The 71,555-nt window shown below is 39.2% G+C and overlaps 5 protein-coding genes across 6 annotated transcripts; 3 read left to right on the top strand and 2 right to left on the bottom strand.

The window, feature by feature from the left end:
* Positions 1–16,582: 16,582 nt before the first annotated feature.
* LOC140925458 (uncharacterized) lies at positions 16,583–23,359 on the top strand. The gene is made up of 3 exons (XM_073375411.1): positions 16,583–17,245; positions 21,076–21,170; positions 23,305–23,359. Exons 1-3 carry the CDS (start codon positions 16,583–16,585, stop codon positions 23,357–23,359), a joined length of 813 nt encoding a protein of 270 aa, XP_073231512.1.
* A 6-nt stretch (positions 23,360–23,365) lies between these two features.
* On the top strand, positions 23,366–29,225 carry LOC140925459 (uncharacterized). Its single transcript, XM_073375412.1, has 5 exons — positions 23,366–23,461; positions 24,217–24,280; positions 25,222–25,493; positions 26,501–26,684; positions 29,134–29,225. The coding sequence occupies exons 1-5, from the start codon at positions 23,429–23,431 to the stop codon at positions 29,223–29,225; spliced, it is 645 nt and encodes a 214-aa protein (XP_073231513.1). The 5' UTR covers positions 23,366–23,428.
* A 3,882-nt stretch (positions 29,226–33,107) lies between these two features.
* LOC140925460 (uncharacterized) lies at positions 33,108–42,671 on the bottom strand. The gene is made up of 8 exons (XM_073375413.1): positions 42,302–42,671; positions 41,148–41,762; positions 39,596–39,690; positions 35,957–36,113; positions 35,791–35,854; positions 35,015–35,298; positions 33,707–33,914; positions 33,108–33,449 (listed from the first exon to the last, which is right to left on the bottom strand). The coding sequence occupies exons 1-8, from the start codon at positions 42,323–42,325 to the stop codon at positions 33,379–33,381; spliced, it is 1,518 nt and encodes a 505-aa protein (XP_073231514.1). The 5' UTR covers positions 42,326–42,671; the 3' UTR covers positions 33,108–33,378.
* Positions 42,672–47,764: 5,093 nt separating this feature from the next.
* LOC140925456 (E3 ubiquitin-protein ligase KCMF1-like) lies at positions 47,765–56,442 on the bottom strand. Of its 2 annotated transcripts, none has more exons than XM_073375410.1 (4): positions 56,283–56,442; positions 50,390–50,497; positions 49,218–49,669; positions 47,765–48,674 (listed from the first exon to the last, which is right to left on the bottom strand). In XM_073375410.1, the coding sequence occupies exons 1-4, from the start codon at positions 56,349–56,351 to the stop codon at positions 48,362–48,364; spliced, it is 942 nt and encodes a 313-aa protein (XP_073231511.1). In that variant the 5' UTR covers positions 56,352–56,442; the 3' UTR covers positions 47,765–48,361. The 2 variants fall into 2 exon arrangements, with proteins under 2 accessions (XP_073231511.1, XP_073231510.1); XM_073375409.1 differs by having other exon boundaries at positions 49,218–49,672.
* Positions 56,443–63,536: 7,094 nt separating this feature from the next.
* LOC140925461 (uncharacterized) lies at positions 63,537–65,201 on the top strand. The gene has a single exon (XM_073375415.1). The coding sequence runs from the start codon at positions 63,537–63,539 to the stop codon at positions 65,199–65,201; it is 1,665 nt and encodes a 554-aa protein (XP_073231516.1).
* The last annotated feature ends 6,354 nt before the right edge of the window (positions 65,202–71,555 follow it).

Genomic DNA, 71,555 nt, shown 5'->3' on the forward strand with positions numbered 1-71,555 from the left:
TGTTCTATTCAGTCAAGGAGTGGCTTCGGCTTCTCTCGAAGCTATTTAGTTACTTTAGATAAAAATAAAACCACGTTTGATTCATTTTTCCATAAGTATTCGTCTGAATCAAGAGCCATTATGGCTCTTGTCTTAATAAAAAGGTATTGACATTTTTGGCGTCGGTTCCAGCCCTCGAACGTTTACAGTGATGTCGGCTGTTGCGCCTTGTTTGCGGACTTAGTATTACGCCTGTCTTACGCTTCAGCCACATCGTAGCTTACCGTTTTTACTCGAAAGAACGCTTTCAAGTGGGGAGGGATTTACAGCACATTTATGGTATTTTTCTTTGGAATGCGACTTCAAGAGGCTGTGACATGGTTGTCTAAGTCATTTTTTTTTTGATAACGCTAATGACGCCAGTTTCTTATTTGCTATGAGAAATTAGTTGTGAATGGCCAAATTACAGCTTCGTGTCAAACAATATATTATATCAAAGGTTACAAATGACAAAAGTGAACTTTGAAAACCTGTAAGGCTACTAACAAGTTTCAAACAACCTCAATAGAGAGAAGCCGTTACGCGTGTTGCCATGGTAGCAAAACTCCTGGGCTGAGTTGCTCGAAGCATGGTTAGCGTTAACCATTGGTTAAGCAGTATCAAAACCAATACGTTGTCATGGTATTAAACGCTGGTTAACGCTAACCATGCTTCGAGCAACTGGGCCCTGAATGATAACAAACCGAAAACATCACTTAAGAAAGTGAATTGGGACTGTTTCAAACTTCATCGATCTCATTCAATTTTATTTAATTTGTCAAATGTCTGGGATATTCTGGTCTGGGGTTGAATCCAAAAGGACCGTAATTGGTAGAAAAAGAAAAAGGAAAATTTTGCGCTGTGTTCACCAACTCCATAAAGCGGGCGCGTGAAATTAGAAAGTTTCCTGTCGCATTCGTGCAACGACGGCCAAGAATGTATAAAAAAGCGTACTGCACGTATAAAGTTGTTGTTTTGCTAATCTAAACCGGTTGCTTCTTTGTCGTTCTCGTTGCCGTCGCCGTCGTCAGTGCTTAAGCTCCCCATTGTTGTGATCTAGAAATTTTGCAACCATGGCAACGTTACGTCACACTTCCCCTCTCTATTGCAATTCGTGTCAATCTTCTTCACGTTTGTCCAATCGTGTCTCCTTTTGTGCTCGCTGTGTAATTTATACCTTCTTTTCTCTGTGGGTTTCAGTCAGTTTGGTGGCGGCTATCACTGTCTGAATCTTGATAACTTTCGTGACACAGCCGGACTTTAACTGACGAACGCTTTATTTCCTGTGCTGCAGATTATCCCAATTTCCACGAAATGTACAATGCACTAGTGGTAAAAGAAGAAGTAGATGGAATCTTAGCGGACATCTACACAGCCTCTTACTACATGGATAAAGTCGAAGACTCTCGCTTGGCAGTGACCATGTTCCTTAGTTCTCAGCGGTCAATTGGATTTGCACTTGAAAAAGAAGAATTTGAGAACCAAACTAATTGCCTAAGGAATCTGTTTAAATATCGACAGCGAGACATCAAGAAAATTATTTTTCGACATACACAAGCATTACATGTAAGTTGATTTATTAACCTTGATTAAAATAAGTGGGCTACTCTAAGACGTTCGCCTGTAGTATTTACGAGGAATTCTTTCGTAAACTCTGTAACTTATTAGTTGTTAGATAGAAGGAACAGCAATTCCCGCGGCCTTGCTGATTCCTGATTTGAGGTGTTACGGCAAAATTTGTCGATTAAAATCTTGACAAGATAGATCAAACAGTTTTGGGCATTCATATCTTCTCATTCTGACTTTGTATTTCTTGGTACAACTCCCTCGTTTGCAGTTAAAAAATCGTCTTCCGAGGCTGACACAAAACGGGGCGACAAATTGCCTGCCATCCGAAAACAAGAAGAAGAGGAAGAAGAAGAAGAAGAGCAGGAATAATTTGCTCCTGCATGCAGATACTGAAGAGTAGATCTTTTAGGTTAAAGTCGTTTTAAAAAATCTGAGAACAACCTTTAATTGTTTAGGGCCATAAAGGGTGGTATCCGCCTCCCTTAATACGTGATAACTGTCATACTTTTGTGTTGGTCACGTTCAAGGCAAATAGAAGCAAAATAAAAGGCCTGGGGTGAGAGTGGAAAAGAGAAGGCTGCGGAAACACACTACCACACGGACAGCCGTCTTTGCATCCACTGAATTCTTTCAAAATACGGGGTTTAGAAGCTTTACGACTTGCGAGTAGTAATTTAAGTTTAAGAGAAAGAAATTAAACAGATTGCTTTTCACTTTAATATACGTACGTTACCATCTGAACTTCCTTTTAGACCGAAACCAGGAGCCGCCAGATATCAGACAAAGACGCAGACCGTGTTTTGACTTTACTGGATGGAAACTCGCCTGGAGTTTGGATTGCACTTCCCGCAATGTCGACAACCTTTATCATGCTGTTGACCGCGGGTTTCGTTTACGAGACGTGTGCTGCAAAGTGTAGGAAGAAGAGGCTAATAAGTAAGTGTAGTGGGTTTCATCAAACCACCACCCAGGCCTCTGGAGACTCTCACAGGCAAATATTCAGTCACGTGACAACTTATGAAATGCATCGGTTACCTCAATAACGAGCGCATAGAGGAGATTTTTCTTCTCCCTTCTCGACGTTCCCTTCGTGCTGTCTTTTCTAGGGAACCTCTTTGGAGGGAGGTATAAGGGAGAGTTTCTACTTGGATTTTAATCAATTAGGAACTTAAGCAACCACGACAAGGACGGCAGTAGGAACGTCGACTTTTTATGGAGGACGACGTGAACGCACGACGACGAATTTTTTTCTCCCTCGGTCTTTATTTCTGAAGATGGCAGCATTTTTTTACGAGATGCTAAAAAAACAAGATAAAATTTGAGAGGACACAAATTCGGCGTATTTAGCGAAGTTTTTTACTGCCATCGTCCTCCTGATTGCTTTAAGCTCCCTAATGCACATGTCATTGGCTTGCCTCGGGGGTAGACCCCTGGCCAACCAGGGGGATTGTAAAATGGGTGGAGCAGAGTTGAAGATTTCCCCCACGGGTGAGGAAATTTAATAAGACAAAGTCCCCTGGGTCAAGTGCTTCTCAACGAAAAATCCCCCTGATATCCACCTCAGACAACTGGGATTTACTTGACGTAGGGGGCGTTTTATGATATTTGGGGATGAAATTTTACTCTTTCGTGTTAGCCTTGGAGAAGAAACATAATATCTTTATTGAACAAAAATCACTACAAAATACAATGAAAGAACACCTAAAGACAAATTCACCGACATTGGGAGACACTGATAGGTTTTCCATAGACTACTTAAGATGAACTGAAATAATCTACCTCATGATACTCAAAAATTACAGTTATTCATTGTATTTCATTTACGTATGAATTTTTTAAGAAAGTCTACGAGTCCTCAGCTTCTACATTCGTAATTGGAATGATCAGTGAGAGGTTTAAGAGATCTGAACATATATTGACCCGGTTGTTTTGCCGCATAACAAATGAACGGAAAAACGAATGGATGCGTGATTGTCGTTTTTAGGAGTCAGTTAAGGTGATCGTATGCAAATTGCCAAGTTCTAGTTTGCTTTTAACCGCTTCGTTGATTTTGTGACTGTTGCGAGATTGAAGGAATTTTCGCGCGGACTAGAATGTTCTTGAGAGATTTTTCCTTCCTGTAGGAGACAATCGATGACTCGGTTAAAGATATGTTTAAGCTTAGGTTACTGTTGAACGATGTCCAGTGTTTCATAAGAATCCTTTTGAGATTGGGTGTGGCCGGATTGTAGGTATTGTAGGTACTTGTAAGAAACAGTAAAATCTATTTTGTTTGTCTTGTTTTGTTACGAAGAGCGTCGTTTCTGTCGGTGAACTTGATACAGTCAGTATTTCTTGAACGAGCGTTAAAGTTTAGCCTCGTTCAAAGTCTCGTTTGTTTTGTTCAACGTTTTCTCTCACTGAGTAAGGGCTGATCACATGGAGGTAGGTGACCTCCAGGTAGGTAAGGTAACCCGCTTAGGTGGGGTAACCCTGCTGTCCATACAATCTCTCATATGGTCACCCCACCTATCATGTAAACGTGATCAAATTAAAATAAGAGATTCTAGAGACGGGAGGGGTAACCCCACCTAAGTGGGTTACCTCACCTTCCCGGGGTCCCCCACCTCCATGTAAACTGGCCCTTAGTTCTAAAAGACGTAATGCTTCTCCTTTTATAAAACCCTTTTTGAGATAAATCCCCGTGACATCCCCTTGGTTACCATCCGCGATTTTACAAAATTTGCAATTCCCCCACCCTCTTCCCGAACTTAAAACAACATCGTGAATTTTCCCCTCCCCAGGGGCGTTCATCCAATCCATCCCCTTGTATTCCCCGACATATTCCCCTGGTTGGTCCGGGGGTCTACCCCCGGGGAAAGCCGATGACATGTGCATAATAAAACTTCATCAAATGCACTCTTAATCCTCTCCTATTAAATTAAGAAAAGTTAATCTAGCAAGAAGGGTAAATTTTGATTGACAGTAAGTCTTTCATGTCTCATATCACAGAATTTTGTAAATATAGAATTTTTAGCCACAGTAGAGCAGGTTTGACTCCGATATGACATTTTATTCACTTCACCATTGCGGAGTACATAAATCTAATTTAGTGGTTACTTGTGATACAGTGAAACCTGTATTAAGCGGACACCCTCTATTAAGCGGACAGTAGCCGAAGTCCCCGAATTTATTTCCCTTATTTACTTTAAATGAAACCTGTATTAAGCGGACACCTCTATAATTCCACCGCCCAACATGTCAGACACCGGAAATGCAAAAGATTGCCTCGAATTGCCACCCACAATTTTTTTTATTTTTACATTAAAAAAAACGTGACTTGATTAGTTTCACAGCACAGTATTGTTTTCTATTTCGTTTTGTTTGTATAGAGCTTGTTTCACTCATCTGAATTCTTCAAATTTGAGTTGCAATCTATGTTTATGGTACTACAATCAATTGGTCCACTTTGACAAAGAAATTAATGCAAACGAATATCATCATTGTCTGTCGTGGATTATTCTGAACGTTTTCATTGTTCACGAATGGCATTTGACACCTCATATGACGTTATCTATCGAAACCTGTATTAAGCGGACACCACAGCATTTCCCGAGGGTGTCCGCTTAATACAGGTTTCACTGTATATCAAAATATTCTGTAGATACATTTATTATTATTATTATTATTATTATTATTATTATTATTATTGTTATTCACCTGGTTAGGAGAAGATGAGGTTGTCATATCAGTCATTTCACTGTTGCGGAGAACAAAAGCCTAATTAAGTAGTTTGGCGGCATTTTTTGTCTCACTGCGAAAAAGCAGTTTGATATGGCATATCACACACCGCTTTACCATTGCGGAGTAGAAAAGTCTAAGAATAAATGTTCTTTTTAATTCTACAGCTCCCAAGGGAAGTATCATTGATTCAGGCAACGTACTTGGAAATGGCGTTCTCCACCTTGAAGCCAAAGCGCTAACGCAACACTAGGTCCATCTAGGAGAACTCTTTTTTAGCTTTTGACTAGGTACTGAAATCGCACTCGGTCCTTAGATTGTATGCCCTTAGCGCTCTTGAGTTATAGAACAAACACACCGATTCAAGATAAACTGCCACCGGCGCACGGTCAGTAATAAATGCAGACTGCAGACTGGGTACAAATTGCAAACTAGGTACAAAATGCAGAATGCAGATTGCGGACTAAGTACAAAACGCAGACTGCGAAGAAGAACAGTTTTCTTTTTTTTTCTCGCCAAAAAAACAACTTACGTACTTTATTACATGAAGTTTTAGCGACACGCTAATTTCACGAATTTCGCGATACAAAACAAATCGACGCGAACAATGAGTGTCGCGAACATAACATGACGCGACTCACATTATGTCCATAATCAAGAAAGAACGAGTTTATTACCACTGAAACGTTTACAAATCATAGTTTTTACTTTTATGATTAATTTTCAGTGTAAATGAATGTTGTGGTCAATTGATAATTAACGTAATAATAACTGATAATTAATAATTGATAATTGATAAATAACGCGTACAAGCATGAACTGCTCGTGGACATAGTGAGAACTGCTTGGTTTTTCTTGATTTTGAGGTCATTGTTCCATGACATGACAAGATATGTTAAATAACATTGCCTATGAAATGTAAATTGTTGTACTCAAAAACGCGAATTTAAAGTGATTCAAAATATAAAATTTTCGAAAAATCGCGAAATTTAAGAGTCGCGAAATACGCGCACATCAAAATCGCGAAATAGACATGTCGCGAAAATTTCATGTAATAAGGTATACTGTCACGCAATCGCCGTTCCAAGGTCATCTTCTACGGAAAATCAGGAAACATGTTCTTGTTCTTACTCTTTTTTTCACATTTTAGCCCTTTTTTTGGCCCATTTCAAAAAGAAAAATTCCAGAAATTATATGGAAGATGACCTTGGAACGGCGATAGCGTGACAATACGTAAGTTATTATATTGGGGTTTTCGCATGACGTCATCAAAATTCAAACTAAGAAACTATCAATTCTTCTGAGTTTCTGCTCTCATGAGGTATTACAGCACTAAACACAAATTTTCGGTTCCAAAGGGTTCTTCGTTTTGCGATAGAAGACGCGTGGATTTCCAGGCCTTTGCGTGACGATGTATTTAGCTGGCGTCCGGGATAGCTCTCAAGTGTGGGTTAAAAACGCTACTGATTTTTTTGAGATTTTGCTATCTAAACATTCCCTGTCTTAGAATAAATATTACTTTACTCTTTATGAGTTCCTCAAGCGATGAATTCACGCATTAGAAGGAAAACTAAAAAACATAGGTTTCCGTTGGTTTCCGGCGGCCATATTTGTGCCCCTCAAAGGGACATCAACATGGCGTCTCCATACAAAGCCTTATAAATTTAGGTAAAACGTTTTCCCTAATATCTCGTATAGGAATTATCGCACAGGCATGATTATTGGCGAGGCTTTTGGTATATTTATCTTCTTTCATTTCCCAGATTCTGGACTTTCTGTATTGACTGGTTTGCATTTTTATGTTTTGATGACGTGACAGTGAAAACACAGAATTGGTGAGAAAAAAAAAAAAAAAGAAAACTGTTTTTCTTCTCAGTCTGCGTTTTGTACTTAGTCTGCAATCTTCATTCTGTGTTTTGTACCTAGTCTACATTTTTGTACAGTCTGTATTTTGTGTTGACCGCACCAGTGCATGACCATCACGTAATGGCATTTTTTCGATCAAGATTGTAGTCAGCGTTTCATGAACTACACAATGACGGGGCAGTGTAAGTAGGCATATATGGCGTTTCAACATAAAAAATTAAATGTCAATAAAATGATCATTGCCTTAGTTTTCTGGAACAATATCATTTGGATTTCCTAGGTTTATATAGCGGATATCGCATGGCCGCGGGGAGGTAGAATAGTCTCTTCGAGTGTTGAAAATATTTCACGTGTGAATCATGGGTGGACTTAGGGGTCGGCGGAGTGGACCTTGGCGACCCCTTTTTCTTGTGAATTTATTTACTATTTTTAAGTAATTCTTTGTAAACAAAAAATGTAACATAGCTGGACCCCTTGCCGAACTTTCTGGATCCACCCCTGTGAGCGTAGCGTTTTTGGTTAATTCACATGAATTCAGTTAGTTGGCCTTTACCCTTTCTATATCACTGAAGGGGTGAATTTTGCCCTAGGACCACACCCAAACTGGCCAGTATTGTCTAGACATACGTCTGCAGGGAAACTTCCTAGAAAGTCAGTTTGCAAGTTGTAGGTGCACCTTGCTGGCTGAGAACTCTTCCATCAGTCCTTGCTGGGAGTGAGGAACAGATAAATTTTTCCCAGTAATCTCCCAAAATGCTTGTAAAAATGACTTCAGAAAGCTTTATTCAAGCTTTGTAGTTGTTTTTAGGTCTTTTTCTCAAAATTTCCCGTTGGGTGCCCCTGAACTTGGCCTGTAAACAATGAACATCTGGCCAAATATTCGCCATGCAAATGTCCAGTCATGACGTCCCATTTGCTATAAGGGGATGTCCCGCTAGACAGTGTGTTGAAATAGGGTATATAATTTCTTGCAAGCCTGCCCTAATCATAAACAGGGTATTCCCTGCACGATTGTTTGATTTGTTAGATGAATTTATTTGTACTTCAAATACACAAAAGTGAGTGACTATAACGTGAATCTGCTCTATTCCAATTGCCAATAAATAGGTTTGAAACAAGACGGCGTGCATTTTGCCTCCCTCCCCTCCCTCCAGAGCTAAACGCTCCAATATCTGAAATATTCGCTGAGTTAAGGCATTTTGAATATCTGAAAGTTCTAAGAACAGAGACTAGTTGCCCTCTTATTATATAAAAATTCTAATTTTAGGCGTTTAATTGTTGCTTAAGTTGAACGTCAAACATCTTTACTGCGGATTGCAGCTTTGCTGTCGAAAGCTAAAAGAAAAGGAATTGAAAAAGGAGCGTGAATTTTTACCTGCGCCAGAACTAAGAAAATAGTTTTCGGGACGTCATACTTTATGTCACGCGATCATTTTTCATTTTGTTTTGTTGGTTTGACTTGCAGTTAAAAAACATGTAACAGATTTACCTAATTTTCCACATTTGAACGCCTATATGTACATTCTTTAAGCTTTTATCGTTTTCTACGATCCAGCACACAACGTATTTTAAGTCTGTAAAGAATAATATTTATATTACGCACACGAAAGCAGGTATCATATGACCTCTCAGTAAATAGAAGAAATCTCTTAGTTCAAAGCTTGTTCAAAGCTCTTGTCGATATGTGTCTTCTCTGTTTCAATTCTTTTGAAAACCTTGTATGTTCTCTTTGAACTTGGGGTACATGAATTTTATGTATTTCTTCTATCTGAGTGCTATTTCGAGTCTACAATAACTCTGAACAACTTTTTTTTTAAACATCTTTAGGTTAAGACGTCTTTTACATGTGTGGTGGTATTTTTGGTACTATCAATTTTCTAAGAACTCTTTATATCCCTAAATACTGTCCTCAGTGATAGCTATGACCATTTTTCTTCATTAATGTAACTACTCTAACTTGCTCTTTTGAAAATTAGAATATAGTGCAGACTATACAAGCTACAGTACGTTACGTAGATGTACAAGATCTTTTCTAAATACACAGTGATTTCAGGGACTATCTCCAAAAATCTGGAAAAAGCATCCAATCCAGCCTAGTCCCCGGGTATTCTGGCATTCCAATATGGCGGCGGCGAGTAAGAACACCTCTGTTCTAGACTCTCTGAAGACAAGGCAATTTTCTCTTTCCTAAACAGTCGTTGCCATTTATAAGACACTATTACAATTAACATAACACTATGAAAAGGTGCACTTTTCCGTTTGCAATGTTTCGTTCTGCCGGCACTGTAATAGAAACTCTCTGCGGGCGCGGTTTATGAGACACCATTATAATTAATATAACACTATGAAAAGGTGCACTATTCTATTTGCAATGTTTCGTTCTGCCGGCGCTGTAATAGAAACTCTATGCAGGCGCGGTTTCAAAAGCCACAGAAGAACGTTTCTCACCTGGCGATTTCCTATTGCAATTTTCACCTGAAAAACAATGCACAAGAAATATTTATCGGGAAGGATTTTCATAAAGCTCGAAAAATTCTTAAAGATTTGCAAAGATGTGATGCTAACGCCCAGGGATACTAGTAAGGTTTTCAAGCAGTTTAATCTAGGATACACACAGTGTAATGAAATGAGACGATTCTACTTAAGCATAATATTTTGACCAGACATTAATCATTGGTATGAACAATTTGTCGTTATTAATAAATGCTGTTATTACAATCATGATGATATTTCACTTACCCATACATTCTCCAGCTTCACTAGCATGGCTTGTATTTTCGGTCGTGTTCTTGCGTCTAAGTCTGCAATACTTATGCCAGATATAACCAGTAAGGAATACCAGAAACACTAAGCCCAGGCCAATGACGATTGTAATAAACATTGGTGATTTCAGATCACTTAATATGTTTTTGACCTCTAGTCCCTGCTGCTTTCGTTTTGCGGAATTCTGTAGAATTAAACAAAAAGGTTAGAATCGTTAGATTAGTGCCTGGAATAACGAGGACGTAAAGTGGCGGGGCGGGGGGGGGGGGGGGGGGGGGGAGAAGTTGCACCTATGTTGGCACTCCATTTTCTTTTTGAGCAAACAGCACCCCGTTCTGATACGGACACTTTCTATGGCCCCTGGCAGTGCCCGTTTACCGTATTAACGGGGTTTGACTGTAATTAAAATCATACCTTGATATCACCGACGAACTTGGAAATAACTGCGTATTTATCAGTTTATTGTTTGATTTAAATTATAAATTTATTAATGGGAGCTTCGGTTTTAGCCCTCGCTAAGGGCCTGTTTACACAGACCCCTGGAGGACCCAAGGGGTCTCTCACCTCCATGTAAACAGGCCTTAAATCTATATATTATTATAAGTTATTTATTGTTTTGTATTTTTATAATAATAAGGCAAGACTGTCCCTTGGGTCTGACTATAGAACTAATTTGAATGCAAATGTCGGCACCGTTCCCTAATTCGCATAATTAGCTGACTTTAACGGAGCGTGAAACAAGCGAACACAACCAATAAATTGTCCTAGCAAAGCGATTGCAAGAAAGATAGCGCGCTCAAACTCTGTCCACTTTTGTTTTGAACGCACACTAGATTTAACATGAGCCAATCAAGGTTAGAAGATACCGAGAAAGCTTAGGCAAAGCTTTTTTTTCTATTGAAAAGTTCAGTTATTAACATGTAAACGGCTATCCACTTATTAGTACGTAGGAAGGCAAGAAATGACTATCCACTTATTATGTATGGAGGAACGCATCTTTAGCCAGGCTTTAGTAAAGGGGTGACGTAACTGACTAGACACTTATTAGTATGCGGGAAGGCACACGGAAGGCACTTAATTAGTATGCAGGAAGGTATTTATGAATATTTAATAGAGGGAAAGCACACGGAAGGTAAGGGAGGGCATCGACAAGGAGTAAATCATCCTTCTATGACTACTTATATAAATGAGCAATTACAGCTCCCGGTAATGACGTCATGTTCACTTGGCTTTGCGCTAATTGAGTATGACTTGTTTCCCGGAGGGGGAATATTGACTTATTCTAAGTTATACAGGCTATTTAGGTACGTTATGCACCATCAAAATAAAAGGGGTTTAGTTTTTGACTCCTCTTGACCTGAGATTGGTATGGATATCAACCATTACGCTTTTGCGTGTGAACGGGGTGCTGTCTGGAACAAGGGCCTTGAATTAGGTGTCTTTTTATCATTCCTTTCTTATCTGAATTAGGTTGACCCGAATTATTGTAATTACGCAAACAGTTCAGGGAGCATTTCACAAACCTCACCAAAGTTTTTCTGGATTATTCATCTGGCTCGTTTGAGCAATAATAATAATAATAATAATAATAATAATAATAATAATGATAATAATAATAATAATAATAATAATAATAATAATAGCTTACAGGGAATGTAAACTAATAGGCCATTTCCGAGTTCCCCTGGGCCTCTGTTTCAAAACGAGGGTACGTGCTCAGCCTTTGATATGGAAATCATTTTTCATTCTCGTGCAAATAAACTCATTTTCACAAGAAAGGTTGTTGTAGAAGGCCTAAATGTAATAAACGACCCTAAATGTAATAAAGTCTTAAATGTAATAACAACTTGCCCTAAATGTAGTAAACTCTTAACTTGCCAATTACAGTAATTACTCGAATAAGCGCCGCATTTTGGGGTTAATTAGCGCCGCGGCGCTTATACATATAAATACGGTCCTAAGCGGTATTACTATGGTATTAAGCACCGCTCTCAAATAAGCGCCGCATTTTTTAAAAAATGTTAATAAGCGCCCCGGCGCTAATTCACGTAAATTCGGTACATTTCCTTATGGACTGTGAAACTTAACGTTTACAAATAAATTGCTTGTAAATGAAAAAGTAACAGTATTTTTTAAAAAAGCAATATTCAAGCAACTGGAAAACGTTTTTCCTGGGTTTGCATAGCATGATATAAACACTCGAGGGGTTAGGAGAATTCGAGACAGTTTTGCAAACCCGAGACGAAGTCTGACTGTCTGACTGTCAAGAGTTCTTCCAACCCCTCGAGTGTTTATATCAGGCTATGCAAACACTGGAAAAAAGTTTTCTATTGCTTTTATAAAATAACTTTCTCTAGAAAAAAGAAAAACTCTTTGTTTAGGTTACTGATTAAAAGAAAAACTCTTACCAGTCGCGAAGTCTTGTACACGGAGCTTGATGTACGTGTAATCAGTTCTTGTTTTGCAATATAAAGATGCTTTCCAAAATAGAGTTTTTCTCGCTTAAAATGTCAGCTTAAGCGAAAAAATGTTCGCACAGCATGTTTGTAAAGATTTTCCAAGTTTCATCCGACGAGGGAATGGGTAAATAAAGCAAATTTGTGGAGTTTTCAACTCAAAAACATTTTAAAATTCATGCTTGTGTGATTAGCGCGCGAAGAGCAAAACATCTTGACTCCACCCATGTTTACATGCTCTCATGCAAACACATCTCTCGGCCAATCAGAGCGCGCGCGTACTATCTTAGTTATTTATAAACATTGTTACCAGCTGTGCAGTAGTCTTTAGGGCCTGTTTACATGGAGGTGGGGGACCCCAGATAGGTGAGGTAACATGCGGCGGGTCACCCCACCTATCATGTGAACGTAATCAAATTAAAATGAGAGATTATGTGAACAGGAGGTTTACCCACCAAAGCGGGTTACCTCACCTACCTGGGGTCCCCCACCTCCATGTAAACAGGCCCTTAGACTTCTCTTTTCTGGTTCTTAATATTTTAGCTGATTAGATCTCTTTTCTAGAGATCCAACGTTGACAAGCAACAGGATCTTCGTCCACGGTTTTTGCAATAAATTTCTTTAACAAAAATGAAGTATGAAAAACTTTTTAAGGCTTACAATTTTTTTTTTATTTCGTCCCTTTACAAGCAATTTATTTGTAAACGTCAAGTTACATAGTGCAAGGAAATGTACCGAAGCTTATGAAATTTTTTCTCTAAAAATGCGGCGCTTATTTGAGGGCGGCGCTTAAAACCATGGTAGTAACTCTTAGTACCGTCTTTACGCGAATAAGCGCCGCGGCGCATATTAACCCCGCAAATGCGGCGCTTATTTGAGTAATAACGGTCATTTGCAACTTAAGATTTTATTACATTTAGGACAAAATGTTATTACATTTAGGACTTTATTACATTTAGGGTCGTTTATTACATTTAGGCCTTCTACAGTTGTGCACCTAGCCTCATTTTGAAAGTGAGGGTTTTGGACCTCGGAAGTGGCCTATTGTGGACATCTAACTACCTAACTACTTTGGCAAATTTTATCATGTGTTTGCTCCCTGAAAACACATGTGACATTACTTCTATCCTATCAGTCCTAAAGCGCATGCAAATATGGTGGGAATCGTGAAAAAGGTCTATTGAATGTTACCTGTGTTTGGGCTTGTATCGTATAATTAGTATCACAACTCTATTCTCACCAGGGATTCCTTCAAACAATGGTGAATTTCAGCATGTTACGTGACTCCAAACCCCTGGAATTTTAGCATGAGAATGGTTATGCAACCTTTGACACGTTTTTTGGCTATATAATCTTATTCCGGTGCGGTCAGTCCTTTATAACCTCAAAAGTCCTTTCCACGGCGTTTGAGGAGGTTTAGCTAAGTGCGCCCCTCCCTCCTCCCCGCAGCGATGATAGCGCCTACGCTCCAGGTAGCTACCTACTCACTTCCGCCTCGGGCTGGCCTTTCCCATATCTTATAACATCCTTGAGGCTTTGTTTGTGGGTAGCCCTGGTGAGAATATATTACAATGTCATCGAGGAAATTGGAAATATTAGCATATTTATCATCTTTGACTACAAACTGGAAAACATCATTGATGCACCTTTCAAGTTTGCTGTCTTCCGACAAGGGATTGTTTCTGAAAAACCACTCCATAGCCATGCTTCACTTCACTTCAAAGAAATGGACAACACATAATAATGGATTTTTCCTTTTCTTGATATGTTCCATGGCTGTGAACACCTCCTCCATCACTCCTTCTATCGACTCTTCATTAATGAAAGCATTGTAGACCTCAATATGGACTTCAGAAGCTGAGTACATATAAAATAAAACTTTTATCAGTATACCTAACATCTCTGCGAGAGTCTCTGTGAATTGCAGGCAGATTAGAGATAGTTTGGTGGCAAAAAACAAACAAACATACAAACAAACAAACAAAACAATCACCTCTTACGTTTCCGCCCCGCTAATTTTAATAAGTTATGTGCTAGCGAATCCCTTAGTACGCGTGGCCAATTCACAATACTCTAAAATGATGTCAATTTTTATGCTTTTTTGATTTACAGTTACATAACGGAGCACCACCATTTCTTTACAAACGCGTGACTAGTTACCCGTTCGTATAATTGGAAAGGACGTTCCTTATAATGTTTAAACGCTAATTTAAGATCACAGAGAAGTGGTGTTCATTTGCGTAGGCGTAAGGCTATATATGATAACAGTGTTTCCCTAAAATACATGTACAATATTATCACCTACGAATGTATGCATCGATGTTTCTTGTGCAGGAAATAACACCCGTCGGCATAAGACAATGATAGTAACCGTCCAAGATAATAGCTAATGATGCTGTTAACTAAGGCAACTTTTTTATGACTTTTTCAAAACATTGTAAAGAAGAACTAAGTGGGTAATTCAGCCTTTATTGCCTTTATAAGAAGCGTTCTTCAGGTGTCGTCATAACATTCGGACGAACTTGCTGCTGAACCTACATTTCTTAGCAAATAAACCATAAAACTGTGCCTGAAAAATTATTATAGCTTCTGCTCACATAAAATTTAAAGAGGTATTGTGCCGTGCTTCGATGATAATGCGCCTCTTTCGTCTTTAGAGACAGGTGTAACAAAGCCAGAGGAGACTTTCTTTTTCCAGACGCAAAAACACAACTGAAAAACAATTTGCAAATGCGACGGCGGTGCGCGTCAGTGTTGCAAATAAATTCACCCCATAGTGGTTTACCGGTGAGCCTAATTAGTTCCTATTTGCCTTTTCATATCAGTTTTTATTTTTTTTCATAGAATTTTTCTATGACAATGTTATTGCAGTTAGGTGTATATTTTAGTCAAAGAGTGAAAATTGAAAAAAAAAGCCTATATGAAAAATCACCGGTTAAGCGGTTAAATACATGCAAGCTTTCTGAAAACTGCTCGACTCTCGCAAGGCAGTTTATACCGCGGAAAAATATAGCCCGTCTGCTCGCAAGTTACTTGAGACTATAGAACCTTTTAAGCAAACAATTAAACAATTAAGTGCACTGTATAATTTTCACCGCCAACCGAGTTGAACGTTGTTGCAAACTGGCTGCTCAACAAATTAACATGACACTTTTATACCTCCGTTAGAAGCAACAACACTGAATTATTCTCCAAGAACCATGATCAGTGTCTCATCTACATTCTCGGAATTTTTCATTTTATAAATTCAAGAAAACTTCAGAAAATTTGTTTATTTTGATGGCAAACTTGAAAGGTAAACGTGTTAATTTATAATTTATGATGGTGAAACTGAGAGGGAAAATACCTCCCCGAAAACCGTTTATCGTGAACACCTGTGCTTTTTAACAAAACTGGCGAAAGATCTGTTAGCATGTAAGCTACCATTTAATATTCAATTTGCAGATAAATAGTTAAGCACGTTTTTAGGCACCATGAACAAGTTTGAACTATATTTCGATGCAAGATCTTTTCGTATAGCATCAATTTTTGTACAGGAAAAAAGAACGCGACGAAAAAGTCTCACAAAGGAACATACTTCTTAAAACCAAACAACGTATTAATGGACTGTTGCGTAAGTAATTACTTAGCTGCGAAAATAAAATTCTGAGGTGAATTTTTTGAAGACCCTGCTTGTGTTTAAGTTAACAAGGCGGTTTTATTATTTCCGAAGTAATTCACAAAATTGGTTTCTTTGAGTAAGACGGAATTAACACTGGACTATGAACATGTTAATTTTCTGAGCTGTCTTTTATTATTTTTTAGCTCAAACTGGGCCAAAATTAACATCTTTTCTGTTCGAATGGCAGACCAGGATAAATATCGAGACAATGGCTGGTTTGTTTTTTGTGAAAAACCTTGCAACAGAGGCATATTGCATTTCGAAAACTAAAAATTCAGTTAGGGTGAAGTCAAGGGAATATGAATATGACACTTGCATTGCCTTGCACATGCGCTTTTATCAGGAACCGCCCATTTCAATTATCGTATGAAGATAGAATTCCCGGATGGGGGAAGCAACATTTTAATTTTTAGTTTCTTTCTACGTTTTTCCCGTTACGAGCCTACAAAGGTTATTAGCCGGGAGGGAAGGAAAGTGACTTTTAAGTATTTACAAGTTTTAAGGTCAACGAGATAAGAAGAAAAACATAATGACGCTAAAAACACTGTTGGTAGTTTTCTTGTTAGTTCTGTCCGTTGGCTTTTCGGTGTCCGTGGAAGATTTTCTTGATGTGAGTCTTGTGGATGAAGTTCAAGGTCCAAATTTTTCCCTGGAACCTCCGGTGGTTATCTCCTGGATGGAGAAGCCGCCTTATGTCATGCTTGACGAAGAGCCATTAGAAAAGAGCGAAAACAGAACAAGATTGGCCTCGTCACAGCCACGAGAAGCAATGAAAGCAACGAACGATAACAGTGGTATAAACCAAGAAAGCGGGCAGGGCTCCTCGCCTGGATTCAGAGTGAAAGGTCTCTTTCAGGAAGTTGTGTCCAAGGGACTTCAGATTTGCGTTAGAATACCCGTTACTAAAATCAACTTCACAAAAAATGCTGGTACTCTACAACAGCTTGATAAAACCATTGTAAACAAGGAAGCTGATCTGGCGCTTCCCGTACAAGGAAGCGAAGATGGTTCTTACGGAGGGCATACGTACGTGGAGGTCTTGAAATCGCCAGGTGTTGTTTTCATAGTGGACAAACAGCAAACATTAAAACATTTACGAAAGCGCGTCTTACAAGCCATGAAAGATACCTGGCCTGTTATTATTTTAACCTTACTTTTGACAGGATTTGCCGGGATTTTGATCTGGAGATTGGTAAGTGTGTATATATTCAATAACTTAAGAAACATTTTGCTTACTTAAGTAAAACGGAAGGGTAAATATGTTCAGTAATTTGTGACTATACTCGGAGGCTTTTTACTGGTAGGACACTCGCGTTTTGTAATAGTGGCTGGATGACTTGTCTACATCGGCTATTCTATATAGACATTTATTAAATTTGCAAATGAATAGTTGGGGAAAAAATTTGACTACACACACACACCTCTTTTGTGCCATAACCGATTAAAATTATTATTATTATTATTTTTTTTTCTCAGATGGATCGCAAGTTATAATATTTATTTTCGAGGAGACGAAAAAACTTACGCGACAAACATTAAGAAGAAATTATTTACAGGGGTTGAATAAATAATTCTAACCTGAGATCAGGCTCTATTTTCGGCGGGCAAGGCGAAACGAAAGGAGAGCCTGATACAAACGTTCTACGAGACGTCTTTCGCCCACTTTTTTGATTGACTGATTCGAATCAGCCGATTCGAATCAGCCAGCCAAAATTACTCCGTTGCTTGCTTTTTTAGTATGCAAATTTTTCATACGTGGGAAAAATGCAGACTCCCTGACTTCAGAAATAGCTTTTATCTTTTAATTTTTTCAACTGAAAAATAAAACGGTCAGCACAATCACATTCAACTTCTTGCGAGATTAAAGGAGATCTCGAAGTTAATTTCTGTTGGCGTAGAAGGAAAAAAGTTTTCGAAAAGACGGCGACACGATGTTCTAGTTTTAATATTTTGGCTAGGCGCGCTCGAATTTAAAATACTGAAATATCTATTTGTCTGTTGCCTTAATATTTTCCTCGACAATTTTCCCCGATTTTCAGTACATAAATCTTTAAAAATCTTGAAGAAATATATCGCGAACTTTTTCAAAGGACATATATATTATCTCAGAACAAACCAAACGGGTTCTCAAGTGCATAACTGATTTAGTCCCGTGCGTACACTTGCAATTTGCGAATTTACTAGAGAAACAAACGTCTAAAAAAATATATTTTTTTGTAAAACCAGGTAAATATTATCTGCCACTTTGGAAAAAACGAAACGACACTTCTAAAACTGCATGCTCAACTGACCTATAAACAAAACGAAAAAACAATATTACAAACACACTTTGTAGTTCTCTTTAGTTGTGTTTTTCTTTTACTGCAGGTCTAAAAACTTGGCTCGCTAAATTTATTAATCGAAATTAACAAACCGCAAACAGCCAACGAGCGAGGACAGCGTTTTTCCTGGTTTATTTTTTACAAAAAGCGAAGGCAAACAGCAAGTCTGTTACCTTAACACTAGCGCCACCAGCTTTTATAATGATGCCTACAAAAATTCCTTGAACGGCGATGCGATGTTTTTCATCTAATACTTCACAGTTAGTGATTGAGGTTTCTTGCGTACCCCTTTCAGAAAAGTCATTCCCGGCTAAATTTTCAAAGGAAACCACTTCTAAGATGGACAGTATTTTTATTTTTTTATTTTTTCGTTTGTTGGTAAATCAAAAAGCACCTTGTTAGCGGTCAATAACTTGTACAGGGATTCAACTCCGCGATACACTCACATTAGTTCCATAAATTAAGCAAATCCTGAGAAGATATGAACAACCATATGAATTTTCTGAATTTCCATGGCACATATTAAGGCATGTTTTCCTCCCACAATACCATAAAACAATAAAAAAAGACAGCAAAATCGACCTTTCTTACGGCCGACGGCGGATCATTCACGAAAACAACCACGCGAGGAATAAGCGCTTTCAACTTCCGTTGATTTCAACAGCCAATCAGATCCTGAGGCATTGTTCCAACAGCCAATCAGCGTTACGGCCAAAATCTGGCCGCAGTGAGCACAAACGTGAGAGAGTTTGTATCAGGCCCAATTTTAGCGGTAGCCGTTAGAGTGAATGAATGAAAACCGCTAAAACTGGGCCTGATCTCAGGTTAAAATAATTCTGGATTTAGCTTAAGCTTTCAGTTTGCTGTCTTCCGCATCTAAGGATTGGGAATCTAAATCGATTATAATGGGCCTTAAAGAGCCTCCTTTATAGTTTAAATTGACACGTATTGCGGGTTAAAAACTAGTTTCCCTGGGTCGATCTTATGATTTAGTCGCTACTATCAGCCGTACTTAAAAACGAAACCAAAAATGTCAACAGTAGCTAGCCAGGGGCAACTTCAACGAAGAGTTCTGTTTTTTAAACCCTTCGTATTGACATATTGAGAGAGATGTGAGAAAACTGAGCACTCACTGGACTGAATACTGATACGTGATCAATATCGTAGCGTCCTATTGGTGTAGACTTGTCGGCGCCACTTGATTCGGTTTAGTTCAGTCCCCTTTTTTAACGCATATTTTCCATTTCACCTGTTCATCGTGTAAAGATCGTGTAAAGTTTGCTTATCATTTTCGCATAAATTATGACCTAAATTTGGAAACCGCTGAATTTCTCGCATTGGGTCTGCGATTTTGGTGAAACTCTGTTCAACGTAAGGCACTAATACGCACTATATGTAGCCGAGAGATTTTCACGAAAAAATGCCGGCAACAGCAGAATTTCGACTCTTACCCTAAAGAGGCGTGGCACTATAACCACGTGACATTTACTCCGATCGCCAAAAATTTTATGCTATATTGTAGATTGATCTATATGTTATCCATGCTATATGTTAGACTTACGCTCAAAGTAAAGTTGGGGATACCAGAGAGTTTCAAAGTAGGATGGTACCCTCACAAATTAACTGGGTCGAGTCACCTTAAATTTCAAATATTTCTTAGTACTCTCCTCCCTCTTCAATACTTCTCTTTGTCATATATCAGTCTTCAGACTGATATTGTTCGTAGACCTCGAACCCTCAAAAAATCATCCATCTTAAAAAAAACGGTATTTTGTTCATGGAACACATATGCGCAAGAACTTACATTGTATCTCTAACAGGATGTTTGAGAAGGTAAGCGCCAAATAGACCTCTTCGGTCAAGAAGTAACCAATACCAAAACTAAAGTGGAAACACAAAACTAAGAGTGCAACAATCATTGTTTTCTTTTCTCCTTTTTTCTTTCTCCATGCTCTTGCTATTTTTCCTTTCCTTTTCCTTCCTCAGTGTGATTTTTGGCCTTTTCGAACGCAAAAAACCTTCCTTTTGGCCCTTCTCCACTCAAATGGTTGCAAATTTCGCCAGGTTCGTTTTCAAAAATCCTACTAGATGTATATTTCTCTAAATTACAAAACACTTAGACAAAACCTGGCACTTCCTGTCAAATAACGAGGACTCCTAGGATTGCTAAATGTCAGTTTTACGGGCACAGGCAGGAAGACGCTACTAAAGAATAACAAGAGAAAATAAAGGGACCGAGAAGGAATGTTAAGGTGTTGGCCGGGATATGTGAATTTCACTTCCGTTAGTTTTTGGGACGTCCACACATTTTAATCGATTGTTTGAAACGGTCACGCGCGACTGCCTCAAAGCAAACAATGTAGAATATTAAAATTGCGACAAACCAAGAGAGCATAATGTCCCATAATTCTCTCTTGACAATACTCAATAAAAGTTTGCGGACCTCCCCGGAAACCAACTTCCCATTAATTCAAGTGTTTAACTGCTCTAAAAATAACTTTGGCGAAATTCACATATCCCAAGGACTAGACTGAGCGTTTCCCTCTTTCTTTTCCACTATTCTCTCTTGTGGATATATATATATATATATTTCTTTTTGGAACTTCTGACAGCATGTAGTCGAGAAAAGGTTCAATAAAGTAATCCCGATATATTCATATTGATTCATTTACAACTATATTTTTGTTACGTTAACTTACAGGATACATCTAAAAATCCTGATCACTTTCCAGGCTCTTTCACACGAGGCGTGATGGAGGGAATTTGGTGGTCTTTTGAGAGCTTGACTACAGTTGGGTAAGAATAGTTAAGCACGATGCGTGCTTCATTTAAGACGAGTAAATCCAGCTTAATGGTTTGCAATCTTAACGTTTAGGCACGCTGAAACACAAATGCAGAAACAAAGAATTACAGAAACAAAGCGCTCGTTAATTGATGTCATTATGACCACCGATCCTACCCTAGCGGAGTCTTGCTCAGTCATTGCGTCCTCAATAAGTGATCACAACTTAGTTGATGTTACCTTGAAGATAAGTCGCCCTAAAGTCAAAGCCAAATACGTCACTACAAGAAGCTATTCTGGGTACGCACCCGACAGCTTTTACGAAGGTCTTTCTCTTGTTCCGTGGCACATGGTATACTTCTTTGACAACATTTATTCCCAAGTGGAAACATTCAGTTCTCTCTTCTCGGACTTACTAGATCAGCACGCGCCCATCAAACATATAAAGATCAAGTCCCGCTCTAATCTGTTTGTAACACCAGAAATAAAACTGCTCATGAAGACCAGGGATCGGTGGCATAGGAAAGCCATCCAGACTAATGACAAGCTATGCTGGAACGGATATCGCTTCTTCCGACAAGAAGTGAAACGAGAACTGAGGCTTGCTGAAAAAATCCATGTAAGAAACGAAGTAGCTAACAGCAGGGGAAATACAAACGCCACTTGCGAGATCTTAAATCGATGTATGTCTCGCGCTACTGCTAAACGTCCAAGTACTTTGAAGAGCCATTAGACTAAAATTCAATAAGTACTTTACATCAGTAGGAGAACTTACTGCCTACAAAGCGAAACTGATTACAAGGGAATATGGTTAGGGTGAGGAATGTGGTTCTAGGGAGGAAAGCATTGACACTGGCCTACACGTTGAAACAGAAGGATTTGAGTTCCAAGATGTAAAAGAAACTGAAGTCAAGTCTGTCATTGAGAGTTTAGCTGCCAACAAAGCACCAGGATATGATAAAATCTCAGCATGAGTCCTGAAAGACAGTTGTCAGAGCGTCGCACCTGTGATTTCCAGACTGGTGAACAATTCATTTAAGATGGCTGCTTTTCCTAAAGCATGGAAAATTGCCGAGGTGATACCTGTACCCAAAGAAGGAAACTCAGAAGAACCAGCCAACAACAGACCGATTTCATTGTTACCCATCCTATCGAAAGTAAGCGAGAGACTGGCACACAAGCAGTTTGTGGAATTTTTGGCAACCCGTGACAAACTGTCGACTTATCAAAGTGGAAACAGAAAAATGCATTCGACAGAAACTGCTCTCATAAATGTTAAAGACAACATTTTGAAAGCAATCTATGAAAAATCTGCCTCGTTACTTGATATGTCAAAAGCTTTTGACAGCCTTAATCATAATCTATTGTTAGGAAAATTACGAAATTACGACAGACGACCAATAACATCGCGACGTAATTGACCAATCAGATCAAAAACTAGAGTATAATACCATCACCTGACGTGATACAACTCACTTTGACTCTGAAGATGACTACCGCACGGGTTGTCGAAACGTCAGTCACTGTCAACAACAACAGTCCTATTCAGGACTACGTTCACCCGGACGATCAAACTCAACCTACTTTTACTAAAGATATTGATAGTTTTAAGCGGGCACTTTTTAATGATATATTTCATACGAAATAATTTTGAATATATTTTGAATTATTTTGAACGTATTTTGGATTTAATTAATTGAACTACTTTAAATAGGTTTTCTTCTCTTAATTACATAGTTAACATTGTGACTGAAAAGCCCTTTTGAAGGGATTCTCAATAAAGTATGTATGTATGTAAATACTTTAAATTTAATTATTTTGAGCATAGACTACGAGTAGTCCATTGTTTTCCTCAAGAATGATAAACCAAACGAAGCGGAGCGAAATAGGAAAGGGGAAGGGGAAAATCGCCAACAACGATGAAACGCTATTTAACAGTAATTAGGTTTTAGCTATTCCCTTATTTTTGTTTTACCCATTTCATGGAACTTAATAGACAGCCCAGGGAATAAGTGTACCCGGTTATTTATTTATTTATTTAGCTTTTAGTTACGATAGAGATCTAGTCTTCATGAGACGTTTGGAAATTTTTATTAAAACTGGTATATTTAACTTTTGATCTAAGGGATTTCTTTCTCTGGATATTAGGTATGGTGACAGGACTCCAAAGTCACCAGCTGCACGTTTGTTTGGCATCCTGTGAATTCTTACCGGCCTCACTCTTTGTTCGTTTTTCACCTCTACTTTCACAAGCGCCTTGACGTCATCATCCATGCTACATCGTAAATCTCTGCTGGGAGTGAAGGTTAGCACCATCATCATCTTCAGCATCATTTCCCATCGCACCAGAAAATGCAGAGCGCCGTTAGGTTAATAGCTTGCGGAGCAAGTTAGATTAAATAAAGAAATAATATCCGCAGTCGTGGAATGTAATTAGACAAATTACCAAAAAGCTGAGACTGAGAAAAATCAAGGTATCAAACAGGATTCGATTCGATACTGTGCCATGACATTCGTGTTAACTCAGTGGCTTGACAATACATTAACCTCCATACAATGTCGCGGAAACTGATTAACTTCACTTATTATTCATTCAAAATATTTCATATGAAGAATTATAGAGATCTCTGAGGGTGTTATCCGCCTCGGCCTACGGCCCCGACGGATAACACCGTCCTCGATCTCCATAGTTCTTCATACGATACTCAGCCTCATTCATTAATTGTTAATTCATTCCTAAACAGCTAAAAGGTTATTCTTCTTTATTTATACACGACGACCTGCGCAGCTCTCACACCCTTACGGCAACGAACGTTTCAGAAGATATCTCAGGAAGGTTCATTGATGCCAACAAAACAACAAAGAAATATACTGGCGTGAATGTGCGTAGATTATCATTATTTCAAAGTTTAAAACCTCTTTCAGAAATGCTAGAACTGTTAATCATCGTCGAAGCTATCTGGTGCACATCCCCTATCCCCTAGCGTCCTCTACATCTTACTAGGCTTACTTGAGTTCAGTAATGTTAAGATACTAAGCTAACTTTTGAAGTTCACCCAGGTTGCAGTTTTGGAAGACAGTCATGCGTACGAGGAGGCTTTGAAGCAGGCTGCCAACGTCAAAGGTACGTTTTCAAATCCTGATACCGGTTGAAGTCGTCGGAGTAGAGACGTTGCTATATTCGGACATGGATGAAAAGGTAATCGTCAAGTCGTTTTAACCTTCTCACTCTTATAAAGTAATCAGTCCAACTAGGAGGGTTAGGAAAAAATATCAATTATCATTTTGCAAAACGCAAACGTTCTTGCCCTCGGAGGTTTCATTTTGAATGATAACACCATCGATTTTGTCCCGATGCAGTACTAAGTTAAAGTGAAAATCATCTCACATTACTCAGACTAGGATGCAAAGCGGTATACCTGTGCGGGACACCAACATGGCGTTTCCATACAAAAAGCTTTTAGCAAACCGAAAACATCACTTAAAAAAGTGAATTGGGACTGTTTCAAACTTCATCGATCTCATTCAATTTCATTTAATTTGTCAAATGTTTGCGAAATTGTCTGCGGTTGAATCCAAAGGGACCGTCTCTGGTAGAAAAAGAAAAAAGAAAATTTTGCGCTGTGTTCACCAACTCCATAAAGCGGGCGCGTGAAATTAGGAAGTTTCCTGTCGCAATCGTGCAACGACGGCCAAGAATGTACAAAAAAACGTGATGCACGTATAAAGTTGTTGTTTTGCTAATCTAAATTGGATGCTTCTTTGTCGTTCTCGTTGCCGTCGCCGTCGTCATTGCTTAAGCTCCCCATTGTTGTGATCTAGAAATTTTGCTACCATGGTAACGTTACGTCACACTTCACCTCTCTATTGCAATTCGTTTCAAGTTTGTCAATTCGTGTCTCCTTTTGAGTTCGCTGTGTAATTTATACCTTCTTTCCTCTGTTTTGTGTAGTTTTTTTTTTAAGTTCCAGTCAGTTTGGTGGCAACTGTCACTGTTTGCATCTTGAGAACTTTCGTGACACAGCCGGCCTTTAACTGACGAACGCTTTATTTCCTGTGCTGCAGATTATCCCAACTTCAACGAAATGTACAATGCACTAGTGGTAAAAGAAGAAGTAGAGGGAATCTTAGCGGACATCTACACAGCCTCTTACTACATGGATAAAGTCGAAGACTCTCGCTTGGCAGTGACCATGTTCCTTAGTTCTCAGCGGTCAATTGGATTTGCACTTGAAAAAGAAAAATTTGAGAATCAAACTAATTGCCTAAGGAATCTGTTTAAATATCGACAGCGAGACATCAAGAAAATTATTTTTCGACATACCCAAGCATTGCATGTAAGTTGATTTATTAACCTTGATCAAAATAAGTGGGCTACTCTAAGGTCGATTGAAATCTTGACAAAATAGATCAAACAGTTTTGGGCATTCATATGTTATCGTTCTGACTTTGTGTTTGTTGGTACAGCTGCCTCGTTTGCAGCTAACAAATGGTCTTCCAAAACTGTCGCAAAACGGGGCGATAAATTGCCTCCCGTCCGAAAACAGTGAATAGCCAAGTATATTCCGGGTTACGGGAGCCAATTAAAACGCGCGAAAATTGCCAACCACTGATTTGGTAAATATTAAAATTAAACTTCTTGCAATTGCGGATTTGATAATGATGCTTCTAAAAAGGAGAAAATTCACATGTTTACTTATAACAGTGACTTGACCTCATGCCACACATGACGTCATATCTTGTAACCATAGCAACAGACTGCTGGCTCCTATAGACTATAATTAATATTGCCAAAATGTGTCGAAGGAAATTAATAATGATAATGATAATAATAATAATTAATAATAATAATGATAAAAAGAAGAGGGATAAGAAGAAGAAGAAGAAGAAGAAGAAGAAGAAGAAGAAGAAGAAGAAGAAGAAGAAGAAGAAGTAGAAGAAGAAGAGCAGGAGTAATTAGCTCTTGTGTGCATCTACTGAAGAGTAGATCAGTCTTTTAGCTTAAAGTCGTTTTAAAAAATCTGGGAACAACCTTTAATTGTTTAGGGCCATACAGGGTGGTATCCACCCCCCTTAATATGTGATAACTGTCATACTTTTGTGTTGGTCATGTTCAAGGCGAATGGTAGCAAAATAAAAGGCTTTGGGTGAGGCTGGAAAAAGAGAGGCTGTGGAGACACACTATCACACGGACAGCCGTCTTTGCCGTCCACTGAATTCGTTCAATATACGCGGTTTCGAAGCTTTACGATTTGCGAGTACTAATTTAAGTTTAAGAGAAAGAACTTAAACAGATTGCTTTTCACTTTAATATACGTACGTTACCATCTGAACTTCCTTTTAGACCGAAACCAGGAGCCGCCAGATATCAGACAAAGACGCAGACCGTGTTTTGACTTTACTGGATGGAAACTCGCCTGGAGTTTGGACTGCACTTCCCGCAATGTTGACAACCTTTATCATGCTGTTGACCGCGGGTTTCGTTTACGAGACGTGTACTGCAAAGTTTAGGAAGAAGAGGCTAACAAGTAAGTGTAGTGGGTTTCATCAAATCACCACCCAGGCCTCTGGAGATTCCCACAGGCAAATATTCAGTCACGTGACAACTTATGAAATGCATTAGTTACCTCAATAATGAGCGCTCAGAGGAGATTTTTCTTCTCCCTTCTCGACGTTCCTTTCGCGCTGTCTTTTCAAGGGAACCTCTTTGGAGGGAGGTTTAGGGGAGGGTTTCTACTTGGATTTTAATCAATTAGGAACTTAAGCAACCATGACAACGACGGCAGTCGGAAAGTCAGGAAAACAATTTGTTTTATGTGTAAAGAAGGAACAACTCTGCACGTGCATCATACTTTTTGGCACTTTTTTCAAGCGATTTTTTATGGAGGACGACGTGAGCGCACGACGACGAATTTTTCTACCTAGGTCTTTATTTCTGAAGATAGCAGCATTTTTTACGAGATGCTAAATAAACAAGATAAAATTTGAGAGGACACAAATTCGGCGTATTTAGTGAAGTTTTCTACTGCCATCGTCCTCCTGATTGCTTTAAGCTCCCTAATGCACATGTCATCGGTTTGCCTCGCGGTTAGACCCCCGGGCCAACCAGGGGGATTGTAAAATGGGTGGAGCAAAGTTGAGGATTTCCCCCAGGGGTGAGGAAATTTAATAAGACAAAGTCCCCTGGGTCAAGTGCTTCTCAACGAAAGATTCCCCTGATATCCACCTCATACAACTGGGATTTACTTGACGTAGGGGGCGTTTTTATGATATTTGGGGATGAAATTTTACTCTTTCGTGTTAGCCTTGGAGAAGAAACATAATATCTTTATTGAACAAAAATCACTACAAAATACAATGAAAGAACACCTAAAGACAAATTCATCGACATTGGGAGACACTGATAGGTTTTCCATAGACTACTTAAGATGAACTGAAATAATCTACCTCATGATGCTCAAAAATTACAGTTATTCATTGTATTTCATTTACGTATGAATTTTTTAATAAAGTCTACGAGTCCTCAGCTTCTACATTCGTAATTGGAATGATCAGTGAGAGGTTTAAGAGATCTGAACATATATTGACCCGGTTGTTTTGCCGCATAACAAATGAACGGAAAAACGAATGGATGCGTGATTGTCGTTTTTAGGAGTCAATTAAGGTGATCGTATGCAAATTGCCAAGTTCTAGTTTGCTTTTAACCGCTTCGTTGATTTTGTGATTGTTGCGAGATTGAAGGAATTTTCGCGCGGACTAGAATGTTCTTGAGAGATTTTTCCTTCCTGCAGGAGACAATCGATGACTCGGTTAAAGATATGTTTAAGCTTAGGTTGCTGTTGAATGATGTCCAGTGTTTCATAAGAATTCTTTTGAGATTGGGTGTGGCCGGATTGTAGGTATCGTAGGTACTTGTAAGAAACAGTAAAATCTCTTTTGTTTGTTTTGTTTTGTTGCGAAGAGCATCGTTTCTGTCGGTGAACTTAATACAGTCAGTATTTCTTGAACGAGCGTTAAAGGGTAGCCTCGTTCAAAGTCTCGTTTGTTTTGTTCAACGTTTTCTGTCACTGAGTAAGGGCTGATTACATGGAGGTAGGTGACCCTAGGTAGGTAAGGTAACCCGCTTAGGTGGGGTAACCCTGCTGTCCATACAATCTCTCATATGGTCACCCCACCTATCATGTTAACGTGATCAAATTAAAATAAAAGACTAGAGGGACGGGCGGGTTACCTCACCTACCTGGGGTCCCCCACCTCCAATGTAAACAGGCCCTTAGTTCTAAAAGACGTAAAGCTTCTCCTTTTATAAAACCCTTTATGCGATAAATCCCCGTGATATCCCCGTAATTACCTTCCAAAATTTGCAATTCCCCCACCCTCTTCCCTTCGAACTTAAAACAGTTCATCCAATCCATGCCCTTGTATTCCCCGACATATTCCCCTGGTTTGCCCTGGGGTCTACCCCAAGGGCAAGCCGTTGACATGTGCATAATAAAACTTCATCAAATGCACTCTTAATCCTCTCCTATTAAATTAAGAAAAGTTAATCTAGCAAGAAGGGTAAATTTTGATTGACACTACGTCTTTCATGTGTCATATCACAGAATTTGGTAGATATAGAATTTTTACCCGCAGTAGAGCAGGTTTGACTCCGATATGACATTTTATTCACTTCACCATTGCGGAGTACATAAATCTAATTTAGCGGTTATTTGTGATATATCAAAATATTCTGTAGATACATTTATTATTATTACTATTATTATTATTGTTATTATTATTATTCATCTGGTTAGGAGAAGGTGAGGCTGTCATATCAGTCATTTCACTGTTGTGGAGAACCAAAGTCTTAATTAAGTACTTTGGCGGCATTTATTGTCTCACTGCGAAAAAGCAGTTTGATATGGCATATCACACACCGATTTACCATTGCGGAGTAGAAAAGTCTAAGAATAAATGTTCCTTTTAATTCTACAGCTCCCAAGGAAAGTATCATTGATTCCGGCAAAGTGGAAATGGACTTCTCTACCTTGAAGCTGAAGCGCAGACGCAACACTAGGTCCATCTAACAGAACTCTTTTTAGCTTTTGACTAGGTACTGAAATCGCACTCGGTCCTTAGATTGTATGCGCTTAGAGCTCTTTAGCTATAGAACAAATACACCGATTCAAGATAAGCTACCACCGGCACACGGTCAGTTGAAAACGCAGACTGGGTACAAATTGCAGACAAAATGTTGAATGCATACTGCAGACTAAGTAAAAAACACAGATTGCGAAGAAGAACAGTTTTCTTTTTTTTTTCTGGCCAAAAAAATATTTTTCGTACTTATTACATAAAGTTTTCGCGACACGTTAATTTCACGAATTTCGCGATACAAAACAAATCGCGAAATTAAAGTGACGCGAACAATGAGTCTTGAACGTAACACGACGCGACTCACATTATGTCCATAATCAAGAAAGAACGAGTTTATTACCACTGAAAAGTTTACAAATCACACTTCTTACTTTTCTGATTAATTTTCAGTGTAAATTCGCGGCTGGTTAAAATCCCGACAACGTTGCAAGTTTTAAAGCTTTTACGGCTGTGTTTTCACTTGAGCGCATGATGTTACATAGCAACATAATACAAGAAACGGGTGTTTACACATGACCAGTAGTATTAAAAGTTAACGTACATTCTATCGGTGTCTCATTCCTCATCTTTTTTTTTTTCACATTTTAGCCCTATTTTTGGCCCATTTCAAGAAGAAAAATATGTTTCCAGAAATTATGTGGAAAATTACCTTTGAACAGCGATTGCGTGACAATACTTAAGTTATTTTAATAAACGTAAAAGACGGAATCCACCAGGAAATTGAGTAATTTTAATTCTCACTGGACAAAAATCTTTTACCAGAATAATTTAAAGAATATTACATTCCTTTTTACATTTTTCAAGGCCTCAAGATGTAATTAGTCATCTGTAATAACACCAAAGAAAATTTCTTATGGGAGCCCGAGAAAATGAATGTCAAATTTCACAAGAATTGTGAAAACACAGGTAAACTTCTGAAATCTCATGTGTAGGATGTAATTTTGTGAAATTTGACATTCATTTTCTCGGGCTCCCATAAGAAATTTTCTTTGGTGTTATTAAAGATGACTAATAACATCTTTAGGCCTTGAATGCTATATGCTTTAAATTATTCTGGTACAAGGTTTTTGTCCACTGAAAATCAAAATTTCTCAATTTCCTGATGGATTTCGTCTTAAATTAGGGCTTTTCGCATGATGTCATCAAATTTCAAACTAAGAAACTATCAATTCTTCTGAGTTTCTACTTTCATGAGGTATTACAGCACTAAACACCTTTATTTACACAAATTTTCGGTTCCAAAGGGTTCTTCGTTTTACGATAGAAGACGCGTGAATTTCCAGGCTTTTGCGTGACGCGGCATTAGCTGGAGGCCGGGATAGCTCTCAAGTGTGGTTTAAAAACGCTACTTATTTTTGTGAGATTTTGCTATCTAAACATTCCTTGTCTTAGAACAACGATTGCTTTAATCTTCATGAGTTCCTCAAGAGATGAATTCACGCGTTAGTGTAGGAAAACTAAAAAAACATGGGTTTCTGTTGGTTTCCGGCGGCCATGTGTGTGCCCCTTAAAGGGACATCAACATGGTGTCTCCATACAAAGCCTTATAAATTTGGGTAAAACGTTTTTCCGAATATCTCGCATAGGAATTATCGCACAGACATGATTATTGGCGAGGCTTTTTGTACATTTATCTTCTTTCATTTCCCAGATTCTGGACTTTCTGTATTGACTGGTTTGCATTTTTATTTTTGATGGCGTGACAGTGAAAACACAGAATTGGCGAGAAAATAGAAGAAAACTGTTTTTCTTCTCAGTCTGCGTCTTGTACTTAGTCTGCAATCTGCATTCTGTGTTTTGTACCTAGTCTACATTTTTGTGCAGTCTGTATTTTGTATTGACCGCACCAGCGCATGACCATCACATAATGGCATTTTTTCGATCAAGATTGTAGTCAGCGTTTCAGGAACTACACAATGACGGGGCAGTGTAAGTAGGCATATATGGCGTTTCAACATAAAAACTGAAATGTCAATAAAATGATCATTGCCTTAGTTTTCTGGAACACTATCATTTGTATTTCCTAGGTTTATATAGCGAATATCGCATGGCCGCGGGGAAGCCAGAATAGTCTCTTTGAGTGTTGAAAATATTTCTCGTGTGAATCATGCGTGGACTTAGGGGTCGGCCGAGTGGACCATTGCGACCCCTTTTTCTTATGAATTTGTTTACTATTTCTAAGTAATTCTTAGTAAACAAAAAAGTAACATAGCTGGACCCCTTTCCGAACTTTCTGGATCCGCCCCTGTGAGCGTAGCGTTTTTGGTTAATTCACCTGAATTAAGTTCGTTGGCCTTTGCCCTTTCTATATCACTGAAGGGGTGAATTTTGCTCTAGGACCACACCCAAACTGGCCAGTGATTTCTGGACATACGTCTGCAGGGAAACTTCCTAGTAAGTCAGGTTGCAGGTTGTAGGTGCAGCTTGCTGGCTGGGAACTCTTCCATCAGTCCTTGCTGGGAGTGAGGAAATTTTTCCCAGCAATCTCCAATAATGCTTTTCAAAAGACTTAGAAAGCTTTGTTCATGCTTTGTTTTTGTTTTTAGGTCTTTTTCTCAAAATTTCCCTTGGGTGCCTCTGAACTTGGCCTGTAAACAAGGAACATCTGGCCAAATATTCGCCAGGCAAATGTCCAATCATGACGTCCCATTTGCTATAAGGGGATGTCAAGCTAGACAGTGTAATGGTCTTTGTTCTCTCTGTCCTAAACAGGGTATATAATTTGTTTGTACTTCAAATATACAAAAGTCAGTGACTATAACGTGAATCTGCTCTATTGCAACGGCCAATAAATGGGTTTGAAACAAGACGGCATGCATTTTGCCTCACCCCTCCCCCCTTCCAATCCAGAGCTAAACGCTCCAATATCTGAAATATTCGCTGAGTTATGGCATTTTGAATATCTGAAAGTTCCAAGAACAGAGACTAGTTGCCCTCCTATTGTATAAAAATTCTAATTTTAGGTGTTTAATTGTGAACGTCAAACATCTTTACTGCGGATTGCAGCTTTACTGTCGAAAGCTAAAAGAAAAGGAATTGAAAAGAAGCCGTGAATTTTTACCTGCGCCAGAACTAAGAAAATAGTTTTGGGACACCATACTTTATGTCACGTGATCATTTTTCATTTTGTTTTGTTGGTTTGACTTGCAGTTAAAAAACATATAACAGATTTACCAAATTTTCCACATTTGAACGCCTACATGTACATTCTTTAAGCTCTTAAGCTTAAAGTCTGTAAAGAATAATATTTATATTACTCACACGAAAGCAGGTATCATATGACCTGTCAGTAAATAGAAGAAATGTCTCAGTTCAAAGCTTGTTCAAAGCTCTTGTCGATATGTGTCTTCTCTGTTTCAGAACTCTTTTGAAAACCTTGTAAGTCCTCTTTGAACTTGGGGTACATGAATTTTATGTATTTCTTCTATCTGAGTGCTATTTTGAGTCTGCAATAACTCTGAACAACTTTTTTTAAACATTTTTAGGTTAATACGTCTTTTACATGTGTGGTGGTATTTGTAGTAGTATCATTTTTTCCAAGAACTCTTTATATCCCTAAATACTGTCCTCAATGATAGCTATGACCATTTTTCTTCATTAATATAACTACTCTAACTTGCTCTTTCGAAAATTAGAATATAGTGCAGACTATACAGGCTACAGTACGTTACGCAGATGTACCAGCGACTGTCATTGGCTGAAAACGTATCAGCTGACCTCCACTGAATATACCTGCATGCGCGGGAAGATTGATAGCTGCGCGCGATCCAACCTAGTCTCCGGGTATTCTTGCATTCCAGTATGGCGGCGGCGAGTAAGAACACCTCTGTTGTAGACTCTCTGAAGACAAGGCAATTTTCTCTTCCCTTAACAGTCGTTGCCATTTATAAGACACCATTATAATTAACATAACACTATGAAAAGGTGCACTTTTCTATTTGCAATGTTTCGTTCTGCCGGCACTGTGATAGAAACTCTCTGCGGGCGCGGTTTATGAGACACCATTACAATTAACATAACACCATGGAAAGGTGCACTATTCTATTTGCAATGTTTCGTTCTGTCGGTACTGTAATAGAAACTCTATGCAGGCCCGGTTTCAAAAGCCACAGAAGAACGTTTCTCATCTGGCGATTTCCCATTGCAATTTTCACCTGAAAAACAATGCACATGAAATCTTATCGGGAAGGATTTTCATAAAGCTCGAAAAATTCTTAAAGATTTGCAAAGATGTGATGCTAACGCCGCGTGATGCTAGTAAGGTTTTCAAGCAGTTTGATCTAGGATACACACAGTGTAATGAAATGAGAAGATTCTAGTTTAGCATAATATTTTTACCAGAAATTGATTATTGGTATGAACAATTTGTCGTTAAATGCTGTTATTACAATCATGATGATATTTCACTAACCCAAACATTCTCCCGTTTCACTAGCATGGCTTGTATTTTCGAACGTGTTCTTGCATCTAAGTCTGCAATGCTTATGCCAGATATAACCAATAAGGAATACTAGAAACACTAAGCCCAGGCCAATGACGATTGTAATAAACATTGGTGATTTCAGATCACTCAGCATGTTTTTGACCTCTAGTCCCTGCTTCTTTTGTTTTGGGGAATTCTGTAGATAAAGCGATTAAACAAAAAGGTTAGAATCGTTAGATTAGTGCCTGGAATAACGAGGACGTTAAGGTGGCGGGGACAGGTCGGGGGGACGTTGCGTGCATGTTGTCACGCCATTTTATATTTCACCAAATAGAAATGGCTAGTCTGCCTAGATGGTGGATTCAGAATGGGTCAATACTTTTGGCGCGTCACTATTTACAAAGCATTTTAGTCCCTATTCTTCGCGCCGCCTTGCAGCCTAGACAAAAAGAACAAAAGCACCCGTTGAATGAAACAGTCGAGTGCGATAAACCCCTCCAGTTGGAATTTCAAAAAAGTCTTTTAGTCCGATTTACTACGGCGCGAGTCCTCTCACGACTTCGTCTTTTGCTCGGAAGTTCGCTCCGCTCGTTTAAATTCGTAAGGTCCGACTTGGGTAAGTCTACCCTTTAGGCGAAATGGCCATTTTACTCTTCACTTAAAATGAAGCCATTCACGAAAGTCACCCATAAATCGCGGGAAATAAAAAAAGGCTTTCACGGAACACGAAAAGAACCCTTTAGCATGGCATCAATGAATTGATCAGTTAGTCCATGATCAAAGACCAGCCCATTAGTATCACTTTATCAATCGATCATCCGTTAAAGATCATTCATTCATCTAGCCAGTCAGTCAGTCAGTAATTAAATTAATTATTCAGTCAGTCAGTCAGTAAATCAGTCATTCAGTCAGCCACACACTCAGCCAGCCATGCAGTCAGTCAATTGGTCATACAGTCAGTTAGTAAGTCTCTTTCTCAATCTTTTAGTCAGTCAGTCAGTCAGTGTGGCAGTTAATCAGTCAGTCAGTTAGTCGGCCAAACAGTCAGTCAGTAAGACGGGCAATCAGCAAGTCTGTCACTCAATCAATCGATGCAGACACTTAGTCCATTAGGCAGCCAGTAAATCAGTCAATCGTTTAATTTGCTTTGTTCTTGGTGAACGAAAGGCCTTACATTTTCTCTAAATTCAACCCCTCTCAATACGAACGCCCCGTTCTGATACGGACACTTTCTATGGCCCCCTGGCATTGTCTTTTTACGCTATTAACGGCTTTTGACTTTAATTAAAATCATACCTTGATATCACCGTCGAACTTGGAAATAACCGCGTATTTATCGTCTTTTACTATGAATTGGACAACTTTCTTGATGCAGTTGTCCAGGTTGCTTTCTTCCCAAAAAGGATTGCTTTTGAATGCCACTCCATAGCCATGCTTCTCCTCAAAGAAATGGACAACAGATAACAAAGGATTGTTCCTTTTCTTGATGTATTCCATGGCTGTAAACACTTCCTCCATCATTCCCTCTATCGACTCGTCATTAATCAAAGCGTCGTAGGCCTCATTAAGGTCTTCAAAAGCTGAGTACATATAAAATAAAATCAGTATACCTGGCATAGATATCATCAGTGACACTGAGAGAGTCTCTGTAAATTGCAGACAGATCTGAGATACAGTACTACCCCTCGAGTTAGCCTGAACAAATTTGCACAAATTTAGCCTGTTGAGGCTCTTAAACAGGTTCTTCTTTTCTGAAGAATAAAAATTACATTGTAGTTGGGAAAATCTAGTGCTATTCACCCTACTCCTTGCAAAAAATTGCTTACCAATAAAAATCATTAAAAGCAAGTAAAAATAAGAAAGATGAAAGCATTGATGATTTCCTACGAAGTTCTCCTTCAGCACAAATGGGTTATTCTAGAACAAAATAAGAGCCTGTTCCTAACTTTAGGCTAATCAGGTTTTTGTATAGAGGGCATCTAACTGACGAATTTTAGCGTAACAGATTTTTTTAAACTCGTTCTTAATTACTTGCAGGGTAGTACCGTAGGTTGGTGGCAATAGACAATCACCTGTTACGTTCGCACCAAGGTTCACCGCTTTCTGCAATGCGATGCTATCTCTTGCAGCACCGAACTAAAAAACAAGGAGGATTGTCAATGCCCTCTGTCGTTAGGATGCGGTCACCAACATCAAGTCGGGCTCGACAAGAAATGAAATTCTCAATGCATTATGTACCTTTATTCCTGCGATCACACCAACACTCTCCACTGTAACACTTGTCAAAGCACTGGACAATGTGGCCGTCAAAATTGAACAGATGGTGACACCAATCATTATCCAACCCACAGCGAACAACCGAGCCGCTACAGACCTCGGCGTCTTGTCGCCATATCTTCGAAAAATAAGGCATTCAATCAATTCAAAATTATTAATGTTAGCCTTCTTCTAAGAAAATTGCTCCACTGCCATCATTTGTCTAGCCTATCACCTTTTCGGAATACCCTAGGTCCTTAGCTTGGTTTATTGCTGGCGAGCCTTAGGGTTGATTTCCTCTGCCGCGTAATTTTTTCGTGCGTAAATGAAATAGAGGCAATGTATGAAACCACGCGTAAACCTCACTGAGTTGACACTCGCTCAACTTTCACGCTTACGCGTGACCGTCTATATATTGCCTCTATTGTTTACGCGCATAAATATTACGCGACAGTGGAAATCAACCTTTAGGCGAGGCAGCACACTGAATAGCGGGAAAAAGCCGAAATTTGTCGGATGTAAGATCAGAAGCATGCGCAGTCGATTTGTTTTCTTATTATCCGGGGTATTCACTCCTGTGCAATGACATCACGTAAAACACACGTGAACGAGATCGTCCAGAGAATTCGAGTAAATTTCCAGCATGCAAGCAGATTGTAAACCTGTTAAGCCTTTGGTGTAACTGCTTTTTTATTTTTTAGATGTCTTTGTGTGCTTGTAGAAGTATTCATTATGGTCTCGATCCAGAGCGTTTTAGTGATGAATCTCAAGGAAGACGAGAGATTTTATAGGTGTTTGGTTGCTCTATTTGTCGATTCGCGAATAAATTGAGGTGCGAAGATATCGATCGAATCTTCCTTCATCACGACTGGAGATACATGTAGTTTTTTCTTTGTGCATTCAGCAGAAGTGATGTGACAGGCAAAAATTCTTCTCCTCGGAGTACACTGACGACTCTAGCTTGCTGGCGTCAGGCAAAAAAGAGGACCAAACCACTGAGCTTTCCGTCTCTAATACTGAGCGACTTCGGTACCACAATCGCCCGTTGAGGCGTGAAGTTTGATCGTTGTGTCAAAACTCTTTCCGTTGAGGTAAACAATTCAGCTGATAAAGCTATGAATATATGAAAATCATATATGTGAACTGCGGAGTGAAGAATTATATGAATGAAAATCATCGCAGTTATATACGCAACTTCTGCAGTTGCGAAAAGATAGTTTGACCATGAGTCGCTGATTTGCCCATTGTGGCGAAAGAAAAGCTTGTATCCATATGGATTCAAATGTGTATCGCTCTTTTTTAAACCTTTAAGACAAAAGAAAACTTCTCGAGCACTACATTAATCATTCACCTCCGTTTGCGAATTATAAAAAATTGTTGACATAGTAGAGCAGCCAAACACATAAAAATATCTTTGTTTTCCCCGGGATTCATCACTTGATCGTTCGTGACCTCGATGAAATATTATTTCCATAGGCATATAAAGAAATCTAAAGGTGGATTCATAGTGCAACATACGCTATAGCCGTCGCATTTGACTGTTAGAATTTTTCATTGTTCTTAAGCCTAAATATAATAAAAAAAAATTCAACAGGCAAATGAAACAGCTATACGGATATGTTGCAAATGAATCCAACCTAAAAAATACAACTAGCAATAGTTCTCACTACATCTGCTCCCGCCTTGAGACGTCACAGTTATTTTGCAATAAATCTGCTAACGTTTAATTCGCAATCTCTTTATTTCTATGCTCTTAGGTTATGACATTTTAAAACTTTCCGAAAAACGTAATAGTGATTAAGGTTAATCACTGAGCATAGTGATTAGGCTAAGCACTGACTCGAAATGGTCAGCTTTCATTTACTGTTAGGTTTTTAACCATAAATATATAAAACGACAGGTTAATCTGTATGGCGCGTTATCAGGGTCTCTACTAATCTCCATCCGTGGACGGCCCGGACCCCCGGAGTAACTCGCACCTGCATTTAGGCCCATGTACTGACAGGGAAAGTTTCTATCTGCCTCAGTTAATAAGGAGGCTATCATGTCGAGGTCAGCCTGCACTTCCTCATAAACTTGTGCTGCATGGGCAAATCTTGCCAAATGACGGGAAAGTTGCTGTAACCGGAACAAAGCGTAATCGACTACATCGTCACCGACACCTTGTTGCAATCTCCTGGATAAATCTAACAGAATTTGTCTTACGTCAGTCAGAAATTGAGACTGCTCCGGCCTAAGTTGATTTTGCACCATTTTCGCGAGTCTTTCGAAACCTGGCTTAGAGGCCAGGCGTTAAGACGTCATAACGGCTTAGTGACCAGGCCCTATGTATCTGATAATGCCTGGTCGAAAGAATTCAACTCGAAATGCGCGTATTCAATTCAAAATGCCTTGTTATCGCAAATCTCACATCCGGCTGAAGGAAGTTTCCAATTCAGCAGTTAGACTGGTTACAAGTAACAAAAGAAATAAAAAGAAAACAAAGTATGTATTTGTTTTGAATTTTGAGCGGTTTGTGTAAAGACTTTATTACACAAATTCAACAAGCATGAGAGCAGGAGTACCTTTTACCCCATTCGACTGCGTTTCTGTTTACTTGTTGTTTTGCATTTTGGCAGCAGAGGGTATTTAAGATTTCTTTTCTTGGTCAATGTTTAAGTAATGTTTTTATTTACAATTCAGAAAAAGAAGAGACTTTTTTTTTCAGCAGAATGAAATGCCAGGAGAACATTTTATTTTAGGAATAATGACGGAGTGTTGCCGATATTTCTATGGTGCAATGATGCCCGAATGTAACTTTTATTCACAATTCAAGCTGGAAAATAACGTAAGTTTGCAGAATTAAATGACAGGGAACATATGATTTTAAATTCATAACGAAGGGTGTACCTTTTTTATTTTGACCCTGACAACGCGCCATAAATTTGTACGTTTTTTTTCGCATGGCTCGGTGGCTCGCACTGTGTCCTAACTCGATCATCTGCTGGCACTCTGGAAATTTTGAAAGGCTTACCCACCCTAATTCCCAGGCGTCATTTTCATTTTCTTCACTTAATTTATTTTTAAACTGTATTCTCCGTATTGTCTTCCAGCTCTGATGCCCAATTGAAACTCCTAGTAAATATACTTTAGATCAATCATTTTACATTCAGTGGGAAGAAAGGCGCTTAAATCGCTCCGATGCTTAACCATTGGGTGGATAAATGCATGCATGGAAGTGTTTTGTTTCAATTTTATCCCTCGGTTTAATTTTAATTCCCGTTTCAAACTCATCATATTACATTTGCCTATCCTAGACGAACGGCTGGGAGAAAAAACTCGCTCCGACCACGTGGCCTGAACAAATCGGCCGCGCGCAATAATGAGGCCTAGGGACTAGGAATGAATTTAAATCTAGGATAAAATTGAACCAAAGCAGATGAACGCCCAGCACCAGCCTTCAAAAGTTGTAAAACGCTTTATAAGCCAGAGGCCCTTCTCCTCGGTAACTTAACATTCATTCCCTAGACAGACAGCCTGCGTGCCGGCGTATCCTATTTCCTTTGTTGATCCGCCAGTTTGGAATCAGGATTGGTTTGGAACAAAAACATGGCAGCCGTTTCATTGAACAGATGTGCTTACCCAACTGTTGACATGGTAACAAACGCCCACCAGAAGCCATCAAAAATCCCGCTATGAAGCGGCTTGCCAAACTCCTCGGTATTTGTCTTCATTTCCTGTTTGAATTTAACAAGACAAGATTCGTTCGCGAAGATTACAGTCAAGGCAGGTCAAGCGTACCCCCAAGATTCTATTAATGAATTGATTATTTCAGTGAAAAATGAATGCGTTAGTCGTTCCCGAAATTAGTGTCAAATTCAAATCGGTATTCCTGCACGCGTAATGAGCAGTGAATATTTTACGAGAACTTCTCTGTATCTGGTCAGATTGAAAACCTTTGAATGGATGAATTTTCTTAGGAGACATTTACATCAAATTCAGGGAAACTGAGCTGGTAGAAATTTCGTAACTGAATCGCGTGTGAATTCAAGGCTCATTAAGCATGCAAGAATGCATAGACGAAAGAATGCATACAACTACCAACGGATTGAACCTTCGAATAATAAATTCATTAATGGAATTTTGGGGGGTACGCTTGACCTGGCTTGACTAAAAATTGCATAAACTGGCTTTTACAAGTAAGTTGTTATGTTTTCCAACGGTCCTTTTACGGTGCCTTTTACAGCTTTAAACGTTTTCGCATATTTTCCCCTGATGAGGGCTTTTATATTGTCGAAACGCAAGAATTTATTTCTAATTAACAGCGCTCAACTAACTACTTCCCCTATCCTATAAAATGGGTAGAGAACGAAATCAGACAGTTTTCTTTCTAAACGTCGGCCTATGTTCATACGTCACCGAAGGACTTTTCGACCGGCTGAAAAAATTGACCAAACACTTCGCTCACATGATGGAACCGCTCAATTTTTCGCTCTCGCAATTTTTGCAACTTTTTTTTTCAAATCGGCAACTCGGTCTGGACTTCAGTGATCATTTATAACATGACAAAGAACTGCGAAAAACCGCAGCTAACGCGGAAAATCGTCAGACTTGCGATTTTTCGCAATTTTCGCAACTGGCTTTCAAAAAATCGCCAACCTTCCGTTTTTTACAATTTTTCGTTAACACCCGAAAAATCGTAATTTTTGCGGCTGCGTGAAAATCTTGGACATAAGTGTGTTAATTTTAACTTTTGTCAACGGTTTTACTATTTTCTTATGCGCAGTCCGCAAAGGTAGAGATCGGGCGTCTCCAAGCTGAGCAACAACGTATCCATACAACTAGCCTTTAACGTACAAAAATTTAGACGCCGGTCAAATTTTCAGCCGGTGCGGTCGAAAATTTGACCGGTGTCTAAATTTTTGTACGTTAAAGGTGCGGTTGCACTTTGGAGTTCCAAATTTCTGAACGGCTAGGTGTCTAAATTTTTCGTTCGGGTAGCGTGCGTCAGGTTTCATGTGAACGGAACACCTAAACGCATGAATTTTTAAACGGTCGAAAATTCGTCAGACACTTGTAAACGTAGCCTCGATTAAGCTATTCTAACGAGTAAACGCATTTTAAAGGCAAAACTAAAAATTGGGAAAATCAATATTTCACTGAGGTCCAGTTCCAATTCATGTTTAGTACTTACCATCATCCAGACAAATATCCCTGCTACAAACGACAGCAGCATTGTTAAGGCAACAATGGGGAGACAGCTGCTAATGACATTCCAAATTTCCCTATTCCTCATCATCCATGATGAATGCTGTGTTAGATTAGATCTTTGGATGAGGACGACTCCAGGAGAATCCAAAATTTTGATGAAAGGCAGGATCATTTTGTACGTTTTGTCCTCATCGCTTTGCACAGGAAGAATAAGATGAACTCTATCATTAAGGAGAAGGTCGTGAAGTTGAGATCTGTTTAGTGCTTGTGTTTTGAAATTGATTCTTGTTTTGTTTCCTGCTTTAAGTTTGGCGCAACACTTCTTCAAAGCCAGATCAAAAACGTGGTGAAAAATCCCTCGTACTTCATATGCACTTTCACTGGAATTTGTCGTGAATGGTGGTCTTAACAACCATGATGCGTTAAGCTCCGTTGGGCAGTTGGGTATGGGTGGCTCCGGTGACTCACGAGTATAATTCTGGCTTGGGGTCTCTGGGCCATTGTACTGTTCCAGCATACGATCTACAAACCTGATCGAGTCTTGCGAAAAAATGGAGCAGGCCATAGTTGTCACAAACAACAAAACAAATGGAAGCATCTTCCTGAGCAAAAGCAAAATTGACGGTAAATATGAACAATAATCCGCCAAAAGAGAGGCCACTTTGCTTTTTAAACAGCTTGGTTAATTTATTTCAGAAGCTCTAGATATGTTCTTTTCTTACCGCTGACATAATGAGAGCATACTTATTTAGGAATGGATGCAAATACATAATCACTTATCTCACTCCGAGTGCAAATTGACTTGTTGTATAAACTGTTATCACGCGACTGGTTAAAATTAAGGAATTAACTCGTGGCAGGTGCTTCACTGAAGCTTTTATGGTCGCAAGAAGTAGATTGTTATACATTTATAGCTATTCTTAGTGTCAATAAAGAAGGCATCTGGATGCAAGTTTGTTTAATTCATCTAACTCATCCGCCATGTAGTCTCGTTATATGGTCGAACCTTTACACAGGAAAATTTAAAAGCGGAGATCCCTTATTTTTATTAGTACTTCCTTTGCTGAAATGTGTTTTCATCAACAGGAAATTTTATCAATGAAAGAAGACGTATTGTAGACATTAAAGAGAACTCACCGAGATGTGGATTTTCTGGAGCATAAAAAGAGTCAATCTATAAATGTAATCCTTAAGTTTCCTCAGCTTGTTCCATCTTCACTTGAGGCAATAGAAAACAAGGCAACGACTTTAAAGGGGCCGGTCCATATTTAGAAAGAGCGAGGGCATGTTCAAATTCCCTGTACACTCTCCTTTTGTGAGGCAGGAAAGCAATACCAGAACTCTTCGCAATTTGAATTTTCAATAACGTTGTCCTACTAAAAAAGTGAAAAAAGTAAGAATTAGGCTTACTAATACATGAAACCACCATAGGCTGTATTTGCTCGCAGCATAGCCGTCGTTGAGGCGTAAAAAAACAAAAGTAAATGAGACGGCTGTACGATTATCTTGCAAATGCATGCACCCTTAAGTGGTTTATTTGTAAGTAAAATCAATTCCTATTTGGCTTTTTACATTTACATCTTTTCGTTTTGACATTTTTATATGACAACGTTACTGCAGTTAGGTGTACGTGCAAGAATGATTTAACCATTCAAGAGAAAGAAAAGCAAGTACCTGTGCCACTGAACTCGTTAACCCTAAGAAAAGACCGAAACCGCTGATAGTCCGGCGGCTTAACTCGAAATTTTGAGTGAATTGTGCACTTTGAGATACAAGCATGAAATTTGGCACACTGATAGTAGTCACCAATACAAGCAATTTCAGATATAATGCCAAGCCGTTAGTAGGTCGGTTTCCATAGAAACCACAATTTATTAAAATTCATAAAAAATTAATGAATTCAATTCATTAAATTATTTGTCCTGATTTCATGATTTCACTCAGTCAGCCAACCTGTTTACCACGTACATCTTGTTTATAACACGCCATTTGACCTTAACTATGCGTTGTTATGGCGACGGTAAGCAAAGGAAAACTAAAACTACGACGACTGAATAAGGGTCTGTGCAATAATTATCAGGAGGGGTGGGGGGCTGAAAAACTAGAGTTATCTAGCAAAAACTTAGACAGTACCCCCCTCCAAAAGAAAAAAAAAAAAGTTCTAACCCCCCCTGTTATGTTAAAAATAACGTCGCACCCCCTCCCCTCCCACCACACTGGTAAACTCAAAACTGGACTGAGCTGCCATCACAGCTTCAATAATGACAAACGTTATTATGTAACATCTAGTATCGAGAAGGATGTTGATCGCTTGATTCAAGATTTAGACAAAGCCTTTGCTAAGTACCGGGGTGCTTACCACATTGGCTCAAAATCTAAAACTTCTGAAGCCAGAAAGAGAAAGGAGCAGAGAAAAAACATCAAAGAATAGGAGATGGAACGCTTCAAATAACAGACGAAAAAGAGCTTGCATTATATTTAGATCCCTGGGAGGAGAGCCTGTTGAACTTTGTTATGAACCACATGGAATTCAGCAAATCGATTCAGTCGATGAAGAAACATTACTTTAATTCACATCAAAAACCGACAAAGCTTGTCTACGAGATCTGTTTGATTCCCATTGTTTTATGGGGGAAGCTGACAAACAAGTTCATGATTTTTGCTTTACATAGGATCAGCTCAATTAATTAGAAGACGGGTTAAAATTGATCAGTTGTGAATTTGCTTTTCATTTTGATGGAATATTTTCAATAATTGTTTAACAGCTGTTCGTGTTGATATTTGTTACAGTCTATCATGATGCCTGTATTGAGAATCTTTTATTGCGTTTAATTTTATTTACATTTCGAATAAAACTTAAGGCCCCCCCTCCGTCAAATGAGTGATTTTACTTTGAGCCCCCCCTATCTTGGCAGCAATTTTATGTAATGCCCCCCCCTCTAGTTTTTCAGTCCCCCCTCTTGATAATTATTGCACAGTCCCTAAATTAATGTGCCTTCAGTTTGTTTGATTATTATATGTTATACAACTAATATCTTTGCACATGGCTTTGCTACGTAATTGATTTCACATTTTCGTTACTTAATAAACTTATGGTGATTCTCTAGTTTTGCCAGTGTGCATCCCTCACTGCGCATAACAAGATGGCCACCGTGAAAAAGAGCCTCTGCAGAAACATGATTAAAATGACCTCAATCGAAGGGAAACGTCTGGCTCAGATGAGTCTCAAATTGTTGGAAATAAGCCTTGCGTAAGCGGTATGCGTGTTGCTGAGTTAAACTTCCTCATATTTAAGCTTCATCTTTATCACATTGTGTCCTAATTGCTTTTCCTCGAGGTAAATTCCATAATATCGAATTTTTCAATGCTTTCTTCCACCTTCCACGTAAATGCCGCTTTGAAACTCGCCCCAATCCTCCCTCAAAATTCGCAAGAAATGCAGGTGGTGCGCACTATCTGCAGCTCTACCGGTGACCCTTATTTTTCTTCATTATTTTAATAATAACAATTCTTCCTTTTAATGGCAATTCTATGACCAGCGGAGAAGGAAGCTGTATCACACACTGTTAAGGCATGGAACGCAAGGAGAAATGTCGTGTTAGATGGACCAAAGGCTTTTAATTGGAAAGAAGAGTGTGGGTAGGATATTTCCTGTCCCATAAGATACTCAAAATTCCTTGAAGTATAAATAAGCCTGTGTAAGGCTCCAAGATAGTGGAAAAAAAAAACGCTTAATTTCGAGTCATGTTTGACTAGTGAACATTTTGTACTGCATCAGCTACATGGACTATCATTTTAATGTCTGCTTCTCCTCCGCGCAAACAGACGCATTCTTGACAGTGTACATTTGATGCTGTGGATTAGTTACAGGAAATGTTTCTTATGACATCATGCAATCCGGTTTCACGGTCCTGTTGAACGCATCGCGACGAGACTTTTGCCACATTGCAAACGACTTGATAATGTGGAAGCTGAATTCCATCTCCCCTGCAGTCAACTGCTAAATTTAATTTTCCCGTCTCATAAAAATGAAGTTAAGTCTTGTTCAAGAATAAGGTATCCAGCAAATGCAAGAGTAGTGCCGTTTCCAGTTAACAGGACACTGAGGATTTTCATTCCTTCTGGCAAATAACACATTGAAACCAGTCAGTTGCTTGAGGTAGCGACCTGTTTCCTTCGTCTTCAAATTAACCTATTTCTTACTTATTTTTTTTTAAACCGACGGTTTTCTCTGTTATGAGACTAGAATAGTTTTTTTATAGCTAAACCGAGTCGCATGCATATTTACAATGAGATAGCACAAACTCTTACCATCCGAACCAACTCAACCAAGAGAAAAGAGAGAAAAGGCATGTGAACATAAATTCCAAAGTATGGCCTTCATTTATATATGAAGAGAGGAAAATAACAATAACAATTCGCATCCAAAATTAAACATGTGTATATTTTTGTACCTCTACATGTATTTTGAAATAAAACGTCTTCCCACGGTAGCCACATCTTTCTCCTCTTTAACACGAAATTGATCCACCTCTTTCTTCTTTTCTTCTTTATTGGGCATTCCTCGGCAAAGAATGGAATCTTATGCATCGAAATATTCTTCTTAGAGTCAGCTACCTTTTGCAACGTGATGCGACATATCTCTTACGCATTTTCAAAGGTACGTTTTTCACGATCGAGAAAGATACAACCAAATCACTTGGCTTGAGAGGAATAAGAGTTCTTGAAGCTACGTCACGGCGAGAGGAGACTAATGCGCAGTGGTGGAACAAAATGGCAGCAAATTTCGAGGACTTGAAAAAATCATTAAAAAAATCGCTTTTGTTCGGAATCAAAATTTTTTTTCGGGAAACGTCATTGCATGACGGGTAGATTCGGATGAGAAAATAGGAAAAATTCGTTATTGCCACTTTAAATCTAGAAAAAGAGCAAGAAAAATAACTTCGCGGGGTTCTCGGGTGTGAAAATTTCATTCGCTGCTAACTAGCTGAAATTGAAAAATAAAGCTTAGCACTATATCAGGAAATCACCAACCTGGGAACGTAAATATTCCTACAAAGTTTGCGCTTGTATCAAAAATCGAATGATTTTCTAGCTAAGCCGCCGGACTATGAGCAAAAATCTGAATAAGATTCGGGACCAACTGCTGAGTAGAAGGACAACTTAGGAGAGAGAGGCAGATGTGAATAAGATTTCAATAATTTCTTTAAAAAAACAAGTTGTACTCGGGGGGGGGGGGGGGTAGGGTCAGGGTTAGGGGGGCAATCACCTTGTGAAAAATAGCCTGCGAGCAAGCTTTCCCATTTGGGCGAGCGAGGCGAGACGCGCGTCCACTTTTCACGATATCCCCCAAATGGAGAGCTTGCTCGCAGGCTATGTAACAAAGAGCAGACCCTACTAATGAGGGTAACGTAAATTAGAGTCTAATCCACTCACTTATGCCTACTTGTATAGCTATTAGCTGTGAGACATCGTACCTCGCCAGCGATTTTCGAGCGCGGACCCTAAGGACAAATTTTATGTGAAGAAAGCTTCTCTTGCATGCGCTTGAGAACCTTTCGCTACGCACTTGGCCCTTTTTGTCGCAGATTTCCAGCTAAATTGCAGATTGAAAATAACATGCTCATATGGTAGTATGAAGAAGGCCGAGGAGGTCCTAATACTACATGTATCTTTCTGGGTAGGAAGAGAGTCAATCACAGGGTTTATCTTTTACAACGAGCATTATACTGTTTACTAGAGTGGATTCCTTACGAGGTAGAAACTCATGTGATCTCCTGTAACCGATCGAGTACGGAATGTTTCATGGAGGTTTAGGACATTGGTTCATATGCGACACTAAGATGGTAAACATTAAAGGTCGGTAATAAATAGAGAGGAAATATTTATCATTTCAAGAAATACGTGGGCAGGCAGCGTGGCTGAGCGCTAACTTGTAATAGGGAAGTACGGAGTTCACGCCCTGTTTTAATTAGCTGGATTTGTTCTCGGTAGATCAGAGTTCAAATAGCCAACTGGTTTGCCTCTGGCCAGTTAGGATTCTTAACCTTGTGGGCCACAATGAAAACAGTGACTGGTTTATCAGTAATTGTCTCCCCTATATTAAAAGTCAGGTTTTTTCGTGTTTTTTTTTTTGTTTTTTTTTTCACTGGTGGGCTACGATGTAGAGTAATTAGAGATCTTTACATTCAAACACGAGGACGACTACAAGTACGAGATTTGACTTAAAGTTTTCTCGCGTATTCTAAAAACAAAGACTCCCCGGAAAGCTTCATTACACAATTTTTTACTAGAAAAGTTAGCACTGTTACTTTTAGTGAAGGAGGTTACACCCTCTCCAGATCGCAAAATGATAAAACTTTTAACATTTGATAACTTGTTTTCCCCACTTCGACATTCTCGCTGAAACTCGTAGTAGAGTGACGACGGCTACCACATTTTCCCGCCAAAATGACGCTGGTTCACGAGCAAGCGCTACCTATTACCACTGAGAAAATCTCGTACTCGTACTTGTCCCGACGGGATCTGAACGAGAAACGACTGGATATCTAAAACGACCGCCCACCCCAAAAGCTAAATATGTGACGTAGTTAGGCATACTAGTTCATTAAAATTTATTTTTCCAACCCTACCTACTTTAATATCTCTCCAACTACAAAATGCGCACTATTATGGTTATTCTCTTTCATGGCGCGGCATTTCGTCACGGATAAATTGATTCTCGGCTTGGTTGCCAATCAATTTGCTCAAAGCAAATTCACCAAAGTCAAATTGGCCCAAATTGAGGTCCACTCGCTCACATTGGAAAACCGGACGGTATATACAGCCACGTATTTAGTTTTACGTTAGTTTGTGTTTGGAGCTACTTTTCACACCTATATTGACGAATGGGCGATTCTAAATCAATTTGGGCGAAGTTGACAATTGGGAAATTTCGCTTGGGCGAACTGACAAGCGTGCCGGTGTTTTAATGACAATATCAGGTCAACACATTTATAAGATGGTCCTTTCTGAAAACAACAACAGGATGTACTTTCCTGCCCTATAGTACCATCCTTTTCATAAGATCGCGCGCGGGCACAACGATCTAAAACGACGGCAAGTGAACGGGTGGCGTTAAAGTCACTGCAAAACCAGTTCTGAGCGGGTTACACAGAGGCTAAAATTTAATTTGTCTACGTCAAGATCCTGCATACGCTAGGAATCTTTGTCTTCTTCTGTTTCCAATGATATAAACTCCATATCTTCAACAGTAACGTCCTGTTCGACAACGTTTGAGTCTTGTGATTCTGCCGCCCCACGTGCGGCATCATTTGCCGTGCTATCCTGTATCGTTAGGCTTGCAAACTCCTCCGAAGTTTCCGTTGAGTCGGGGATTGGGCGTGGTCTTCGCTTAAATGCGGCTGATCCGAGTGTGGATAATATAAGATCCTGTACAAACAGACTTCTGTCCGCACGCTCGCGCTCGAGGATTTCTTGTTCGGCTTCTGAGAGCGAGGGTTCATTAGCCCTAAAACAAATAATAGTAAAAGTAGCAATTCGCCAACCGAGTTTATGAAAGGGGCGTATGTTTGGTTATTTTAATACAACACGAGGTTTTCCCTGAGTCTTTTTAACTTACATATACGCCAAACTTCTCTTTTGACAGGAATGTGTATTTGTAATAAAGTAATCAATAAATTTAGAACACTGAACAAAACTCTTCTGGATCGACGTTTCGCTACATTAGAACAAACCAAACGAATTTTAGGTAAACACAAAATTTTTCGTGTGGCCTCACTTACTTTAATCTTAATTGTGTAATTTCATAGCAAGCAGGCCAAGAACCTCTTGTCCCTCAAAATAACGACCTATGTATGAAAGTCAAACTCGTAATGTACGACCGCTTAAATTAAAAAGGCCGCCGAGGAAAGTATCTACCTTTATCGACCAACAGACTTATTATCATGGTTTAATAAGCCAAGGCTACGTTTGCCTTGCGACGTAAAACCTTACTCGTTCATCTCATGAAGTCAGTTGATGCTTAAAGTGTTCTGGTTTTATATGTACCAACCTTGCAAGGAGAAAAGACGAGGAGGCCGAGCTACTGCTTTCTTGAGCACTAGCTGTTGATGTGGTTGGTACACTACCGCTAGCTGCTGCTGCTGCTGCTGCAGCTGCCATCGGCCGCCGTGCTGGAAGTCTTTCCAGTCGTTCCCTTGTCTCTTGCACTTGCTGTCTTTCCAGTTGCAACTGCTGTTGCAGCAATTGAAGCTGCGACTGCATGGGAGGCTGGGATTGCTGTGCTGCTCGACGCACACCCGACAGTTGGGACAGAAGCTCCGCTATAGGGTCCATGCTCTCACGGCCGGACGCGGAGGAGGAGGACGAAGACGACCCAAGACCGCTACCCCCAGATCCTCCGAAATGCATATTGGCTGCACGTGGTCGCGGAGGTCTGGGCCGACTTCCTCCAACTGCCGGATGAAATAAACGTCTTACATGCCGCGCCGCTCCTGGTTCATCGTAGTAAGTCGGTTAAAGAACAATGCAATATACACAGATCAAACGATTATGGGGAAAGCACCTTGCAAGTATGAGTCCCCTTGGTGCTGCCTATTTCCACTGCGCAGGACTGTGCTATTAAGTAAGAAAAAAATATGGCCTAATTGCGCCTACCACTTCTGCACAACATGCACTCTAGTAAATTCCCCCGAACCAGGTATCGTAAATTATCCCTGAAAAAACACAGAGGACCATGTCAAGATATCAGGGTCCTTACCATTTACATGGGAAAACCTAAAAAATGGTTGGAAAGTCAAATAGTTCGCGCCCTTTCGTTTGGGAAGTTTGAAAAATATGAGGTACAATATTGTTTGAGGCAACGCATTTTCTATCCCCTTATTAGACTTTCCAGTTGATTTGGATATACTTTGATGTGGGTCCTTCTCCCACAGGGTTAAAATTAGATTTTACATGTTTATGCGTGGGATTTTCTGTTGAATGGTAATGGATGGTTTAAGGCGCCACTACAATTCTTTACCACGCTTCACTTGAAGATCCATGATTTTTTAAAAAACAGAAGCATATAATTCCATGCTTCTGAAAAAAATAATGCTTGTGTACATGTAAACACGTGGCGGTGATGATCATTGAAACATACCTGCTAACGTTTGTTTTAAATGCTCTAATACAGCGATACAAAAACGACTGCCTACACCACGTTATTAAAAATGTAAAGGATATTAATATATCTCTACTGGGTGCCCTGTGCTCTAACGTCAAATGAGCAGCAAAGTCATCTGTCACATGATTTGGGTCTCCACCTGGTAGGGCTGCGCACACTGGACAAACCTACATATGAAAACAAGGCAACAACTGAGCGTCCAGTTTTTTTAAAAACACATGAAAGGTTTTGTAATCCAGCAGAGCGTGTTTATGAAATTAACTATTCTTGTCATTCATTTACTTATTTGCTTTTCTGGGTCCCAAAACCTTGGTTTAACCTCCATTCAGGGTACACCTAACATGAAGCAATCAAAAAGTGACTGACCACAAAAATTATTGATAAGTTCTTAAGTGTTTGCTAGTCACAATGGCGAGAGCTTTCAAAAAATGAATTAACTCACTTAAATAGATGTACAGTACTCCACTTGTGGGAATTCAACACACAACATTGCAGAGATAAGTTAATCATGATTTTCTATACAGTGATTATCACGCGGCTTAAATAATGATTGCAGCAGAATCCATGGCCTGGAAGAGCAGTCGCCTTTTTTAGCTCTAATAAAAATATTATATTTGTTCATTAATAATTAACAAACCTCAGCCCACCCTCCATTCAGGGGACACCTCTATTCAGGGGACACCTCCATTTGAAGGACACCTCTTTTCAGGGGACACCTCCATTTGGGGGACACCTCCATTCATGGGACACCTCTATTCAGGGGACACCTCCATTTAGGGGACATCTCTATTCAGGGCACACCTCCATTCATGGGACAACTCTTTTCAGGGGACACCTCTATTCAGGGGACACCTCCATTCAGGGGACACTTGCCTTGGTCTCAAGGGTGTCCTCTGAATAGAGGTTCCACTCTAGTTAAATCACACTCCTGTTTAAAGAGTACAGAAATACAGTGTATCCCGCTGCAGAGTAGTCAACCTCTACACTGTAACCCTGAACTCACTGCATTTGTTTGATGGGTTACAGTTAGCCTCAGTCTCTAGCTACAGTGTATGGTTGTCTTGATGCCCTTGTAACACCCTTGTAACACTCTTCTTGGTGAAGTGGGGAAATTTGCGGAAGTATCCAAAGGGTCTGAGTCCACAGGTAAAATAATGAAAAGATGATATCTACAAAAATCCTTTCATTCTTGGATTCTGTAATTTAAAACCCAGATGATTTTATTTGTTTGTATGGTAAGGCTCCCCAAAATCCTGGGGTACAAGTAATAGGATCAAAACTTAAAGTACTAAAAATGAGTTTGTTTCGGAATTTAATTTTAAACACTTTGTTACATGCAAGCACCCCCTCTCTTATGAGGCGATTATGAAAATTCCACTGTTGTGACACATCATGTGTATGCGAAACAGTGTATGGTACAATTAAAATGTTTGTATTATTGCATGGCCGATTCATACAGACCTAAGACTTTTTTCACAAGGACGTAAACCACCTACATACGTAGATCTTAGCGCATACAAGTACATGTAGCATGGCAGTATTGATCGGGGGTGCAAACAAGCCAAGGTGGGCAAGGGCAGTGAAACTGCAAGTTTGAGCATGACTCAACTTTCAATAATTTGTTTATTTAAAACAGGGTTTTACTGGCAGTAAACTTGGGTGACTGGGTATCTTTCTATTAATCTCAGCTTTCTGATCAGATTAAGAAGCTATGGTGGTTTTATGAATTATTCTTTCCTCTTTGGATAAATTAGCTTAACAAAATGATGCTTGATGTATTCATGAATAGATTTTGACCCTCTTCCTTGCACTGTAAGGGGCTTTCTGTTATTTGCAATGCACGTGTATTGTCATTCTTCAAAGTTTAGTGAAAAATGATACAGACAGATAGACACAGAAGCAACCCATGCAAGCAAGGGGGAACAAGTTGTAAAGCAGTCATTGAAATGGTTAATTTATTTTACTATGGTTGTGTTACTTGACCAGTTTCAATGTGGTCACTATTTACAAGGTTAAGCTTATATTTCCCCCATTAACGATCAAAATATGACTTTTAAACAGTTTGGAGTTTGGAATAGACAGAATTGACAAACAGCATTTCAAGACAAAAAAAAAACACACCGAATCTAAATCTTTGAATTTGGAGTTCTTCACCTCATTAGAGATAAGCAAAATGCACCTCACAGAATATGGATTTTTCAAGTCTTAGAAAAATTTCGTGGTACAATAAATGCTAAATTTAAATGCTGATTTGCTTTGTAATAATAATATATAGATTTAGCCAGGGCTAAAAGCGAAGCTCCCATTAATAAATTTGTAATTTCAATCAAACAATAAACTTGTATTCCACAAATCATTTCACTTTAGAGCGCATTCATGTGACTTTTGTTTTGAGGGATTATGGCTAAGTGATTTGAGAGAAAAATAATTTGCTAACAGTCCAAGAGTGCACCAAACCTTACATCGAGTTGACGGCCTTTATATGTACACCCAAAAAATAGCAATCATCTTCGATCACACTTAACGCCCATAATGGCTCTTGATCACAGTAGATTAGGCCTGGAAAACAAATACTTGGAAAGGAAATTCGGCAGAATTTTTTCCGTTTGGAAAGTTTGCTTTACAAAATCTTGCTAACAAATCTGGGGGCGTGTAAACCAACCTTTTATACTTTTTAAACATCACATCTGACATTCTGAGGTCAAACAGTTCTATGAGGCGCTGTTTTTATCATACAGACCTCAGACAGAATGCAGTATTTCACAGTTTTGAAATATAAATTGCACTCATTCAATATTCAGGACGATCGAAGCACGCGTGGGCTTTTAGCGTAACCGCTAAAAAAATTTCCAAAATCACCTATATAACGGCCGGCCAGTTGCAAGCTGTGGAGTGTTTGAATGAACATTAATAGAGTTACACTTCAACATAAAGAATTTATTGTGTTTTTTTTTTTATTTAATGGTTTTATAACGATGTGTAAACTTAGTTACAAGCGTTTAATACGCGCGACGTTTTGAGTACTCCTGTGTTCATGAACGACTGAAAACATTAACGCAAATTGCAAGAGAGACTACTAACAATCAATAAAAGAAATATAATTCGGTGAAACATTTACAGAGACAACAATTTTCATTCACAAAGACAATTAAGTATTAAAGTGTCTCTAAGAATCCTGAGTCTTTATGCTTATAAATATAAACCCTAAGTTTATGTTTTAAAGCCGGCTTCCCGGTGTTTGCTGTTTTCAAAGACGAACTCGAGGCGAGAAAATTGCTCAAAGCTTTCTTTCTACAGCCTACAGCCGGTGAGAAAATATCGACTAAAGACTTTTTAAAGTTCTGCAAGCTTAAATCAAGCCTCATGCTATAGGTCAGATCATTATCTCAAATCTTAATTCAAACATGCATAAACTATAGCCTCATAAACTGCGCTCGGCTTCATGAAATTAGATATATGAAAAAAACAAACACAAATACAATAATTACTCAGGCAGCTCCTTGAAGCTACATCGCTTCAGACGTTTCAGTCAAGCAAGGTGAAAAACGAAAACGAATCGATGCCATCCGAAATCGGATTTCCGACTTTGACAGGCGACGTATTTCTCAACCAAAAACCCAATAGACAAACTAGCCATGAATAACAGAAGACTCTTGATAGTAGCTGAATTTCATTTCGTACATCCAGTGGAAAAAGATAGTTAAAAACATCACAAGTTGACACAAAACTCTGTCAGCTTCAGCTGTCACAGTAAACAAGTTTCAAGATGGTGCATAAATTTTCCGCATAAACTCACCTGTCAAATTTTGACCAATCAGAGCATAAAAATTGGACGTAGAGCGTGACCAACGCCTTCACGGACGACTGAAAACAACAACTGGCAAAGCGATGTAAGAACGAGATCCGGACAAACAATATAATACGAAGAAACATTTAAAGGTCAACAATTTTTATGCCCGAAGACTTCTTTTGAGAGTAAAGCTGAGTCACGAATAGATTTAAATTAAGCCTTAAGTTTTAAGCCGCCTTCGCCGTGTTTGCTATTTTGCGAGATGAACTCCAGGCAAGAATATCGCTAAAAGTTTTCTTTTTACAAACAATAGGATAACTAAACTATTTTTCAGAACTTTTTCTTCTAGTCGCGGTCAGAAAATGTCTAAAGACTTTTTAAAGTTCTTTACTAGGTCAGATAAATTGATTCAAACCTTACAAATGTGCGTAAAATGACGGCATAAACATGAAAAAAGAAAACACATAAAATGCAATAAAATTATTCAAGCTTACCGGTCGAGATGCAACACGGAAACCCATCAAGTAAGGCCAGAATCGCTTAAGATATTTCGCATGGTCCAGCAAGGCGAAGTAAGCTTACTAAGAGTAGCTTATTTTTGAAAACGATGATTCCCGATTTCTTTTTGTCGTGCGGCGCATTTCTCCACCACAACCCAGTAAACAAGCCAGCCAAGAATAACAAAATAATGTTGATAGCTGCTGTATTTCATTTTGTAGATCCAGTGCAAAAAGACAGGTAAAAACATCAAAAGATGACTCAAAACTCTGTCAGCTTCAGCTATCAGTGAACAAGTCGCAGATGCTGCATAAATGTTCCACTTGAATCCTCTTCGCTAGCGCGCCTGTTAATTCTTACTCTATGCCTTTCTCTTCTTCTCTTTCCCGTCGCTTTTCACTTACAAGCAAATAGTTTGAATCCAATCCGCTATTGCTTATTGCCATAACCATTTCCTCGAAACAGTTTACTAGAAACTGAGCTCTCCGGACACAAAATCCTTATGCAATGAAGATTAAGTAGTTCCGTTACAGTAAACCTGTTTTTGAACGCGACGACAACCACGTCATTTCTTGCGCGATTTCCCGCCAAGAAACAGGTGGGTTGCACAAATGCGTAACACAAATGCATCGCGCGATTTATAACATACTCCTCCCCCGGACGGGTTGACACCTGATTCCCTTCCCTCCCCCGCAAAGAGTGTACGGGCGTACGCTACGTCATAACCAAATTTTCTCGGATGGATGGTTTACCAAATTTTATTACCCATGGTGCTCCGCTGGCGCGCTTCGCGCGCCGGAGCTCCGCTAATAATTGTAACTCATCATTTCTCAGAATTTGAGTGAACTCCAGCCTTGCCTGGAAAACTGATTCTTGGGTTCCAGAAATGCTGGAAACAGCATTTCTTTAAGTGTTTTAATTTAAAAATTTCCTGGGGGAGCATGCCCCCAGACCCCCCTTGGTAGCTCCCATCTTCAGCACTCAAAAGGTGCCTTGGAGCACACACAAAAAAAATGTGTCCAGTGCTTTCAGAAACATGTCAGTCCACTACTTTAAAAAACTGTTGAAAACCCTGAGAATATATCCTGTTTGTGTGATTTCTGTGCCTGTCATTGTGACTGTCGTTTAACAATGTATATTTATTTATTTTTTTTTTTGTGCTTTAAATAGAAGGACTATGTTTCAATTTCAGTAAACTGTAATAAAGAGTTTTGGAGTCTGTCTTCAGATTAACAGTACTGTGTAGTTACATGGCCTGAGCATTTTCAATTATTTTAGGACTTGGTTGTTTTTTGAACTGGGACTCATTGGTTCTGCACTGGGACTCACGATTTTTCACAATATGAGTCCCAGGACTCACCATAATTACATGTGACAAAATCACAGTACAAGCACTATGACTGAGAGTTGGAAGTGTTAATAGTGACACCTCGTAGGAGATGAACCAGTTAGTTATTTCAGAGTGGAGCTTAGGTGTTGAGCCTGGGACTTCAAGGGACAAAACTGGGTAGAGACTAGAACAGAGGGTAACTTGGACCCAGTATAATCATGTACCTCTATAATACTTTCCAGCACCCTGTACTTTCTTTCCAAACTGCATAAAATTGTACATTCCTTAAAAATACAGAGATAAATTTTACTTTTGAACTTCATAAAACACTCACAACTTCAATGGAAGCATCACTGTGTTCCGATGTTACGTGTTCCTGCAATGCTGATTCTGTAAACCCCATTTTTCCACAATAGGGGCAAGTAAAAGCTTGAGGCTGGTCTGCTGTAAATGCTTCACCTCCGTAATAAAGTTCTGTTGAACAAACCACAATTATTATTTTTGACAACTGTTTTCTTCTAACAACTGCACAATTACTTACTTGGTATCATTATTGTCACAAGGTGGGCCAATTTTGGGCAAAAAAAAACAAAGAAAAATGATTACATGGAGAAAGCAAAAAAACAAACAGTACAATAATTAGTACATTCATCTGTAGATCTACATGTAGATATAAAATAATCTTTTGCATGCAAAACTTCCTTAATTCCAAGTACATGTAGCTCTTTACAGCTCATATCTATAACATATGCAAAGGATATCTATGTTGTCAAACCTAAAATTAATGATAGACTAGTTACATTTATGGTATAGTCACCCAAATCAAGGTAGACCAATAACTACATACATTGACACCATCAGGCTGACACTGGACTAGACAATACCCAAGAAGTAAGAGATGCAATGCTGGATAAGGTCATGAAGAAATATTTTAGAGGTTAGAATCTGTTTGTGTGTTAGTCACGGTAAAACTTTACCATTGATTCTTGAAATCGCTCAAGAATTTTGGTAATGATACTTACAGTTTTTAGGCCATCGTGCGTTACGAGAATCGCCTAGTGCGCTACACGAATTGTGTAGCACGTGACGAGAATCACGTAGCATGCGATGTGTCATGTAGCGTGCGTTGTGATTCGCGTCTCGTGAGAGGGTGGTAACTTATTTTTGAGTGGTACTGTACACGTAGTGTCATCTAAGTAGGAGACGTAGTATATATCATTGATGAAAGTACATGTATATGTAAGCCTTTTATTTTGTAGGCACCTCAATTTAACAATTAGCAACTCTTGTTCAAAGACTGCAAAGTCCATAATCATATCTTCCTGTCATAATTACTACCTGGTAATTAACCTAGTTAAATAAGTGTGTGCTTCAACTAGTAAACTGTTAATTTTTTGTTGTATTTTATATGCATTTAATTAATCAATTATTCATGTGCTTTATAGACACATTGTCTTATTGGGTGATTCCATGTTGCGGACATTACGTTCAGATACTAAAATTAATATTTTAAACCCCAATTTAGATGTCAAAATGTTCATTAAGGGTGTTCAAACATATCTAGAAAGTATTATTAGTGTTCCCTTTGTACCTAATGAAAAGATGCTTTGGTTAGCTCTTAAGACCTTGAAGGTATGAGTTGAAGGAAGTGTGTTGCGGACATTACAGTTTAAACAACCACTTTTTAAAGTAACTTTCTTTAAAGAGATTTTTCTGTGAATTTTTAACCTTGAGCGGAAAATAATTGTGCCTTCAAAACATAACAATAATTAGATTTTTCAACTGTCAAAAAAAAATTCCATGCAACCTTGTTCCAGTGATACAAACAAAAGTCTGTGTTGCGGACATTACACAAAATTGTTGCGGAGTGTTGCTGACTGTGGCTATGTCCATTTGTTCTGTAGTTACTTGTCTAAAAATGAAGCTGTGAAATTATCATTTACTTTATTTATGTTCTATTGTAATATTATATAATCTCCTGCTGAGACCTAGTATCATGCAATACCAGTCAGATTTTGTCCTGCTCTACTGACTCCTTAAAATATTTTCCAAATTAGTTTTATTACATCTCAAGTAAATGTTGTGAGAAAAAAAAAACGTTCTCAGTAATGAGGATATTATTTTGTTTTTTACAAAACTGATTTAGCTACTGAAATTATCATGTTTTGTCATTCAGTCTGACTTAAAGACAGATAAAATGTAAATTTGCACTAAAATTGCACATTGCTCACAACGCATTATATTACAAATTCTAGTTAAAAAAAATAATACCCATTCAAGTTTGCGGAAGAAACAATGATGGTCAGCGCTTTTCCTCAAAAAGAATGCTTACAAACTGTTCTGAGCATGCTCAGCAATACAAACCCCCTGACCAGCTACTCACTGGCCATTTTGGAGTTGCATAGGGAACTGGGACAAGTTTCAAATTTAAACTAATCGATAAACTGACGCCACCATATAAAAGGTCATGTTGAGATTGGTTGGTTGAGCAGGTTTGGTGCTCTAAAGTTGAACAGGGATCAAGTTATGACTCTTGAAACACGGTTAAAGATCCATAAAAATGTCACTCTGTAATGCTGTGACAACGTCCCCCAAAACCATGTAAAGTCTTTAAAATATTTTTAAGTTTTTCTGTTAAAGTACTGCAAAATTCATCATGCACCTATACTACTTTATGGAAGGAACTAATTTGAAAATCACTGTTTGCCCATTTTCAAGAATATCACAGAAATCGAAAATTATTTGGAATGTTTTTGATAGTTTGAAAATTAAATTCATTGGACATTACGGAAGAGCTACCAGCTCTTTTTAATTTGCCATTTACATTTGTACATCAATAAAAAGCAATTTAGTGTTAAGTGAGCTGTTGTCTGAATCTAATTCAGAGATAGTAAGAACTAAATATCCGCAACAGCCTGAATAAATGAGAAATCTAACATCTGTAATGTCCGCAACACTTTTCAGCTTATAATTTCTGAGCAAAGAAAACCCACCCAGGAGTAGTATAAGGGGGCATGTGGATGGACAAAAAGTGAGGGACATCGGGGACATCGGGGATACTGGAAAACCCAGTATCACCAGCAAGTCAGTCATGTCAATCTGGTTTTTGTTCTGTAACCAATTTTGCATTGTCGAAGGTTAATGTCAAGAGTTAATTCTATCGAGTGAGTTTCCAAAACATAACTAAATGTCCTAACCTAAGCTATTGTTTACTTTCATGTCAAGGGTTAAATCAGTGGAGTCTAAAGTTTAACCCTAAATCAGTCGAGTCTAAAGTTTAACCCTAAATCAGTCGAGTCTAAAGTTTAACCCTAAATCAGTCGAGTCTAAAGTTTAACCCTAAATCAGTCGAGTCTAAACCTTAACCCTAAATCAGTCGAGTCTAAACCTTAACCCTAAATCAGTTGGGCGCAGTGTTTAGGGTTAAATCAGTCGAGTCTAAAGTTTAACCCTAAATCAGTCGAGTCTAAAGTTTAACCCTAAATCAGTCGAGTCTAAAGTTTAACCCTAAATCAGTTGAGTCTAAAGTTTAACCCTAAATCAGTCGAGTCTAAACCTTAATCCTAAATAAGTCGAGTCTAAACCTTAACCCTAAATCAGTCGAGTCTAAACCTTAACCCTAAATCAGTTGGGCGCAGTGTTTTAAGGTTAATTCTGTCGAGCGAGTTTCCAAAAACCTAACCCTAACTTTTTATGTCAGGTTTATTGTTGAGAGCTAAAATCCGTTGAGGTTTGTTTAGTGCTACATTTGTAGCGGAGCTCTCGCGCGCGAAGCGCGCAGCGGAGCACCATGGGTAAAAAAATGTGGTAAACTACCCATCCGAGAAAATTTGGTAATCACGTGACCGTACACCGACCGCCCGACCGTCCGTCCGCACCACAGACATACCAATGTAAAATAATTCAATTAACAGGTATTGCAACCCAAATGCAACTCAAGGTTTTATTTGGAAAGAAATCGCATGGCCGCTTGGACTTTTAGAAAGAAAAAACAACAACAAAGTCGTGTCTTTTTCAACGTTATTTTTGATGTTTACACTCACGTGGATAACAGAGAAACTGAGCTAGAGCTAGTTTCTGAGAACAAAAGAGAAGAATTTTGTAGGAAGAAAAACATGAAAATTCAAAGCGGCTGTGAGACAATGAGAAATGCTAGTGGCCAGCAAGGTGAAACTGAGCGGCACTGAAAAATAAAAGCGAACATCAACACAGGACACAAAATATTGGGTAAGAATTCCTCCATAAAAATAATGTGCAATAGGAAGTTTGACGTTTAGTCCTACAAAACAGCGTTGTAGTTGTGCAAAACAACGGCAAAGAAGGACGAAAAGCGTGCTGCACGTGCTAATTTTGTTGTTTTGCTAATTAGAAAAAAAAGTGTGCTGCACGTGCAATTTGTTTTTTGCTAATTAGATCTATTGATGCCATTTCCATTGGCCTCCCCGTTTAGCATTAGACGATTTAATTTTTTTGTTTACAAGTTTTATTAACAAGAGCTTCGCTTTTAGCCCTGGCTAAATCTATATATTAGAGTGTGTTTCCTTAGACTTCATTCTAAAAAGTTTATGTTGATGATGTATGCTAAATTTCACCAGGTCACGGTTAAGTGATTAAGGGCAAGTTTAGGCAAGCCCATTGACGTCACATAAAATTTGCTGACTCAGCAGAATTTGTTTTTATTTTTAGAACAGAGGGCTAGCGAGGGATATAAAAACGGGATAGCAACTCATACAGGTCATTTCATTACAATTCGTTGTACCGATCACAACTATCACCATGCCGATTACTTACCCGCGACCTTGTCCAATCTGTGGAACCAAAATTAAGAATCGAGGAAATTTCTTCCGTCACAAAAAGTATTGCGGTACTAATGTTAAAGTTCCATGTGTTTACTGTGACAAGGTATTTTGTCGTAAAGACAAAATGACTGCTCACGTAAAAAAATGCCATTCTGAAGTGGCCAAGCGGAAAGCGGAAGAAGATGCCGAGCTCTTACGTCTAGAATTATTGAATTCTGGAAAGGTACCACGTTTAAGTGTGGAAGAACAGACTGGCGGAGCAGTGACAACCCGTGGAACCAAGCGTTCAGCTGATGATGACATTCCTGATGTGAAAGTTAAAAAGATGGATTCCCAGGGCAATGAAGCCAAGACTGGTTATGAAAAACCGTTGTTTCAAGCCAACATCGCTAAAATGGGGACATCTAAAAAATGGAAAAAAGGAAAAGTCATTGACCAGAAGTTTACTTTTACATTGGATTACTTACGTGACCCAAAACCAGACGAAGATTTGGGAGTAGAAGCCGTTTATGCGTTGACCGAAGGAATGGATTCTATGATGGAAGACATGGCGATTGATCCAAAAGAATATGACCTGGCACTTCAAATAGGCAGCAAGGAACATTTCAAAGAGTCCGGCAATACCGGTGAAACCTGGCATATCCCTGCAGATGATTATTTTAATCGTTTACAAATGACACAAGCCATGCTGGGACATATTGCGAATGTCTTGAATTCAGGGGAATTTATTTCCTCGGATAGAGGTTTTTCAGCGTCGATGACTCTAATACGCCGCGATGAAAAAGGAGGGAAAAGATCTGGTTACAAGCCAGGATCCAGAATCTGGGAAGAAGTGGTCAAAGAATTGCGCTGTGTCCATGAAATAGAAAACAAGGATAAATTGTGCTGTGGCCGTGCGATTGTAGTTATGAGGGAGTATGCCAAGAAAAAAGCAGGCGAAAAGAACTGTTACGAAAATGTGCGCAAAAACAGAGGCAAGAAAACCCAGCAATTAAAATTGGCCAAACAGCTATACAAAAAGCAGGTGTGCCAGAGGGACCATGTGGGTTCGAGGAAATCGAGAAATTTTAAGAATATTTGGGGCCTAAGGGTTACCAACTGATTGTCGTCGACCCAGTACGTGGCGGTGTGATATTTACAGGAGAAGCGTACAAGTTTGCTCCTAAAGTGATTCAGATTGTGAAAACCTATTATGAGGACAGTGATGGAGAAACAAAAGCCCATTACGATGGGGTGTATAGTATTGCAGCTGTGATGAATCGTAGCAAGTTTTGTCGTTATTGTTGCAAGGGTTACAATACAGAAGATGCTAAACACCATAATTGTTTGCATGCCAATTGCCCTAGCTGTATGCGTCGAAGAAATGAAAAATCAGAGGGATGTTCCGACTACACAGGCTGGAGTAGACCGACAATCTCATGTAAAGTATGCAAGAGACAGTTCTATGGGGAAGAATGCTACCGAGACCATTTGATTCAAAAGAAACAAGAAGACACCAGAATGGAAGCAGAATTGATCCATCAAGTAGCGAGAGACAATGCTATTGTGATCCCCCCTAAGAAACCAATGAAAAGTGTTTGCGAGATGCATCGTAAATGTAACACCTGTTTGGTCTCCTACAAAGTCAAAGAAGGAATGACTCATAAATGTGGTCACGGCCAATGTGCCAATTGTTTGAACTATGTGGATCTGTATAACCACCAATGTTTTATTATGAGTGACATTTACAAAGCCAATAAACGCTATGGCAGCAGGCAAAAAGCAGAAGAAAGGATCCTAAATGCTATCAAAGAAATGACTACGTTGGAGGGGAAAAAAGTGAAAGATGTCGCCACAAATCCTATTACGAGGAAAGAACAGTTAGATGCCTATCGAAAAGAACACCCACCAACCCAAGACGTAGACGAACAAAGTAGACAAGAAACCATCGAAGCAGTGAAGAAACAATTAAAAGATTTGGGGATTGATGTGACAGAGATTCCCGAGGATCAATTACAAGAGTTCCAATGGGAACATTTTTCCTTAACAGAAGGGAAGAAAGACAAACACAAAGAGCTGGTGTTTGCAGACATACAATGCCATATTGATGACCACAGAAAATTTACGCCAAACCTCATTTGCTTTGAACGTGAAACTTCAGACGAGAAATACCACTGTTGGGGTACTGATTGTCTACTCCAGTTTTATAAACAGCTGGATAATTGTTTCAAAGAAATAGAAAGCAAAAACAATTTGAAATCGAATCAAGTAGAAATACAAGTATACTTCCACAATTTTAGAGGGTTTGATGGCGTGTTCATTATCAAGCAGTTGTATGACATGAACCTCAAGGTGGAAAAGGTGCTGATGACAGGTCAGAAGATCTTGTACTTTGAATGTGGCAGACTGAACTTCAAGGACTCTATGTCCTTTTTGAATATGCCCTTGGAGAGTTTCACCAAGACCTTTGGTTTGACTGAGCTGAAGAAGGGGTACTTTCCTCACAAGTTTAATAGAGAAGAAAACCAGGATTACGACGGACCATTGCCTGAGCTCAAGTATTATGAGACTAATTGCATGAACACCAAGAAAAAAGAAGCCGTGGGAAAATGGCATGCGGAGGAAGTGTTGAAAAATGAGACATGGAACTTTAGAAAAGAGTTGCTAGAGTATTGTGAAAGCGATGTCAAGTTGTTGAAGGAAGGTTGTTTAACCTTTGCAACAGATTTTGAAAAGGAGTGCAAGTTTAACCCGCTCAAAGAAAAATCACCATCGCCAGTGCCTGCCATAATTTTTGGAGGAATCACCAGATGATTCCCTACTCTATTGCGGTGGAGCCACCCCATGGATGGAGTGGAATAAAGCCAGCACAGAGCAAGATTGGTTTTCAATGGCTACATGTCCAAGATCAGAAACTCGGTGGCAACAGAATCAAGAATGCCGGGAACGGTGGTGAACAAACCCTTATGATAGAATCGTGGGGGAAAGTACGTGTAGATGGCTACGATCCGATCCAAAAAACCGTGTACGAATTTCACGGCTGCGAGTTCCATGGATGCAAAAGATGCAAACCAAACAATCGACACGTCAAAACTTGGCATCATCCGGACCGGACCGTGGATGAAATGTATCAATTGACGCAAAAAAAGACAGAGACGTTACGGAAAGCAGGTTACACCGTGAAAGAAGAGTGGGAATGTAAATTTAACCACAAGTTGGCTTCAGATGTCAGTTTACAAAACATAGTGAAAGATTTGACGTGGGTGGCTCCTTTAAATCCCAAGCATGCATTGTTTGGTGGCCGTACTGGATTAAGCTGTTGCTATCACAAAACAGTCCATGGAGAAAGAATTGACTATGTGGATTACACGTCATTGTACCCGTGGGTTAACAAATATGGAACGTACCCACTAGGACACCCGACCATCATGAAAAATCCTGCTGATCAGAACATTGACAGCTACTTTGGTATAGCGAAAGTGGACATCCTTGCGCCTGAGCGGTTGTTTCACCCAGTGTTACCCATGAAAATCGGTGAAAAGTGTATGTTTACTCTGTGTGCTACCTGTGCCCAAGAACAGTTGGAACAACCTTGGCATGAAAGAAACAATTTATGTCGACACCGTGATGAGGAAAGGAAAATGACGGGTACCTGGTGTACCGAGGAATTGCAAAAAGCGGTAGAGAAAGGTTACTCAATTTTACGTATCCATGAAGTCTGGCACTGGCCCGAGAAACAAAGAAAGACAGGGTTGTTTGCTCCCTACGTCAACAAATTTTTGAAAGCTAAACAGGAAGCCAGTGGCTGGCCAAGTGACTGTGTGACCGACCAGCAAAAAGCAGAGTATGTGACAGAGTATGAAAAATATGAGGGGATTTTACTGGACAAAGACAAGATTGAGGTCAATCCAGGTCGGAAAGCAGTGGCTAAAGTTATGCTGAATAGCTTCTGGGGTAAATTTGGCGAGGCCGACAATAAACCCACCACAAGTACCATCCAGAAAGTAGAGGACTGGGAAAAGTTAATAAACAATGACTCCATCATTGTTAAAAGTGTCAATGTTTACAGTGAGGACGTCATGGAGGTCACAACAATCAAAAAAGAAGGCGCATGTGCCCCGAATGTGAAAGGCAATATTTTTATTGCTTTGTTCACCACAGCCATAGCTAGACTCAAGCTGTACGAAGCCTTGGATGTATTGCAACAAAGAGTCCTGTACTATGATACAGACTCTGTCATCTATAAGAGCAAACCTGACGATGGGACATTACCACTCGGTAAATTTTTAGGCCAGTTTACTGATGAGATAGGCGGGGATTTCATTGATGAATTTGGTTCAGCAGGACCGAAATCCTACAGCTATAGGACAAATGAAGGCAAGACAGAATGCAAAAGCAAAGGACTTAAAAACACTCACGCCGTCAGAGAAGTCTTAAACTGTAATTCCATGTTGAATCATATTCAGTTGGAGTGAAAAATCCTGAAGAAAGCAAACGACAGCTAAAAACGACGGTTTTTAATCATTTTGTCAGGAATAGTAAAGTCCAAAGTATTCATTTGGAGGACATGGTGAAGATCTTTCAAGTGAATTGGGACAAGCGTGTCGTAAAAGACCACTGGGGTCACTTACCCTTATGGTTTTGTTAGATTATAATATACATAATGTGAGAAAAAAGTTTGCTTTGTAGCGCGAGCTCTCGTTTATAGTGTTGTAATTAAGTAGCGGTAAGGTTACAATAAAGTGTGTTGCTGATACAAAAGACATGGGTGGTTATTGGTGTGAAAAATTTCCCAAACCTTAAAAAAGCGAAAAACAAAAATCCATGAGGCAATGTCTAGGGTTAAATCAAAAATACCCTAACCCTAACCCTAACCCTAACCCTAAACTCTAACCCTAACCCTAACCCTAACCCTAACCCTAACCCTAACCCTATCCCTATCCCTAACCCTAACCCTAACCCCTAACCCTAAACTTACCCTAACCCTAACCCTAAATCCTAACCCTAACCCTAACCCTAACCCTAACCCTAAACCCTAACCCTAAACCTTAACCCTAACCCTAAATCCTAACCCTAACCCTAACCCTAACCTTATTAGCATTTTAACCCTAACCCTAATCCCAAAGTACTAGGGCTTATTAACATTTTAACCCTTACCCTAATCCCAAGGGGCTAGGGTTTAGCCCTAACCTCATTACCATTTTAACCCCTAACCCTAATCCCAAAGGAGTAGGGCTAATTACCTTTTTAACCCTAACTAGGAGAAGGACTGGGTACGAGTGTAAATAAAAATGTGATGACACACTTTATTTCAATCATAAAAAACAAGTGCGAATGTGAGTGTGTGGAAGACAGTCAAAATGCAGACGATGTCAATGCAAGATTTGGAGCTGTTATCGTATTGGCAAGAAAAACGTTTCAAAAGTGGACATTGGTATAATCTGTACAATCCAGTGATTTCAGTGGAGTTAACAGAATTTGCAGACAGAGTGGTGAGAAATAACGACGCTGTGCAAGAATTTCAATTGGATCTCACAGTACACCAACACAGAGTACCAGCATGGAATGAAAGTCTGTTGATGTCAATGAGCGATGGTTTATTACGTGCAGTACAACATTGGGTGAAAAGTCGAAGATTATCCATGAAAACAAGATGTTATTTAACCCTACACACTGTGGAACCGATTGCTCTCCCAATCACAAAATGTTTAGGGGTGCTGACCAATATTCCAGTGTTTGCCTTCTTTCCGTGGACTGTGTCCTTATCACGCACTATGTTAGCCATGTTCGATGCTCTGAGTTATAATTGGTTATTAGCTAAACTTCAAGCACCTGCTAATAACATGAAATTGGTCATCACAGTGATTCACGAAAAAACATGCCTAAACATGTAAGATCCCAAGGGACCATCACGCCCAGACATGTCCTGCTGACGTCATTACCCTTGGGACCTTTGAACATGTATTTCAGTGCATCGAAAATTTGGTGAAAACATTACAGATTTGCAACATGCCGAAAGTCACGTATCCAAGACCATGTCCTACATGTGGAAAAGAAATGAGCAAAGGCAATTTCTTTCCTCATAAGAAGCAGTGTGGTACAACAGAGAATCGATATCATTGTCCATACTGCCCACTCTCGTTTTCACAGAAGGGTAATATGCAACGGCATGTACAACGGCAACATTTGAAGAATCCGCAAAGGTTTACCTCTCCAAAATGCCGTCAAGTATTCACAAGTAAACAGAATATGAAACTTCATTTGGAAACTGTGTGTAGTGAGGTAAAATCCTGCTACAAATGTTGGCACTGCAACGCATCATTTACATGACAAAACAACAGGCAAATGCACATGCGAAAAGTCCATGCACGTATTTGCAGGGAACACGACATCAACTTGTTTCTCCATCTACAACATTTAAGCGAAGAAGAGAATTTCCAAGGCGAATGGACGTTTGTAGAGTCAAGGCCCATTAAAGCAAACGAACATCACATTTGCCCTTGTGGTCAAACAGACATACAAGCTTACTTCTTTCTGGAGAACAAGATCAATGGAAATCGTACCTTTGTGGGGTCTACATGTATTGAAAACATTGATCCTCAAGTGGGTAAAGTGATTGCTTATTTCGAGTATATTTTAATACACCCCATACAAGGGAGATATCAAGAGGAAAACGACGAAGGTTTACAAAAGTTTACGGTCAATTCAAACACAGTCCTTGTTAGAGAATCAGAGGTAGTGAAACATTTAAATCCACAAATCACCAAGACCTTAGAGAATAAACACGAAGTTTTGGTGAAGTACCCCAGGTCAGAGACTCTGATTGAAGGACAAACGTATGACCTACGGTTGAAAGCTAAATATGTAAGAGGACAGTTAACGTTTACTGCATTGTAAATTTTTTACTATACGTGTAACTAGTTTTTAAGAGGTCAATAAAAAGTCACACAAAGTTTACAGTTGAATCATGTGTTTTATTTTTACTGGGTGCTGTTTAGTTGATGACAGAGCTGGGTATATTTCGACTGCAAGTCGGTGAGTTCCTGCCTAAGCTGTGCTACAGACAATTTCTGGGGTTTTTTGGAGGTCTTGAGTAACTGGGTACGTTCGCATTCCCGCTGTTTCTTCATTGCCTGATAACTGGTTTGATCTTGTACAAGTTTTTTCTCTTCGTCCAAAATCATTTGATCTAAAATGACACAATGTAGTTGCTCACAGGCTGCATTGACAACTGCTTGTGATTCGGGCGAATCCATCTTGGGGTAAGGCCTTAACGATTTGAATCGTTTAGGAAATGTGCCCTTCTTGAGATGGTTTCTAAACCCTTTGATGGCTTTTTCACGATACTTGATGCGGGCCTGGATGGCTTGCAATTTTTGACGATAACTTTTTAGTGTAGATTTCTTACTTTTTACGGTAGGTTCCATATTTTTCTCAGTGGGTTCAGATTGATCTCCTATGGCGGTGTTTTCTTGGATAAGATCAGAGACAGTGCCTTCGAGTGCAGACATGCTTCCCATACAAGAGGTGAGATAAAAATGATTTCTTAACGTGAGACTGATGTCAATTTATAGCCTGAGGTGAGATCTGAAAAACATAAAAGAATAGTTCGTGTGAAACTATCATTCATTTAACACAAGGTATCATGAAGATAGGACTGCATGATGAATGGTCTCCAGTAGAGGAACCGTGGAATCAAGATTTAGAAGACATGTGGATTACACATGAGCAAACAGAGAGAGAAATGTACCCTGAGAATCAGGAGAATTGCCATTGGATGGAGTTAGCATTGGATGATCCCTTGTTTCAAGTCAGTTATACCCAAATATTTGGTTCTAATTTATATGTCGTTGACATAACCCAAAAGCCTCCGTCAAAAGAAGGTATGAGAAATATGGATTTTGAAATAGTGTATCCTATATACCACGGATTGAATGACATTATTGAATTAACAAAACCTTCCAAGACATCCAAGATTAAAATCAGAGCCTCCTCCAGAGAACATTGGGAGGTCGTCTATACCTGTGAATTCCGCGTAGATCAGTGGTCTTATAACAAAATGGATGAAATCATGGACGGGTTAGCGGATCAGCTTACTATGAAACAAAACTTGAATGGAGGTTTGCTCATACAGTTGTCTTTCAATGAGTAGATTGAAGTCAAAATTTGCAGTCAAAGTTTGCAGTCAAAGTCAACAACTAAAAATCTTAAGTGTGAAAAAGTCTACAAAAATAAAATTCTTATGTGTGAAAAAGTCTACAAAAATAAAATTCTTACGTGTGAAAAAGTCTACAAAAATAAAATTCTTATGGGTGGAAAAAGTCTGCAGCTTACAAATGTGTCATCCAAAGGTCCCAAGGCCCCTACGAAAAATTCTTAAGGCCCAAGGCCCCTACAAGGCCCCTACAAGGTCCCTCAGACCACCAAGGCCCCGGGGCCTTAAAGGCCCCTAAAATTATCAAGGTCCCAGGGACCTTATAAGGTCCCTCACATTTTAATGGGTCTAAAAAACTATAAATAGAACGAATTCATTATGTTAGTCATCACAATCATTTGTGTTAAGACTTCGTAGTGTCAAGATGCCTTACTGCCACAGACGTGTGTGTCCTATTTGCGGAAAACAGGATTTACTAAAGCTAAGCGAACACTTACGTCAGGTTCATCATTTATCTAGCGATGAACGACAATTGTACTTGAAGAACGCTACATTTTCACACACAACGTTGAAAGTCCGAAGCAACTAGTCAAACGTAAACGTGAAAAGCCACCCGCAAAGAAAACGAAAACAGTGAAACAGACTGCGAAGAAGAAACAAACGAAACCTACAGTGAAAAGGTCAAGAAAACCAGCTATCTATAAACCCAAGGTTATAAGAGAAAGCTCTGAGGAGGAGGACATTTACTCCAACGAAGACGAAAAACCAAAAGACTTACTGACAGAACTACGCGAACTCGCTAAACAAGAATATTTAGCTAGACAGCCACGCAGTGGATTTGGCTTTAATCCTTCGTATACCTAGTTCACTTTATCCATAAAAATGTCAATAAAATATGTTTTAAAACCTTTATTTCTTGTGTCTTTTTACTAGCGTACTAAAATTCCCTACATTTACTATAGCGGACCGCAAAGGAAACACCTTTTTCAGTCTAAGTCTTGTAGTCATGACCTGAGCATTCTATCATGGTTCAAAATGAGTCTTACATCTTGTAGAGCAAAGGTTCTCACTCTTTTGGTAGTTTAAAGTGAAGTTATTACTGACAAAGTGTTCACACGAGCACTTTTTTCCACGTAGCCGCCATCTTGGATTATTGCGATCGACACTCCGATAAGTTCAGTCCGATAGGGCTAAGAATGTGGAGTTTTACTGCGGGTAATAAGTTTTACTGTAGGTAAAAAGGATGACGTAATGCTTAGAAATTGAATTGATTATCTCTCAGTAGTGATAGACGGCACTGGGGTGTCAAGTAACTGGATGTCAAGTTACTGGATGCCGCCTGTCAATCAAAGCGGCGGCATCCTTTGAGACCACTACTGACGCCTAGTACTACTGAGAGAAAGAGTTTTAGAGGGTTCCTTTGCGCACTACGCATGCGCAATAGCGACTTTACTGCAAAAACGTTTTGAAACGTTTTCTCTCGATCGAACGATCGTGTGTGTGGGTTTTTTTTTATAGGTATATGTGTGTGTATGTTTTAAGCCATGTCCTTTTACCTAGGAATAAACTTTTTACCTACAGTAAAACTTATTACCCGCAGTAAAACTCCACATTCTTAGCCCTATCGGACTGAACTTATCGGAGTGTCGATCGCAATAATCCAAGATGGCGGCTACGTGGAAAAAAGTGCTCGTGTGAACACTTTGTCAGTAATAACTTCACTTTAAACTACCAAAAGAGTGAGAACCTTTGCTCTACAAGATGTAAGACTCATTTTGAACCATGATAGAATGCTCAGGTCATGACTACAAGACTTAGACTGAAAAAGGTGTTTCCTTTGCGGTCCGCGATAGTAAATGTAGGGAATTTTAGTACGCTAGTAAAAAGACACAAGAAATAAAGGTTTTAAAACATATTTTATTGACATTTTTATGGTTAAAGTGAACTAGGTATACGAAGGATTAAAGCCAAATCCATTGCGTGGCTGTCTAGCTAAATATTCTTGTTTAGCGAGTTCGCGTAGTTCTGTCAGTAAGTCTTTTGGTTTTTCGTCTTCGTTGGAGTAAATGTCCTCCTCCTCAGAGCTTTCTCTTATAACCTTGGGTTTATAGATAGCTGGTTTTCTTGACCTTTTCACTGTAGGTTTCGTTTGTTTCTTCTTCGCAGTCTGTTTCACTGTTTTCGTTTTCTTTGCGGGTGGCTTTTCACGTTTACGTTTGACTAGTTGCTTCGGACTTTCAACGTTGTGTGTGAAAATGTAGCGTTCTTCAAGTACAATTGTCGTTCATCGCTAGATAAATGATGAACCTGACGTAAGTGTTCGCTTAGCTTTAGTAAATCCTGTTTTCCGCAAATAGGACACACACGTCTGTGGCAGTAAGGCATCTTGACACTACGAAGTCTTAACACAAATGATTGTGATGACTAACATAATGAATTCGTTCTATTTATAGTTTTTTAGACCCATTAAAATGTGAGGGACCTTATAAGGTCCCTGGGACCTTGATAATTTTAGGGGCCTTTAAGGCCCCGGGGCCTTGGTGGTCTGAGGGACCTTGTAGGGGCCTTGTAGGGGCCTTGGGCCTTAAGAATTTTTCGTAGGGGCCTTGGGACCTTTGGATGACACATTTGTAAGCTGCAGACTTTTTCCACCCATAAGAATTTTATTTTTGTA

This window comes from Porites lutea, unplaced genomic scaffold (assembly GCF_958299795.1).
Source record: "Porites lutea unplaced genomic scaffold, jaPorLute2.1 SCAFFOLD_42, whole genome shotgun sequence".
NCBI lineage: Eukaryota > Metazoa > Cnidaria > Anthozoa > Scleractinia > Poritidae > Porites > Porites lutea.

Bases quoted from the DNA above. Each gene is read 5' to 3' on its own strand.
- LOC140925458 (XM_073375411.1), top strand. From the start codon at position 16,583: ATGACGCTAAAAACACTGTTGGTAGTTTTCTTGTTAGTTCTGTCCGTT. The intron at 17,246-21,075 runs GTAAGTGTGTAT...GTTAACTTACAG, and splicing joins GGATTTTGATCTGGAGATTG to GATACATCTAAAAATCCTGA. The intron at 21,171-23,304 runs GTAAGAATAGTT...TCTGGATATTAG, and splicing joins GAGAGCTTGACTACAGTTGG to GTATGGTGACAGGACTCCAA.
- LOC140925459 (XM_073375412.1), top strand. From the start codon at position 23,429: ATGCTACATCGTAAATCTCTGCTGGGAGTGAAG. The intron at 23,462-24,216 runs GTTAGCACCATC...AAGTTCACCCAG, and splicing joins AATCTCTGCTGGGAGTGAAG to GTTGCAGTTTTGGAAGACAG. The intron at 25,494-26,500 runs GTAAGTTGATTT...ACTTCCTTTTAG, and splicing joins GACATACCCAAGCATTGCAT to ACCGAAACCAGGAGCCGCCA.
- LOC140925460 (XM_073375413.1), bottom strand. From the start codon at position 42,325: ATGCTCCAGAAAATCCACATCTCG. The intron at 41,763-42,301 runs GTGAGTTCTCTT...TTGCTCAGGAAG, and splicing joins TCCAGAAAATCCACATCTCG to ATGCTTCCATTTGTTTTGTT. The intron at 39,691-41,147 runs GTAAGTACTAAA...AAATTCAAACAG, and splicing joins GGATATTTGTCTGGATGATG to GAAATGAAGACAAATACCGA.
- LOC140925456 (XM_073375409.1), bottom strand. From the start codon at position 56,351: ATGGGGTTTACAGAATCAGCATTGCAGGAACACGTAACATCGGAACAC. The intron at 49,673-50,389 runs ATATCCTTTACA...TAACCGACTTAC, and splicing joins CACCCAGTAGAGATATATTA to TACGATGAACCAGGAGCGGC. The intron at 48,675-49,217 runs GTTGGTACATAT...TATTTGTTTTAG, and splicing joins TCGTCTTTTCTCCTTGCAAG to GGCTAATGAACCCTCGCTCT.
- LOC140925461 (XM_073375415.1), top strand. From the start codon at position 63,537: ATGATTCCCTACTCTATTGCGGTGGAGCCACCCCATGGATGGAGTGGA.